Here is a 60,948-nt window from a genome sequence, read left to right on the forward strand (position 1 = left end):
CTGCGCATAGCGGTGTGTTCAGGTACGGACAAATTAAATAAACGACCCTTAGGGAATTTACTACCAGGAATCAAATCGATAGCACAATCACAATTCCTATGCGGAGGTAGGGCATCAGACTTGGACTCTTCAAATACATCCTGAAAGTCCGACAAGAACTCTGGGATGTCAGAAGGAATGGATGACGAAATAGACAAAAATGGAACATCACCATGTACTCCCTGACAACCCCAGCTGGTTACCGACATAGAGTTCCAATCCAATACTGGATTATGGGTTTGTAGCCATGGCAACCCCAACACGACCACATCATGCAAATTATGCAGTACCAGAAAGCGAATAACTTCCTGATGTGCAGGAGCCATGCACATGGTCAGCTGGGCCCAGTACTGAGGCTTATTCTTGGCCAAAGGTGTAGCATCAATTCCTCTCAATGGAATAGGACACCGCAAAGGCTCCAAGAAAAATCCACAACGTTTAGCATAATCCAAATCCATCAGATTCAGGGCAGCGCCTGAATCCACAAACGCCATGACAGAATACGATGACAAAGAGCACATTAAGGTAATGGACAAAAGGAATTTGGACTGTACAATACCAATAACGGCAGAGCTATCGAACCGCCTAGTGCGTTTAGGACAATTAGAAATAGCATGAGTAGAATCACCACAATAGAAACACAGTCTGTTCAGACGTCTGTGTTCTTGCCGTTCTACTTTAGTCATAGTCCTGTCGCACTGCATAGGCTCAGGTTTACTCTCAGACAATACCGCCAGATGGTGCACAGATTTACGCTCGCGCAAGCGACGACCGATCTGAATGGCCAAGGACATAGACTCATTCAAACCAGCAGGCATAGGAAATCCCACCATTACATCCTTAAGAGCTTCAGAGAGACCCTTTCTGAACAAAGCCGCTAGTGCAGATTCATTCCACAGAGTGAGTACTGACCACTTCCTAAATTTCTGACAATATACTTCTACATCATCCTGACCCTGGCATAAAGCCAGCAGATTTTTCTCAGCCTGATCCACTGAATTAGGCTCATCGTATAGCAATCCCAGCGTCTGGAAAAATGCATCAACATTACTCAATGCAGAATCTCCTGGTGCAAGAGAAAACGCCCAGTCCTGTGGGTCGCCGCGCAAAAAAGAAATAATAATCAAAACCTGTTGAATAGGATTACCAGAAGAATGAGGTTTCAAGGCCAAAAATAGCTTACAATTATTTCTGAAGCTCAGGAACTTAGTTCTGTCACCAAAAAACAAATCAGGAATCGGAATTCTTGGTTCTAGCATCGATTTCTGATCAATAGTATCTTGAATCTTTTGTACATTTACAACGAGATTATCCATTGAGGAGCACAGAGCCTGAATATCCATGTCCACAGCTGTGTCCTGAAGCACTCTAATGTCTAGGGGAAAAAAAAGACTGAAGACAGAGCTAAGAAAAAAAAATGATGTCAGGATTTCTTTTTTCCCTCTATTGGGAATCATTGGTATGGCTCCTTGTACTGTTATGGCTGGCAATCAGGCAACACAGCGTGCAGTAATCAGCGCACATACAGAGATCTGGCAATAACCAAAAACAATAGGACGAGCTCTGAGACGTGGAATCTCTGTAGACTGCAGTACCTGATCTATCCTCACACAACTATAAGCAGCAGTGGATTGCGCCTATCACTACCTATGCAACTCGGCACTGCCTGAGGAGCTGACTAGCCTGAAGATAGAAATACAAGCCTGACTTACCTCAGAGAAATACCCCAAAGGAATAGGCAGCCCCCCACATATAATGACTGTTAGCAAGATGAAAAGACAAACGTAGGAATGAAATAGATTCAGCAAAGTGAGGCCCGATATTCTAGACAGAGCGAGGATAGCAAAGAGAACTATGCAGTCTACAAAAAAACCTAAAACGAAAACCACGCAAAGGGGCAAAAAGACCCACTGTGCCGAACTAACAGCACGGCGGTGCACCCCTTTGCTTCTCAGAGCTTCCAGCAAAAGTTAATAGCAAGCTGGACAGAAAAAACAGAAAACAAACTAGAAGCACTTATCTAGCAGAGCAGCAGGCCCAAGGAAAGATGCAGTAGCTCAGATCCAACACTGGAACATTGACAAGGAGCAAGGAAGACAGACTCAGGTGGAGCTAAATAGCAAGGCAGCCAACGAGCTCACCAAAACACCTGAGGGAGGAAGCCCAGAGACTGCAATACCACTTGTGACCACAGAAGTGAACTCAGCCACAGAATTCACAACAGTTCTGGTTGCTCAGTGATGAAACCATGCGCTTTCTTTTCCAGGAAGTTTTCGCCTGCTGAGCGAAATTATGATGTGGGCAACCGAGAGTTGCTGGCCATGAAGTGGGCATTCGAGGAGTGGCATCATTGGCTTGAAGGAGCTAAGCATCGCGTGGTGGTATTGACTGATCATAAGAACTTGACTTATCTCGAGTCTGCCAAGCGCTTGAATCCTAGACAAGCTCGTTGGTCATTGTTTTTTGCCCGTTTTGACTTTGTGATTTCGTACCTTCCGGGCTCTAAAAATGTGAAGGCGGATGCTCTGTCTAGGAGTTTTGTGCCCGACTCTCCGGGTTTATCTGAGCCAGCGGGTATCCTCAAGGAAGGAGTAATTGTGTCTGCCATCTCCCCTGATTTGCGGCGGGTGCTGCAAAAATTTCAGGCTAATAAACCTGATCGTTGCCCAGCGGAGATACTGTTTGTCCCTGATAGGTGGACGAATAGAGTTATCTCTGAACTTCATTGTTCGGTGTTGGCTGGTCATCCTGGAATCTTTGGTACCAGAGAGTTAGTGGCTAGATCCTTTTGGTGGCCCTCTCTGTCGCGGGATGAGCGTACTTTTGTGCAGTCCTGTGGGATTTGTGCTCGGGCTAAGCCCTGCTGTTCTCGTGCCAGTGGGTTGCTTTTGCCCTTGCCGGTCCCGAAGAGGCTTTGGACACATATCTCTATGGATTTTATTTCTGACCTTCCCGTTTCTCAAAAGATGTCAGTCATTTGGGTAGTTTGTGATCGCTTTTCTAAGATGGTCCATCTGGTACCCTTGTCTAAATTGCCGTCCTCCTCTGATTTGGTGCCTTTGTTCTTCCAGCATGTGGTTCGTTTGCATGGCATTCCAGAGAATATTGTTTCTGACAGAGGTTCCCAGTTTGTTTCGAGGTTTTGGCGAGCCTTTTGTGGTAGGATGGGCATTGACTTGTCTTTTTCCTCGGCTTTCCATCCTCAGACTAATGGCCAGACCGAACGAACCAATCAGACCTTGGAAACATATCTGAGATGCTTTGTTTCTGCTGATCAGGATGACTGGGTGGCAGCAGATTTGGACTCAGGTAGTGGACAATTTGACCTTGTCCCAGGAGAAGGCTCAACTTTTCGCTAATCGCAGACGCCGTGTGCGTCCCCGACTTCGTGTTGGGGATCTGGTTTGGTTATCTTCTCGTCATATTCCTGTGAAGGTTTCCTCTCCTAAGTTTAAACCTCGTTTTATTGGTCCGTATAGGATTTCTGAGGTTCTTAATCCTGTGTCTTTTCGTCTGACCCTTCCAGATTCTTTTTCCATACATAACGTATTCCATAGGTCATTGTTGCGGAGATACGTGGCACCTATGGTCCCATCTGTTGAGCCTCCTGCCTCGGTTTTGGTGGAGGGGGAATTGGAGTATATTGTGGAGAAGATTTTGGATTCTCGTGTTTCAAGACGGAAACTCCAGTATCTGGTTAAATGGAAGGGTTATGCTCAGGAAGATAATTCCTGGGTTTTTGCCTCTGATGTCCATGCTCCCGATCTTGTTCGTGCCTTTCATGTGGCTCATCCTGGTCGGCCTGGGGGCTCTGGTGAGGGTTCGGTGACCCCTCCTCAAAGGGGGGGTACTGTTGTGAATTCTGTGGCAGAGTTTACTCCTGTGGTCACAAGTGGTACTTCGGCTGATTCTCTCTGGGAGCTTCCGTTTGTGGAGGAAAGTGGTACTGCAGCTTCTGAGTTTCCTCCCTCAGGTGATCTGGTGAGGTCGTTAGCTGCTTCTCTACTTAACTCCACCTGATGCTTTGATCCATGCTTCCTGTCAATGTTCCAGTGTTGGACTTGTGTTTCTCTGGATCATTCCTGTGGCCTGCTGCTCTGCATAGCTAAGTGCTTCTTTGCTATTTGTTGCTATTTTTTCTGTCCAGCTTGTCTATTTGTTTTGCTGGAAGCTCTGGGACGCAAAGGATGTACCTCCGTGCCGTTAGTTCGGTACGGAGGGTCTTTTTGCCCCCTTTGCGTGGTTTTCTTTAGGGTTTTGTGTAGACCGCAAAGTTATCTTTCCTATCCTCGTTCTGTCTAGAATATCGGGCCTCACTTTGCTGAATCTATTTAATCCCTACGTTTGTCTTTTCATCTTACTCACAGTCATTATATGTGGGGGGCTGCCTTTTCCTTTGGGGTATTTCTCTGAGGCAAGGTAGGCTTGTTTTTCTATCTTCAGGCTAGTTAGTTTCTCAGGCTGTGCCGAGTTGCATAGGGAGCGTTAGGCGCAATCCACAGCTGCCTCTAGTTGTGTTTGGAGAGGATCAGGAATTGCGGTCTACAGAGTTTCCACGTCTCAGAGCTCGTTCTATTATTTTGGGTTATTGTCAGATCACTGTATGTGCTCTGATCGCTATGTACATTGTGTTACTGAATTGCCTATCATAACAGTCCTCCAGCATTGCCCCAGTGTCCTCCAGCAATCTGCCCCAGTGTCATCCAGCAATCTGCCCCAGTGTCCTCCAGCATTGCCCCAGTGTCTCCAGCAATCTGCCTCAGTGTCCTCCAGCATTGCCCCAGTGTCCTCCAGCCATCTGCCCCAGTGTCCTCCAGCCATCTGCCCCAGTGTCCTCCAGCCATCTGCCCCAGTGTCCTCCAGCCATCTGCCCCAGTGTCCTCCAGCATTGCCCCAGTGTCCTCCAGCAATCTGCCCCAGTGTCCTCCAGCAATCTGCCCCAGTGTCCTCCAGCATTGCCCCAGTGTCCTCCAGCAATCTGCCCCAGTGTCCTCCAGCCATCTGCCCCAGTGTCCTCCAGCCATCTGCCCCAGTGTCCTCCAGCCAACTGCCCCAGTGTCCTCCAGCCATCTGCCCCAGTGTCCTCCAGCAATCTGCCCCAGTGTCCTCCAGCCATCTGCCCCAGTGTCCTCCAGCCATCTGCCCCAGTGTCCTCCAGCCATCTGCCCCAGTATCCTCCAGCCATCTGCCCCAGTGTCCTCCAGCATTGCCCCAGTGTCCTCCAGCATTGCCCCAGTGTCCTCCAGCAATCTGCCCCAGTGTCCTCCAGCATTGCCCCAGTGTCCTCCAGCATTGCCCCAGTGTCCTCCAGCATTGCCCCAGTGTCCTCCAGCAATCTGCCCCAGTGTCCTCCAGCAATCTGCCCCAGTGTCCTCCAGCAATCTGCCCCAGTGTCCTCCAGCATTGCCCCAGTGTCCTCCAGCATTGCCCGTGTCCTCCAGCATTGCCCCAGTGTCCTCCAGCAATCTGCCCCAGTGTCCTCCAGCAATCTGCCCCAGTGTCCTCCAGCATTGCCCCAGTGTCCTCCAGCATTGCCCGTGTCCTCCAGCATTGCCCCAGTGTCCTCCAGCAATCTGCCCCAGTGTCCTCCAGCAATCTGCCCCAGTGTCCTCCAGCAATCTGCCCCAGTGTCCTCCAGCAATCTGCCCCAGTGTCCTCCAGCAATCTGCCCCAGTGTCCTCCAGCAATCTGCCCCAGTGTCCTCCAGCATTGCCCTCAGTGTGTCCACCGTTATAAAAAAAAACAAAAAAACAAAGTCTCCTCACCTGTCCTCGCTCCAGCGACGAGCTCCCTCCAACAGAGCACACTCGCCGGCGACTGACAATGACGTCAGACGCCGGCGACGTGTGCGCCTGCGGCCGACATCAGCCGCCAGCCTCCAATTGGCTGGCGGCTGTTGTTAACTATTGACGTGCGGGCGCGTGCCCGCACATCAATAGGAAACCGCCGCAGCGCCGGAAGGGGCCCGGTGAGCAGATGAGAAGGGGCCCGATGCGGGCCCCCTCTCTCTGCCCACCGGTTACGGCAGGGGCACATAAATGCCGGCGGCGGCGGCGGTGGCCGCCGGCAGCGGCATTCACAGATGATCATCAGAGGGTCAATCTGTGCGGTAGCCCAGGGCCCCCCCAGACCACTGGGCCCTGGGCTACCGCCCATATTTACCCTCTGATAATCCGCCCCTGGTCATGGATGCCCCAAAATAATGATAAGAAAAGTGCCCCCATAACACAACCATCCACTGTGACCCCACAACTGAGCCAGCCATAATCTTATTTATTTTTTGCAATGTGCTCGCTTAGGTCAAGTTGAGGACACAAAATTTTCCACGTCGTGTTTTAGAAAATTACATAAATTTTCCATTATTCAATGATATTTCAATTCCATACATAACTGGAAAACGGATTTAGGAAATAAACAGATGACGAGCGCAGTCTGTAATGCCACCTGCAGGAAGATTCATGGTAATGCACAATTCTACAAAAAAATGTTTAGACTATTTAGTGCTCAATGCATACGCAAATTGTCTCATCAGAGAAGAAAAGGACTAAAATTCTAGCGCCAACTCTTGGAAGCAGCAATCCTAAAAGTCAATATCAATTTTTTTACAAGCCTTACAAGATAAAGGCCAAACTAAAATTTCAGTTTGTAGACACAGTGTTTCGGGGTATTGCCTCTCATCAGTGTCTAGTGTCTCCGCAAGAGAATTTGACATGCTGCGGTCTGGAAAGATGCACTGCATGTCATTATCTGCAGGTAATCCGTGGGCGTCTGTGGACATGGGATTTCTAGAAATACCATTCACTATGCTGTAACATCACGTTACATCACGATCCGCAGCAACTCCGGATCGTGGGCACGTACCCTAAGCGGTAACGTTTCTCCTTGTGGAGAGTGACAAGCCAAGCCTGGCATGTCAGAGCGAGGAGACTTATAAGTAGAGTCGGGCAGACTCCTGGATGTTCGGGTCCTGTGAGTTCAGCCAAACAGTTGAAAAAAAGTTTGGGTTCGGGTACCAGAGCAGTACCTAGACCCAAGGTTCCCCTTTATTTTTGATAACCAGCCAGGCAAAACTGACGGCTGGGGGCTGCTACCCTCAGCTGTCAATGTTAGTGGAGCGCCCCCAAACACAGGGCCACGCGTTTCGGTACCGGTCCTCTCTGGTTCGGTTCTGAGGCTGTCACGGTGGCTAGACCCGGTACGCGACCCTGCTAAGGGGCGTCCAATAAAGGTGGTGCAGTCTGTCAGGGGTTCGTGACGCCACCTGTGGTGTTCGGTCAGGGTGACCAACGCTGCTATGGGGTCCGCTGGGGTGATGGAATGGCAGCTAGATGGTATACCTTCCCACAGGTGAAGTATGTCCCCAGGGCTTCCCAGTAAGGTGGATGGTGATGGTGTGAGGTGCAGTCAATAATGAGGACACAAGGTTGCAGTCTCTTTACCTCTTTACTGAAGGCTTCAGGATCCTCAATCCAGAGTACGTTTAACAGGGCTATCTGAGTCCGGCCGGTCCAATGGGCACATCCAGAGTTTCCTTCGCAGATGGAAATCGTTGCCTACCAATAGCGCCTGTGTGTTGTAGTGCTACCCTGCTGAGCATTCGGAATAGTCCTCACAACTGCTGTTCTCGTTCGTTCGTTCTCTACAGCTCTCTCTCGTTCTTTGGTTCCAGATGTTACTAGTTTCTAACGTCCCCCAGGTATGTTATGGCTAGGACGCCACCCGTATGACGAGAAGGCTTGGAGATCTTCCGGGACCCTAGAGATGCCCCTCTCCCAATGTTGCCCCCTATGTCTTCGTAGGTGTAGTAAGGTAGACAGCCAACCTATGACTAACTGTCCAGCGGAGTTTGAAGTAAGGCCTGAAGTCAGTTACTCCTACGGTGTTCCGGCCACCGACTACGCGCCTCAGTAAGATGTTGCCTCTCTCTCTCTCGGCACGACTCCTACTTGCTATCCTTTGTGCTTGATCTCGTTTACACGGTTCCACGATATCCTTCCCTTCGTGTCTTTTTCTTAGTATACCGCCGCAAGGTGTGCAGGCGCAGTTCCGTTACATTCTGTTCTGTTCGCTAGGCACCTGCCAGGTTCCCACGCCTGACAGGGGCCCCCCTGTGCCTTCTCCCTGCAACACCCCCTGCCACGGGATGTTGCCTGAATCCAACCCAGTCAGCTTCTGACTAACTTCCTCCCCAGCCCCTAGTTTTACCAGTGTGAGGAGTGGCCCAATAAATAAAGCCTTTTTCTCCCCCTAGTGGCCGGAGTGTGAAGTGTAATGTGTTCTGGTGATACCTGGTCAGGAGAACTCCTTAGTGCCATCAGACGTACCGCTACTCCCCTTAGCGGCAGAGCGCCATACTGCAACGACCAGGTCTCTGGGGCGCTGCATTAGCAAAGCTGGTTATCAAGAATAGTAGGGTCCCCATGCCGTATTTTTGAATTAGCTAAATAATTTTAAAAAACGGCGTGGGGTCCCCCCCATTTTTGACAACCAAACTAAAGCAGACAGCGGAGGGCTGGTATCCACAGGCTGGTAAGGGGCAATGGATATTGCCCCCCCCCCCCAGCCTAAAAATAGCAGCCCGCAGCCGCCCAGAAAAGGCTGGTTATCAAAAATACAGGGGAAACAACGCCATTTTAAATTTTTTTATTTAGAGCACAGGCGCTGGCTGATCAGTACTCCCATCAGCAGCCGCCTGCTCTTGTTGTTATTAGCGGCAGCAGGCGTAGGCTGATGGAAGCAGTAAACTTTATACCTTCGATCCCAGATGTGGGCGTTTAAAGCCAAACCAGAATTTCTGCTCTAAAACAAAAAAATAAAACATAAAGAACTTTTTTTTTTGCACAAAATTTTTGAACCACTTGCCACATTTTGATGAATTTGTTGCACAAAAACAAGAATGAATACCAAAAATAAATAAAAAAGATAAGGTGACTTAAAACAATGAAGTAATGAATCAGGCCCTTAGTGCCCGTTAGCCCAGTACACCTTAAAAAAAATGGAAGGCATCAATAAGACCTCTTTCACACTTCCGTCTTACTTTTTCCGTCACAATCGTCATTTTGTGAAAAAAACGGATCCAGCAAATGGTGCTGCTGGATCTGTTTTTTTCTCATAGACTTGTATTAGCGACGGATTGTGACGGATGGCCACATGTTTCATCCGTCGCGCACTGGATCCATTGTAAAATTCCTGTTCGTTGGGCGGAGACAACGCACAGAGGAACGTTTTTTCTGCATGTTAGAAAATCGCTCAGCGACGGATCCTGCACTGTCCGTCGTTGGCTATAATGGAAGCCAATGGGTGCAGGATCCGTCGCTGACTATGAAAAGCAGGAATCCAGCGATGGATGCCGTCTTTTCAAACTGAGCATGCGCGGAAGAATTTCCCATCAGGGAAATTCTCTCTCGCGCGCTCTCTTTATAGTATTGATGCTGCCTATGCAGCATCATTAGTAAAAAGATATAATGGTAAAAATAATGAGGCTGGCGGCCTTCCTTCCTGATGCTCGTGATGCCGCCGGCAGCTCCGCTTCCCAGTGATGCTTTGCGAAATGACCCGATGATGTAGCCGTCTCGTGAGACCACTATGCCTTCACAGGTCATTGTCTCGCTATGCATCACTGGGAGCCGGAGCTGCTGGCAACATCACGAGCATCGGGAAGGCTGCGCGGGATGCCGGAAGGTAAGAATATCACAATTTTTTTCATCTTTTTTTATTATTTTTATCATGGGTTGTGTTGTGCATGCGTTTTCGCAGCAAAGATGCTTACACAACGTGTGCACATAGCCTTCTAGGATGCACTGGAACCGTCAAAAAAAAAACGGCTCCAGTGCATCCGTTTTTTACAATCAGCACAGGATCTTTTCAACATTTTGACGGATCCCGTGCAGATTGTAAAAACAGAAGTGTGAAAGAGGCCTAAAAGGAAAGGGGGCAGCCTCAGCATCTTCTTTTTAGTGAACCAATGCTAATTTTGTAACCGCGCTTCCTCCTACGATGTACCATTTACTGTAGATGTCCTCCAAGGGGGGAAAAGAACCAGTTGTCCGCATCAGTTACCAGGGAGGGGTTTGGCTGCTGCCTCTGCCCCTTACACCACTTATACCCTCCTATCGAGCCTTAGTGGGGGTCTAAGGTGACAGATTTTACGGCCGGCGTCACACTACCGTAGAATATGGGCGAGTGCTAGCGAGAAAACATCGGTTCGACTCTCAGAAAGTGATGACTGGATCCAGAAGTTTTTCAAAAAATTTTTTATTGTTTTTTATTTTTTTTTATTTTCAGTAGTAAAACAAAAAACCTATAAACATGTGCTATCATATCATATAAGATTTTTCAGCAAAGTGAACGGTGTAAAAACAATCGCCTGCCCTTTCTCTACTTAAAAAAAATGGCGGGAATTGTATTTTTTTACTATTTCACCCCAGGTGGCATTTTCCCCATTTTTTTTATATGATGTGACAAATGTTACTCAAAACTACAACTCGTCCCGCAAAGAAAAAAAACAAGCCTGTCAATAGAAAAATTAGAAAAAAGTTCTGACTCTAAGAAGGTTAAGAAAAAAAAAAGCAAACACAAAAAAGTGAAAAATGAGTCAGACTTTAAAGGGAACCTGTCACCCCCAAACTCGAGGGTGAGTGTTCTGTCTCCGCCATCTAATATTGTTGCCCTGATTATTTGCTTGCATAATTGCAGTTTCCTCAGTATACAGTATTGATATATTCATGCCTTTATTCATCTGTGATGCTTTGGCTCCCTCTAGCGGTCAGAGTTATGTTGGCAGTTCAACCTTGTTTTTGTATTATCCATGTCTGATTCTCCTCCTCCTTTGCAATGCATTATGGTAGCTCAGCCTCCATTTCCCTCCATTTTTCCTTTCACTTTCCTCAGTCTGCCTTCAAGGAAAGACGCTTCACTTCATCCCCCTTGCGATTGCATTGCCGGTATGTCTTTATGCTTCCTATAGATATTTCTGCTCCATATTAGCCTAGCCTAGCCAGTTGTACTCCCAGTTCAGTTACTAGCTTCCTAAATGTTATGCATAATGTACCTCATGTGTAGTATGTATCTGTTCTATACCATGCTCTGATTCTATGTATATCATTGTTCACAGTTTCACCGCATCAATATACCACTACGTTTAATAAAGCACAGACTCAACCACAGTCTCCTTATTGGACCCCGGTATAGCGGTTTAGCTGACTGTATAGCTACGTATGAGCCTGCCTCAACTAGTGAGGACAGAACAGTGAAACGGCAGCCATCCAACTAGTGGGATTCAAGTCACCGGCTACACAGAGACTGAATACAGCTGCAGCAATCTCTGCACAGCCAAGCACTCTCCCAAGACACCATGTCTCGCAAATCACATAGGACAAGATCTGTTACTTCCGTCTCCTCAAAGACAACATCCATCAGCAGCGCAGTCGCCATTGCCCGCGCAAATGCTGAAGCCGCCAAAATACGAGCGAGCTTTGCTGACCAAGAGATGCAACTTAAATTAGAAAAAGCACGCCTAGATGACGAAGAGAGAAGGTCACTCTTAGAGAGAGACGAGCAAGAGAGAAGGTCGCGCTTAGAGAGAGACCAGCAAGAGAGAAGGTCGCGCTTAGAGAGAGACGAGCAAGAGAGAAGGTCACGCTTAGAGAGAGCCGACCAAGAGAGAAGAACGCAGTTAGAGAAGGCACGTGTGGATGCCGCCTTAGAAAGCCTAGCAGCAAAAAGGGAAGCTGCCGCAGCCCTCGCCGAGGCAGAATCGCTAGAAGCCGCGCAAAATCCCAAGCTGCATAGCCAAAGCAGTACGTCGAGTCTGGAGTTTCCACTGCAAGACTCACCACAACGCACATCTCAGTATGTTAATGACCTTCCTGATCCAAACTATAACCCTGAACCAGTACCAAAACCAGAATACGACACCTCCAGCGAAGTGAGCGAGAGTCGTCACGAGGCTCAGGACAGAAACAAACTCGAAAATGTGAGGCAAAACAACTCTGCTAATGACTACCTTGCCCCTCATCAGGTAACCAACGTGGATCACCCTGCTGACGCACCGTACATCAGGCCGAAGCAATACAACACCGGCTGGCGCCACCATGAGGACACTAACAGGTACGAACGCACCTCACATCACTATCAGGGCGACCCATCACCAGTATACTCTGCTGACAACCGATTCACGACAGAATTTGCCAAGTTCTTCACACGACGTGAACTGGTTGCCAAGGGACTCATGAAATTCACTGACCGAGCTGAAGGTTACAGAGCTTGGAAAGCTTCCTTCCAAAATCTCATTAGAGACTTGGGGCTACAACACAGGGAAGAGATAGACCTGTTAGTCAAATACCTGGGAGAAGAGTCAGTCAAACACGCAGTAAGGATCAGAGACATTAATATATACCGCCTTGAGACTGGCCTCAAAGAGATCTGGAAAAGGCTGGATGAGTGTTACGGCTCAGCAGAAGTAATAGAAAGAGCCTTGTTCAAAAGAATCAATGACTTTCCTAAAATATCTAACAAAGGTCTCCAGAAACTTAGAGAGCTAAGCGACTTGCTAAAGGAAGTCCAAGTTGCCAAATACGAGGACGACCTACAGGGACTTGCATTTCTCGACACAGCCAGAGGTGTTAACCCTATAGTCCAGAAGTTGCCCTACAATCTACAGGAGAGGTGGCTCACACATGGTTCCACGTACAAATACAAACACAGCGTTCCATTCCCTCCCTTCTCCGTTTTTGTAGACTTCATACACCAACAAGCAAGAATTAGAAACGATCCCAGCTTTGACTTTGCAATACCATATGCCACACCATCACCACCTGCAAATCCACGCAGAACATCTGTGGAAGTACACAAGACTTATGTTTCTTCTCCAGGTTCTAATTACAGGTCTGCTGGCTGCTCCCAATCAGAGACAAAGGTGCAGGACCCTGACAAGCAGTGCCCACTTCATCAGAAGCCTCATCCTCTCCTGAAATGCAGAGCCTTCAGAGGAAAATCTATGCCAGATCGCAGAAGCTTCCTGAAAGAAAACGGTATCTGCTACAAGTGCTGCTCATCCACAGCTCATCTCGCCAAGGATTGCAAGGTCAGTGTAAAATGCACAGAATGTGGCACCACAGATCATAACACTGCTCTACACCCCGGCCCAGCTCCATGGAGTACACAAAACACGCCAGCTGACAGTGAGCATGGCGGGGAGGAAAGGAACACTGATACAGCTACGCCAGAGATCACTTCACAATGTACCGAGGTCTGCAAAGGGACAATAGACAGTAGGTCCTGTTCAAAAATATGCCTCGTCAAAGTATACCCGAAGGGCCATAGAGACCAAGCTGTAAGACTGTATGCTATCTTGGATGATCAAAGTAATCGATCCTTGGCTAGATCAACGTTCTTTGACCTATTCAACATCAAAGGGCCAAGCACTCCCTACTCCTTAAAGACGTGTGCAGGTACTGTGACAACAGCAGGCAGGAAAGCTACTGACTACCAGATCGAGTCTTTAGACGGACAATTCTGCATACCGCTACCTACGATCATCGAATGTAACCAGATCCCAGACAACAGATCTGAAATCCCTACACCAGATGTAGCAATCCATCACGCTCACTTAAAACGAATAGCACACCTTATACCGGAACTCGACCATCAGGCCAAGATAATTCTGCTGTTGGGGAGAGATATCCTGCAAGTTCATAAAGTGAGACGTCATATCAATGGACTTCACAATGCTCCCTATGCCCAAAGGCTAGACCTAGGATGGGTCATAATTGGCAACGTATGCTTGGGACGCATGCACGCCCCATCTTCTGTGACAAGCATGCTGACAAATACATTGGAGAAAGGACGTCCATCTCTGTTTCAACCTTGTAACAATGAGTTCCATGTCAGGGAACTGCCACACAGCATCCAACTGCCCAACCATCTAATAGACTTTACTCACGACAGCAATATAGTGTCGGGAAGCTATGAGGAGCAGTTAGGGTGCACAGTCTTCCAGAGAACTAAGCAGGACAACCAAGTGGCAATGTCGGTAGAGGACAAGTTGTTCTTAGAGGGAATGGACAAGGGACTCGTTAAAGATGAGACCAACAGCTGGGTCGCACCTCTTCCCTTCAAAACCCACAGACCACGTCTACCGAACAACAGAAATCAGGCATTACAACGTTTCTCCTCTCTCATTCGTAATCTGCAAAAGAAACCAGAGATGAAAGATCACTTTTTCTCCTTCATGTCAAAGATTTTTGAAAACCGTCACGCAGAACTAGCTCCCACTCTCAAAGACTCTGAAGAATGCTGGTTCCTACCCATGTTCGGAGTATACCACCCTAAGAAACCAGGCCAGATCAGAGTCGTGTTTGATTCCAGTGCTAAATTTAATGATGTCTCCCTGAATGACGTTCTGCTGACAGGACCAGACCTCAATAACAAACTACTGGGTGTACTTATGCGCTTCCGTAAGGATTCCATTGCCTTCATCGCTGACATCCAGCAAATGTTCCATTGTTTCCTTGTGAGAGAGAGAGACAGGAACTTCCTAAAGATTCTTCTGGTACAGAGACAATGATCCTACTAAAGAAGTCACAGAGTATCGCATGAGAGTGCACATCTTTGGCAACAGTCCTTCACCTGCAGTCGCCATTTACGGACTCAAAAGGTCAGCTCAGGAAGGAGAACCAGAATACGGAGCAGATGTCAGACAATTCATAGAAAAGGACTTTTATGTCGACGACTGTCTAAAAGCCATGCCTTCACTGCCAAGAACTCATGGAAGCGTTCCCTTCTCAAGACATATGTAATGGTCTCAGAGACCTGGACCTGGGGTCAGACCCCGCACCAATGCAACGCAGCCTCGGGCTTCTCTGGAATCTACAATCAGACACTTTCACCTTTCAGGTCAGCCAGGAAGAAAGGCCTTTCACACGTAGAGGCGTCCTGTCTACCATCAACAGTCTGTATGATCCCTTGGGTTTTGCAGCTCCTGTTACTATACAAGGCAAGGCCCTACTAAGAGACTTAGCTAGGGAAACATCTGACTGGGATGCACCTCTGCCACCTGATAAGAGGATCCAGTGGGAAGAGTGGAAGAACTCGTTAGCGGCACTCTCCAACCTGCATGTGCCAAGACCATACACCCCTGTGCCATCTACTGAGATACAGAGCCAAAGACTGTACATATTTGCAGATGCTTCTGTCAAAGCAATTGCCGCTGTTGCCTACCTCAAAACTGTAGACTCCAAATGTCAGTGCCACATTGGTTTCGTCATGGGAAAGGCCAAACTCGCACCACAACCAGAGCACACTATACCCAGGTTAGAGCTTTGTGCCGCAGTCTTAGCCGTTGAGTTAGCGGAGTTCATCGCATCCGAAATGGATATCGACCTGACACAGGCCAAGTTCTACTCAGACAGCAAAGTAGTCCTGGGATATATCCACAACGAAACCAGGCGATTCTACGTTTATGTCAATAACAGAGTGCTACGAATCAGGAGATCGGTTTATCCAAAGCAGTGGCATTACATACCCACAGACAATGCAACTAGAGCAGTTGACGCAAGTCGACTAGGAAGCACAACGTGGCTCTCGGGACTAAAACTATTGTACATTGAGGAATGTTTTCCAGACACCTTTGAACTAGTAGGAGAGGACTCAGATGCTGAAATCCGCCCTCAGGTGTCTACACTACATACAATGACCTCTGTTATCCAGCTTGGATCTTGCAGGTTCGACAGATTCTCAAGTTGGAAGTCACTTACTCGAGCCATTACCTGCCTGACTCATATAGCTCGCTCATTCGGGACCACCAGAACTCGTGACATGGAAAAATCTAAAGAAGCAGCGAGGCTTACCCACGAAAGCCTAATCACCTTCATGGCTGAAGCTGCAGCTATAATCAATGCAAGACCCCTGGTTCCAGTTCCTAACGACCCTGAGGAGCCCTTGTTATTGACTCCATCTACTTTACTTACCCAGAAAACGGGACTGTCCAGTGTTATGTTTGCTAATGACAGGTGTTATGAAGGCAATCCAGAAACACAGTGTGCTTAGCGATCAGAGCGCACACAGTGATCTGACAAATACCCAAAAATACAAGAACGAGCTCTGAGACGTGGAAACTCTGTAGACTGCACACCTGATCCTATCCTAAACACAACTAAAAGCGGCTGTGGATTGCGCCTAACAACTACCTAGGCAACTCGGCACAGCCTAAGAAACTAGCTAGCCTGAAGATAGAAAAATAGGCCTGACTTGCCCCAGAGAAATTCCCCAAAGGAAAAGGCAGCCCCCCACATATAATGACTGTGAGTAAGATGAAAAGACAAAACGTAGGGATGAAATAGATTCAGCAAAGTGGGGCCCGATATTCTAGGACAGAGCGAGGACAGTAAAGCAAACTTTGCAGTCTACAAAAAACCCTAAAGCAAAACCACGCAAAGGGGGCAAAAAAAACCCACCGTGCCGAACTAACGGCACGGCGGTACACCCTTTGCGTCTCAGAGCTTCCAGCAAAACAAAAGACAAGCTGGACAGAAAAAAAACAACAAAAAAGCAAAAAGCACTTAGCTATACAGAGCAGCAGGTCACAGGAACAATCAGGAGAAGCTCAGATCCAACACTGAAACATTGACAAGGAGCAAGGATAGCAGCATCAGGCGGAGTTAAGTAATGAAGCAGTTAACGAGCTCACCAGAACACCTGAGGGAGGAAGCTCAGAAGCTGCAGTACCACTTGTGACCACAGGAGTGAATTCAGCCACCGAATTCACAACAGTACCCCCCCCTTGAGGAGGGGTCACCGAACCCTCACCAGAACCCCCAGGCCGACCAGGATGAGCCGCATGAAAGGCACGAACAAGATCGGAAGCATGAACATCAGAGGCAAAAACCCAGGAATTATCTTCCTGAGCATAACCCTTCCATTTAACCAGATACTGGAGTTTCCGTCTAGAAACACGAGAATCCAAAATCTTCTCCACAATATACTCCAATTCCCCCTCCACCAAAACCGGGGCAGGAGGCTCAACAGATGGAACCATAGGTGCCACGTATCTCCGCAACAACGACCTATGGAATACATTATGTATGGAAAAGGAGTCTGGGAGGGTCAAACGAAAAGACACAGGATTGAGAACCTCAGAAATCCTATACGGACCAATAAAACGAGGTTTAAATTTAGGAGAGGAAACCTTCATAGGAATATGACGAGAAGATAACCAAACCAGATCCCCAACACGAAGTCGGGGACCCACACGGCGTCTGCGATTAGCGAAAAGTTGAGCTTTCTCCTGGGACAAGATCAAATTGTCCACTACCTGAGTCCAGATCTGCTGCAACCTATCCACCACAGAATCCACACCAGGACAGTCCGAAGACTCAACCTGTCCTGAAGAGAAACGAGGATGGAACCCAGAATTGCAAAAAAATGGAGAAACCAAGGTAGCCGAGCTGGCCCGATTATTAAGGGCGAACTCAGCCAACGGCAAAAAGGACACCCAATCATCCTGGTCTGCAGAAACAAAACATCTCAGATATGTTTCCAAGGTCTGATTGGTTCGTTCGGTCTGGCCATTAGTCTGAGGATGGAAAGCCGAGGAAAAGGATAGGTCAATGCCCATCCTACCACAAAAGGCTCGCCAAAACCTTGAAACAAACTGGGAACCTCTGTCAGAAACAATATTCTCAGGAATGCCATGCAACCGAACCACATGCTGAAAGAACAAAGGTACCAAATCAGAGGAGGAAGGCAATTTAGCCAAGGGCACCAGATGGACCATTTTAGAAAAGCGATCACAGACCACCCAAATGACTGACATCTTTTGAGAAACGGGAAGGTCAGAAATGAAATCCATCGAAATATGTGTCCAAGGCCTCTTTGGGACCGGCAAGGGCAAAAGCAACCCACTGGCACGAGAACAGCAGGGCTTAGCCCTAGCACAAATCCCACAGGACTGCACAAAAGTACGTACATCCCGTGACAGAGATGGCCACCAGAAGGATCTAGCCACTAACTCTCTGGTACCAAAGATTCCAGGATGACCAGCCAACACCGAACAATGAAGTTCAGAGATAAGTTTATTAGTCCACCTATCAGGGACGAACAGTTTCTCTGCTGGACAACGATCAGGTTTATTCACCTGAAATTTTTGCAGCACCCGCCGCAAATCAGGGGAGATGGCAGACACGATGACTCCTTCCTTGAGGATACCCGCTGGCTCAGATAAACCCGGAGAGTCGGGCACAAAACTCCTAGACAGAGCATCCGCCTTCACATTTTTAGAGCCCGGAAGGTACGAAATCACAAAGTCGAAGCGGGCAAAAAATAACGACCAACGGGCCTGTCTAGGATTCAAGCGCTTGGCAGACTCGAGATAAGTCAAGTTCTTATGATCAGTCAATACCACCACGCGATGCTTAGCTCCTTCAAGCCAATGACGCCACTCCTCGAATGCCCACTTCATGGCCAGCAACTCTCGATTGCCCACATCATAATTACGCTCAGCGGGCGAAAACTTCCTGGAAAAGAAAGCACATGGTTTCATCACTGAGCAATCAGAACCTCTCTGTGACAAAACCGCCCCTGCTCCAATCTCAGAAGCATCAACCTCGACCTGGAACGGAAGAGAAACATCTGGCTGACACAACACAGGGGCAGAACAAAAACGACGCTTCAACTCCTGAAAAGCTTCCACAGCAGCAGAAGACCAATTAACCAAATCAGCACCCTTCTTGGTCAAATCGGTCAATGGTTTGGCAATGCTAGAAAAATTACAGATGAAGCGACGATAAAAATTAGCAAAGCCCAGGAACTTTTGCAGACTTTTCAGAGATGTCGGCTGAATCCAATCCTGGATGGCTTGGACCTTAACTGGATCCATCTCGATAGTAGAAGGGGTAAAGATGAACCCCAAAAATGAAACTTTCTGCACACCGAAGAGACACTTTGATCCCTTCACAAACAAAGAGTTAGCACGCAGGACCTGAAAAACCATTCTGACTTGCTTCACATGAGACTCCCAATCATCTGAGAAGATCAAAATGTCATCCAAGTAAACAATCAGGAATTTATCCAGATACTCACGGAAGATGTCATGCATAAAAGACTGAAACACAGATGGAGCATTGGCAAGTCCGAACGGCATCACTAGATACTCAAAATGACCCTCGGGCGTATTGAATGCAGTTTTCCATTCATCTCCTTGCCTGATTCTCACCAGATTATACGCACCACGAAGATCTATCTTAGTGAACCAACTAGCCCCCTTAATCCGAGCAAACAAGTCAGATAACAATGGCAAGGGATACTGAAATTTAACAGTGATCTTATTAAGAAGGCGGTAATCAATACACGGTCTCAGCGAACCATCCTTCTTGGCTACAAAGAAGAACCCTGCTCCCAGTGGTGATGACGATGGGCGAATATGTCCCTTCTCCAGGGATTCCTTCACATAACTGCGCATAGCGGCGTGTTCGGGCACGGATAAATTAAATAATCGACCTTTAGGGAATTTACTACCAGGAATCAAATTGATAGCACAATCACAATCCCTATGCGGAGGTAGGGCATCAGACTTGGACTCTTCAAATACATCCTGATAATCAGACAAGAACTCTGGGACCTCAGAAGGGGTGGATGACGAAATCGACAAAAATGGAACATCACCATGTACCCCCTGACAACCCCAGCTGGATACCGACATGGAATTCCAATCCAATACTGGATTATGGGTTTGTAGCCATGGCAACCCCAACACGACCACATCATGCAGATTATGCAACACCAGAAAGCGAATAACTTCCTGATGTGCAGGAGCCATGCACATGGTCAGCTGGGCCCAGTATTGAGGTTTATTCTTGGCCAAAGGTGTAGCATCAATTCCTCTCAATGGAATAGGACACCGCAAAGGCTCCAAGAAAAACCCACAACGTTTAGCATAATCCAAATCCATCAGATTCAGGGCAGCGCCCGAATCCACAAACGCCATGACAGAAAACGACGACAAAGAGCATATCAAGGTAATGGACAGAAGGAATTTGGACTGTACAGTACCAATGACGGCAGACCTAGCGGACCGCTTAGTGCGCTTAGGACAATCAGAAATAGCATGAGTGGAATCACCACAGTAGAAACACAGACCATTCAGACGTCTGTATTCCTGCCGTTCAACTCTAGTCATAGTCCTATCGCACTGCATAGGCTCAGGTTTAACCTCAGGCAGTACCGCCAAATGGTGCACAGATTTACGCTCGCGCAAGCGTCGACCGATCTGAATGGCCAAAGACAAAGACTCATTCAAACCAGTAGGCATAGGAAATCCCACCATGACATCCTTAAGAGCCTCAGAGAGACCCTTTCTGAACAAAGCTGCCAGCGCAGATTCATTCCACTGAGTGAGTACTGACCACTTCCTAAATTTCTGACAATATACTTCTATATCATCCTGACCCTGGCACAAAGCCAGCAAATTTTTCTCAGCCTGATCCACTGAATTAGGCTCATCGTACAGCAATCCGAGCGCCAGGAAAAACGCATTGACACTACTCAATGCAGGGTCTCCTGGCGCAAGAGAAAATGCCCAGTCTTGAGGGTCGCCGCGCAAAAAAGAAATAATAATCAAAACCTGTTGAATAGGATTACCAGAAGAATGAGGTTTCAAGGCCAGAAATAGCTTACAATTATTTTTGAAACTTAGAAACTTAGTTCTATCTCCAAAAAACAAATCAGGAATAAGAATTCTTGGTTCTAACATAGATTTCTGATCAATAGTATCTTGAATTTTTTGTACATTTATAACGAGATTATCCATTGAAGAGCACAGACCCTGAATATCCATGTCCACACCTGTGTCCAGAATCACCCAAATGTCTAGGGGAAAAAAAAAAAGTGAACACAGAGTAGAAAAAAAAAAATGATGTCAGAACTTTTTCTTTCCCTCTATTGAGAATCATTAGTTTTGGCTCCTTGTACTGTTATGTTTGCTAATGACAGGTGTTATGAAGGCAATCCAGAAACACAGTGTGCTTAGCGATCAGAGCGCACACAGTGATCTGACAAATACCCAAAAATACAAGAACGAGCTCTGAGACGTGGAAACTCTGTAGACTGCACACCTGATCCTATCCTAAACACAACTAAAAGCGGCTGTGGATTGCGCCTAACAACTACCTAGGCAACTCGGCACAGCCTAAGAAACTAGCTAGCCTGAAGATAGAAAAATAGGCCTGACTTGCCCCAGAGAAATTCCCCAAAGGAAAAGGCAGCCCCCCACATATAATGACTGTGAGTAAGATGAAAAGACAAAACGTAGGGATGAAATAGATTCAGCAAAGTGGGGCCCGATATTCTAGGACAGAGCGAGGACAGTAAAGCGAACTTTGCAGTCTACAAAAAACCCTAAAGCAAAACCACGCAAAGGGGGCAAAAAAAACCCACCGTGCCGAACTAACGGCACGGCGGTACACCCTTTGCGTCTCAGAGCTTCCAGCAAAACAAAAGACAAGCTGGACAGAAAAAAAACAACAAAAAAGCAAAAAGCACTTAGCTATACAGAGCAGCAGGTCACAGGAACAATCAGGAGAAGCTCAGATCCAACACTGAAACATTGACAAGGAGCAAGGATAGCAGCATCAGGCGGAGTTAAGTAATGAAGCAGTTAACGAGCTCACCAGAACACCTGAGGGAGGAAGCTCAGAAGCTGCAGTACCACTTGTGACCACAGGAGTGAATTCAGCCACCGAATTCACAACAGTCCAGTGCCCCTCCAGGAGGATTCGACGCGAAGGACCTCTACAAGCGCCAATGGAGACAGGTACAAAGTCTTGCAAATACTTTCTGGGACAGGTAGCGCAAACAATATTTGTCTACCCTGCAGCCACGGACGAAGTGGCAATCTACTAAACCTAATCTGAACATAGGTGACCTTGTTCTTGTGAAAGACTGTCAGATTCACCGGAACCAGTGGCCACTTGGTCTAGTTACCACAACGTTCCCGAGCAAGGACGGCAACGTCCGCAAAGTTGAGCTAAGGATGACCAAAGGGAATGAACCTAAGACATTTTCCAGACCAGTATCTGAACTGGTCCTATTGTTGCCTTCGGAAGAAAGGAGTTGTGACATCCGTTGATGCCAGACGGGGAGTGTTCTGTCTCCGCCATCTAATATTGTTGCCCTGATTATTTGCTTGCATAATTGCAGTTTCCTCAGTATACAGTATTGATATATTCATGCCTTTATTCATCTGTGATGCTTTGGCTCCCTCTAGCGGTCAGAGTTATGTTGGCAGTTCAATCTTGTTTTTGTATTATCCATGTCTGATTCTCCTCCTCCTTTGCAATGCATTATGGTAGCTCAGCCTCCATTTCCCTCCATTTTTCCTTTCACTTTCCTCAGTCTGCCTTCAAGGAAAGACGCTTCACTTCATTCCCCCTTGCGATTGCATTGCCGGTATGTCTTTATGCTTCCTATAGATATTTCTGCTCCATATTAGCCTAGCCTAGCCAGTTGTACTCCCAGTTCAGTTACTAGCTTCCTAAATGTTATGCATAATGTACCTCATGTGTAGTATGTATCTGTTCTATACCATGCTCTGATTCTATGTATATCATTGTTCACAGTTTCACCGCATCAATATACCACTACGTTTAATAAAGCACAGACTCAACCACAGTCTCCTTATTGGACCCCGGTATAGCGGTTTAGCTGACTGTATAGCTACGTATGAGCCTGCCTCAACTAGTGAGGACAGAACAGTGAGGTAAGCTCACCGTCATCAGGGGCTTATCTACAGCATTCTGGAATGCTGTAGATAAGCCCCCGATGTATCCAGAAAGATGAGAAAAAAAGGTTAGAGGATACTCACCCAGGGGTGGTCCCGGTACGATGGGCGTCGCGGTACGGGGACTCCCATCTTCTTACGATGACATCCTCTTCATGTATTCATGCTGCGGCTCCGGCGCAGGTGTACTTTGTCTGCCCTGTTGAGGGCAGAGCAAAGTACTGCAGTGCGCAGGCGCCGGGCCTCTCTGACTCTCTGCAGTGTGAAGACAAGATGAGGACGTCATCGTAAGAAGATAGGAGGACTGGACCGCCCCTGGGTGAGTATAATCTAACCTCTTTTTCTCATCTTTCAGGATACATCAAGAGCTTATCAACAGCATTACAGAATGTTGTAGATAAGCCCGATGCTGGTGGGCTTAGCTCACCCTAGATTTTGGGGGGGTGACAGGATCCCTTTAACCCCTTCACGACATGCCCCGTACTAGTACGGCGCATGTCGTGTCTCCCTTTGATGCGGGCTCCGGCGGTGAGCCCACATCAAAGTTGCGACATGTCAGCTGTTTTGTACAGCTGACATGTGCGCGCAATAGCGGCGGGTGAAATCGCTATTCACCTGCCGCTATTAACCTGTTAAATGCTGCTGTCAAACGCAGACAGCGGCATTTAACCGGCGCTTCCGGCCGGAAATGATGTCATCGCCGACCCCCGTCACATGATCGGGGGTCGGCGATGCATCAGGATGGTAACCATAGAGGTCCTTGAGACCTCTATGGTTACTGATGCCGGCCTTGCTGTGAGCGCCCCTCTGTGGTCGGCGCTCACAGCACACCTGCATTTCAGCTACATAGCAGCAATCTGATGATCGCTGTTATGTAGCAGAGCCGATCGTGCTATGCCAGCTTCTAGCCTCCCATGGAGGCTATTGAAGCATGGCACAAGTAAAAAAAAAATGTTTTTAAAAATATGAAAAAAATATAAAAAATATAAAAGTTTAAATCACCCCCCTTTCGCCCCATCCTAAATAAAACAATTAAAAAAAAACCTACACGTATTTGGTATCGCCGCGTTCAGAATCGCCCGATCTATCAATTAAAAAAAAGCATTAACCTGATCACTAAACAGTGTAGCGAGAAAAAAATCCGAAACGCCAGAATTAGGTTTTTTCGGTCGCTGCGACATTGCATTAAAATGCAATAACGGGCGATCAAAAGAACGTATCTACACCGAAATAGTATCATTAAAAATGTCAGCTCGGCACGCAAAAAATAAGCCCTCACCCGACCCCAGATCACGAAAAATGGAGACGCTTTTTTTTTTAAGCAAAGTTTGGAATTTTTTTTCACCACTTGGATAAAAAATAACCTAAACATGTTTGGTGTCTATGAACTCGTAATGACCTAGAGAATCATAATGGCAGGTTAGTTTTAGCATTTAATGAACCTAGCAAAAAAGCCAAACAAAAAACAAGTGTGGGATTGCACTTTTTTTGCAATTTCACCGCACTTGGAATTTTTTTCCCGTTTTCTAGTACATGACATGGTAAAACCAATGATGTCGTTCAAAAGTACAACTCGTCCTGCAAAAAAATAAGCCCTCACATGACCATATTGATGGAAAAATAAAAAAGTTATGGCTCTGGGAAGGAGGGAAGTGAAAAATGAAAACGCAAAAACGAAAAAGGGCCGCGACTTGAAGGGGTTAAAGTGTTATTTTTTTTTTTTTTTAAACAGAGACTGATGGTAAGAAAAGCTAAAACCCAGACACAAAAAAAAACAGATAAAGCTTTATTATTCAGCTGATAGCCTTTTATGTGCAAAAAAAAGCCCAAATCGCCTATTCCCACCGACAAAATGGCGGCATCATACTGATGGCGACACGAATCATTCCATAATAGACCTGAGAGAATTACTGCTGTCAGGGGGCGTGGCTGTTCTTCAGGACGAGGCGTGATCTATTTACAAGTTGGGCGTGGCTACAGGAACTTGAATTAAAAGTGGGCGTTGTCGCGCGGGCGCAGACCCACAGAGGAGGTGATTGGTCGGCTTGTGGCCGCGCGTAACGTCCGGTGCAGTCATGTTACCAGTTCTTCCGGAGCACGGGATGGAGGCGGACGGGACTTACGAGCAAGGGTTCGTCGGGATCCGGTTCTGTCAAGAATGGTGAGAGCGGGGTGTGTAATGGTGAACGGCGGTCACTGCGCTAATGCCGCGTCTCACTATGACACTGGGTGGGATATAGTGTGTGACTACAACGGAGGCTTAAAGGGATTGTCCACTCCACTGACCAAACCTCAGTGAGGGACCCGGGAGGGTAAAAAACAAACAATGCTATTATTCTCCAGGAAACCAGCGCTGCTCCTCTGTGCGCCGTCCAGTGCCGGGGCTGCCGCTCTGTGCGCCATGATGCTGAGGGAGAGTCTCCTTTTTTCTTCCTTCTTAAGATGTCCTGCACACACAAACCCCATTGCTCCATTTCTTGTATGCGGGAGTCTGGCAATCCTCTACACAGTATAGCGAGGGGCACACAGGCTCCGCCAGCCCTGCACAGGCTCCGCCAGCCCTGCACAGGCTCCGCCAGCCCTGCACAGGCTCCGCCAACCCTGCACAGGCTCCGCCAGCCCTGCACAGGCTCCGCCAGCCCTGCACAGGCTCCGCCAACCCTGCACAGGCTCCGCCAGCCCTGCACAGGCTCCGCCAGCCCTGCACAGGCTCCGCCAGCCCTGCACAGGCTCCGCCAACCCTGCACAGGCTCCGCCAGCCCTGCACAGGCTCCGCCAGCCCTGCACAGGCTCCGCCAACCCTGCACAGGCTCCGCCAGCCCTGCACAGGCTCCGCCAGCCCTGCACAGGCTCCCCCAACCCTGCACAGGCTCCGCCAGCCCTGCACAGGCTCCGCCAGCGCTGCACAGGCTCCGCCAGCCCTGCACAGGCTCCGCCAGCCCTGCACAGGCTCCGCCAGCCCTGCACAGGCTCCGCCAGCCCTGCACAGGCTCCGCCAGCCCTGCACAGGCTCCGCCAGCCCTGCACAGGCTCCGCCAGCCCTGCACAGGCTCCGCCAGCCCTGCACAGGCTCCGCCAGCCCTGCACAGGCTCCGCCAGCCCTGCACAGGCTCCGCCAGCCCTGCACAGGCTCCGCCGCGGCGCCAGTCTTGCACATCTTCTCCCCGTGTTTGCGTGGGTTTCCTCTGGATTCTCCGATTTCCCCCCACACTCTAAAGACATACTGATAGGGAATGTAGCTTGTGAGCCCCAATGGGGACAGTGATGTCTGTAAAGTTCTGTGAAATATGATGGCGCTATATAAGCAAAGCGTAATAACAGAATCCATCACAACTGCGCTGTTGATGCAGTAAAGTGTTCACACCTTTTTCTGTTTCACTTTTAGCAACAACATGTTATATCCTAAAGAAGACAAAGAGAATCGTATCCTCCTTTATGCGGTAAGATCCAGATCCCTCCGTCCAGAGGCGGTGTGCTGACCTAGATATGCTCGTACATAGCCATAGCCCGGTATTAGGTGCTGCAGACCTCGGGGCGAGTCTTTGATTCGGCAGGATTCCCTGTAGCCGATGCTGCACGTGTAGTAGATGAATGCTCGCTATCATCGCTCTGCTGAGATTCGGGGTGATCCTTGTCCCCATAATCACGTACTTCCACATCGGAGACCCCCAGAACTTCTTACTTATGTATTAATCTTCTGGTTTCAGAATCTGTAGATGTAATGGTGAAAGGGTAACCTCTTTAATGGCAGGAATCCTTTATTGTGTATGGACTGGTTTAACCCTTGTTACTGGAGCAATTTTGTGGCCTCATCAATGAACATCTGTTTTATTTCCAGTGTCGAAACTGTGACTACCAGCAAGAGGCAGATAACAGCTGTATATATGTGAATAAGATCACGCACGAAGTGGAGTGAGTATTTATACTGATGTCGGCGGTCCGTCCTCCGCCGCACGGAGAAAATGGCAGGGGCGACTCCAGGGGGCAAGAGAAAAAGAAGTCGGCGCTCAGACAAATCTGTTTAAGTGACTTTTTGGTTTTTCTCTTGCACCCCAGAGTCGCCCCTACTATTTTCTCCGTAGGCCAGGCAGGGTATTTCATATATTTTATTTTAACCAGTTGATGAGTGGTGGAAGTGGCAGTTAACCCCTTCATGACCCAGCCTATTTTGACCTTAAAGACCTTGCCGTTTTTTGCAATTCTGACCAGTGTCCCTTTATGAGGTAATAACTCAGGAACGCTTCAAGGATCCTAGCGGATCTAAGATTGTTTTTTCATGACATATTGGGCTTCATGTTAGTGGTAAATTTAGGTCAATAAATTATGCGTTTATTTGTGATAAAAACGGAAATTTGGCGAAAATTTTGAAAATTTCGCAATTTTCACAGTTTGACTTTTTATTCTGTTAAACCAGAGAGTTATGTGACACAAAATAGTTAATAAATAACATTTCCCACATGTATACTTTACATCAGCACAATTTTGGAAACAAAGTTTTTTTTTGCTAGGAAGTTATAAGGGTTAAAATTTGACCAGCGATTTCTCATTTTTACAACGAAATTTACAAAACCATTTTTTTTAGGGACCACCTCACATTTGAAGTCAGTTTACGGGGTCTATATGGCTGAAAATACCCAAAAGTGACACCATTCTAAAAACTGCACCCCTCAAGGTACTCAAAACCACATTCAAGAAGTTTATTAACCCTTCAGGTGCTTCACAGCAGCAGAAGCAACATGGAAGGAAAAAATGAACATTTAACTTTTTAGTCACAAAAATTATCTTTCAGCAACAATTTTTTTGATTTCACAATGGTAAAAGGAGAAACTGAACCACGAAAGTTGTCCAATTTGTCCTGAGTACGCTGATGCCTCATATGTAGGGGTAAACCACTGTTTGGGCGCACGGCAGGGCTTGGAAGGGAAGGAGCGCCATTTGACTTTTTGAATGAAAAATTGGCTCCACTCTTTAGCGGACACCATGTCGCGTTTGGAGAGACCCTGTGTGCTTAAACATTGGAGCTCCCCCACAAGTGACCCCATTTTGGAAACTGGACCCCCCAAGGAACTTATCTAGATGCCTAGTGAGCACTTTAAACCCTCAGGTACTTCACAAATTGATCTGTAAAAATGAAAAAGTACTTTTTTTTCACAAAAAAATTTCTTTTCGCCTCAATTTTTTCATTTTCACATGGGCAATAGGATAAAATGGATCCTAAAATTTGTTGTGCAATTTCTCCCGAGTACGCCGATACCTCATATATGGGGGTAAACCACTGTTTGGGCACACGGCAGGGCTCGGAAGGGAAGGCGCGCCATTTGACTTTTTGAATGGAAAATTAGCTCCAATTGTTAGCGGACACCATGTCGCGTTTGGAGAGCCCCTGTGTGCCTAAACATTGGAGCTCCCCCACAAGTGACTCCATTTTGGAAACTAGACCCCCCAAGGAACTTATCTAGATGCATATTGAGCACTTTAAACCCACAGGTGCTTCACAGAAGTTTATAACGCAGAGCCATGAAAATAAAAAATAACTTTTCTTTCCTCAAAAAATGATTTTTTAGCCTGGAATTTCCTATTTTGCCAAGGGTATTGGGAGAAATTGGACCCCAAATGTTGTTGTCCAGTTTGTCCTGAGTACGCCGATACCCCATATGTGGGGGTAAACCACTGTTTGGGCGCACGGCAGGGCTCGGAAGGGAAGGCACGCCATTTGGCTTTTTAAATGGAAAATTAGCTCCAATCATTAGCGGACACCATGTCACGTTTGGAGAGCCCTTGTGTGCCTAAACATTGGAGATCCCCCCCACAAATGACCCCATTTTGGAAACTAGACCCCCAAAGGAACTAATCTAGATGTGTTGTGAGGACTTTGAACCCCCAAGTGCTTCACAGAAGTTTATGAAGCAGAGCCATGAAAATAAAAATAAAAATTATTTTCTCAAAAATGATCTTTTAGCCTGCAATTTTTTATTTTCCCAAGGGTAACAGGAAAAATTTGACCCCAAAAGTTGTTGTCCAGTTTCTCCTGAGTACGCTGATACCCCATGTGTGGGGGTAAACCACTGTTTGGGCACACTTCGGGGCTCAGAAGGGAAGTAGTGACTTTTGAAATGCAGACTTTGATGGAATGGTCTGCGGGCGTCACGTTGTGTTTGCAGAGCCTCTGGTGTGCCTAAACAGTAGAAACCCCCCACAAGTGACCCCATTTTAGAAACTAGACCCCCCAAGGAACTTATCTAGATATGTGGTGAGCACTTTGAACCCCCAAGTGCTTCACAGACATTTACAACGCAGAGCCGTGAAAATAAAAAATCATTTTTCTTTCCTCAAAAATGATGTTTTAGCAAGCATTTTTTTATTTTCACAAGGGTAACAGGAGAAATTGGACCCCAGTAATTGTTGCGCAGTTTGTCCTGAGTATGCTGGTACCCCATATGTGGGGGTAAACCACTGTTTGGGCACACGTCAGGGCTCGGAAGTGAGGGAGCACCATTTGACTTTTTGAATACAAGATTGGCTGGAATCAATGGTGGCGCCATGTTGCGTTTGGAGACCCCTGATGTGCCTAAACAGTGGAAACCCCTCAATTCTACCTCCAACACTAACCCCAACACACCTCTAACCCTAATCCCAACTGTAGCCATAACCCTAATCACAACCCTAACCCCAACACACCCCTAACCACAACCCTAATTCCAACCATAACCCTAAGGCTATGTGCCCTCGTTGCGGATTCGTGTGAGATTTTTCAGCATCATTTTTGAAAAATCCGCGGGTAAAAGGCACTGCGTTTTACCTGCGGATTTACCGTGGATTTCTAGTGTTTTTTGTGCGGATTTCACCTGCGGATTCCTATTGAGAAACAGGTGTAAAACGCCGCGGAATCCGTACAAAGAATTGACATGCTGCGGAAAATACAACGCAGCGTTTCCGCGTGGTATTTTCCGCACCATGGGCACAGCGGATTTGGTTTTCCATAGGTTTACATGGTACTGTAAACCTGATGGAACACTGCTGCGGATCCGCAGCCAAATCCGCACCGTGTGCACATGGCCTAATTCTAAAGGTATGTGCACACGCTGCGGATTCGCAGCAGTTTCCCATGAGTTTACAGTTCAATGTAAACCTATGGAAAACAAAAATCGCTGTACACATGCTGCAGAAAAACTCCACGGAAACGCAGCGGTTTACATTCCGCAGCATGTTGCTTCTTTCTGCAGATTCCGCAGCGGTTTTACAACTGCTCCAATAGAAAATCGCAGTTGTAAAACTGCAGTGAAATGCGCAGAAAAACCGCGGTAAATCTGCCATAAATCCGCAGCGGTTTAGCACTGCGGATTTATCAAATCCACAGCCGAAAAATCCGCAGAGGACCAGAATATGTGTGCACATACCGAAACCCTAACCCTAGTTCTTACCCCAACCTTAGTGGAAGGAAAAAAAAAAATCTTTATTTTATTATTGTCCCTACCTATGGGGGTGACAAAGGGGGGGGGGTCATTCAGTATTTTTTTTATTTTGATCACTGCGATAGGTTTTATCGCAGCGATCAAAATGCACTTGAAACTAATCTGCCAGCCGGCAGATTCGGCGGGCGCACTGCGCATGCGCCCGCCATTTTGGAAGATGGCGGCGCCCAGGAAAGAAGACGGACGGACCACGGGAGGATCGGTAAGTATGATGGGGTGGATCGGAGCATGGGGGGGTAAATCGGAGCACGGGGGGGGGGTGCATTGGAGCATCGGGGGGTGGATCGGACTGCAGTGGGGGTGGATCGGACTGCAGGGGGGTGGATCGGAGTGCAGGGGGGGTGGTTGGAGCACGGGGGAGCGGACAAGAGCACAGGGGGGAGCGGACAGGAGGATGGAGGGGAGCGGAGCAGTCTAAAGGACAGATCGGAGGGCTGAGGGGGCGATCGGTGGGGTGGGGGCACATCAGTGTTTCCAGCCATGGCCGATGATATTGCAGCATCGGCCATGGCTGGATTGTAATATTTCACCAGTTATAATAGGTGAAATATTACAAATCGCTCTGGCAGTTTCACTTTCAACAGCCAATCAGAGCGATCATAGCCCCGGGGGGGGGGGGGGGGGGGGTGAAGCCACCCCCCCCTGGGCTAAACTACCACTCCCCCTGTCCCTGCAGATCGGGTGAAATTGGAGTTAACCCTTTCACCGGATCTGCAGGGACGCGATCATTCTGTGACGCAGCATATGCGTCACAGGTCGGATTGGCACCGACTTTCATGACTCATACGCTGTCACAGGTCGGGAAGGGGTTAAAGGGAACCTGTCACCCCGTTTTTTCAAGAAGAGCTAAAAATAGCGTTAAATAGGGGCAGAGCTGGGCTTTACATTAGTGTATTTTGGAGCCTTTATTCCCCACGTATGCTGCCGAAATACCTTTGTAAAGTCGCCGTTTTGAGCTGTCACTCACGCTGGTCAGTATATTTCAAAAACCTGACCTGCACATCCAAACATAGACTAAGTGTGAACAGGTGCTGAACCCAGAGTCGCCAACTCGTATACAGTTAAGTAAATAAGGCAGCACACTGCAGCGCTAGAACATACAAACTTGAAAAACGAAATTTGAACTGCATTACTGCACTAGAAATATGAGAAATGAGAGCTTTTAGCGCATAAAAATGGCCAATTTTATGTGTACCTGGTAACCTGCGAACTCGGCTTCAGGAAAATGGCCGTCGAGATCGCTATCTGCACACGTGCGGCATCCCGCGGCCATTTTCCTGAAGCCCCGGGAAGCCGAGAAGAACCATCTGCGCACGCGCGGCCTCACAAAGATGGCCGCGCCCACCGATAAACGTCTGAATAGCGCAGATCGCGCTATTTTCCTTGAAGCTGCGCAGTGGATTCGCCACTTGGACATGCGCACACCACTACGCCACCAACGGAGATCTGGGGGAGAAACAGCGCTGTCACCACGCCCATATGACCTGACCAGCGTGAGTGACAGCCCAAAACGGCGACTTTACAAAGGTATTTCGGCAGCATAGGTGGGGAATAAAGGCTCCAAAATACACTAATGTAAAGCCCAGCTCTGCCCCTATTTAACGCTATTTTTAGCTCTTCTTGAAAAAACGGGGTGACAGGTTTCCTTTAAATAATGTTTATTAGAAAGTAATTCCCCAACTTCTCATAAAATGCTTTGGCTGTGCAAAAGTGAACGTTAGGGAAATAAGCAAACTTGGCACGTATGTTCCTGCAATAATATTAACATTTAGTTTATTCTGCAAAGATGGCTGCAACAAAACTGAAAAAATAATAAAGTAATATCCTCCCAATAAAAATAAAGTCCTCCAGAAATAAAACAAGTCATTCCATAGCTACATGAAAAAAATAAAATTGGTCATAACACAAAAGGGTTTCACTCCATCACCAAACAAGGGGTTGTGTCTTAGAAGAGACCTTTTGAGATTGGTCACTGACGCTTATAAAAAGTGGTTCTCCATTCTAGCTCAAGGGCATGGGGGGTCCTAATTTGTAGAAGTCCCTCATGACCAATCTTATCTTGATGAAGCATATAGATTGGGTTTGTTTTAACACTTTTACGGGGTTCCAGGTCCTTTTTGGAAATCGAGAGCTGTAATTTGATTGTTTGCTGTGAGAAATTGCTGCTCTTTTCATGTGTCAGTAGACATCAAGAGGGATTTATTACAATTAGTGCAATGGTGGAGTCACTCACAGCAACCTCAGTTGTTGACATTTTGCTCTCGGCAGTATAAAGCCTCATTCACACCTTAAAGGGAACCTGTCACCCCGTTTTTTCAGTACGAGATAAAAATACTGTTAAATAGGGCCTGAGCTGTGCGTTACTATAGTGTATTTTGTGTACCCTGACTCCCCACCTATGCTGCCGAAATACCTTACCAAAGTCGCCGTTTTCGCCTGTCAATCAGGCTGGTCAGGTCATATGGGCGTGGCGACATCGCTGTTTCTTCCCCCCAGATCTTGCATATCTCTCCGTTGGTGGCGTAGTGGTTTGCGCATGCCCATCTTCTGAATCCACTGGGCAGGAGAAGAAGAAACGCGCGATCGGCACTAATTCCCTGGTGATCTGTGGGGGCGGCCATCTTCCTGAGGCCGCGCGTGCGCATCTGCACACGCGCGGCATCCCGCGGCCATTTTCCTGAAGCCCCGGGCAGCAGAGGACTCCAAATGCGCACGCGCGGCCTCAGGAAGATGGCCGCCCCCACAGATCACCAGGGAAATAGCGCCAATCGCGCGTTTTTTCTTCTCCTGCCCAGTGGATTCAGAAGATGGGCATGCGCAAACCACTACGCCACCAACGGAAAGATATGCAATATCTGGGGGAAGAAACAGCGATGTCGCCACGCCCATATGACCTGACCAGCCTGATTGACAGGCGAAAACGGCGAGTTTGGTAAGTTATTTCGGCAGCATAGGTGGGGAGTCAGGGTACACAAAATACACTATAGTAACGCACAGTTCAGGCCCTATTTAACAGTATTTTTATCCCATACTGAAAAAACGGGGTGACAGGTTCCCTTTAAAAAAAAAAAAGGTGACTGTCACCAGGGATTTTCTCATATGGATAAATTGATGACAAAGCTTCTCCTATACATTGCTTTGTTAATCATGGACAGTACACGGATTGTACGCTGGTGCCATCCACGTGGTGTCCATGATTTTTACCAACCCATAGACTTGTTTTTGCCCTTTTCGTTCGTGATGCCTGAGAAAATGGACGTGTCTGAGTTTTGCAGATACCTGGTCTGCGATCAAACACCTGATTATGAACAGCCCCATAGACTATAATGGGGTTCTATGGATCCAATGCGTATGTGCAACACTGATGTGTGAATGGGGCCTAAGGCTGGTTTCAGAGCTCTGAGCAATACGAACCTTAATATGATCTTATTGCTTGGGTCTCCTGAGCTGTGCGGACCTCCTCATGGGCCTACAAGTGGCTGCTGGCTCAGGCCAGATATTCCTATGATAGCCTGTATAATTTCATGGACCTGTGAAGCCGGCCTAACCTGTGATCTCACTATTTGATGTCATCTCTTCAGTCACTGACTTCCATGTCTTATTTCCCAGTGAGCTGACTCAGATCATTGCAGATGTGTCTCAAGACCCCACACTGCCTCGTACGGAGGATCATCCCTGCGCAAAGTAAGTGATCTTGTCCAGTGAAACCAAAATACGCTCACAACTCCCATTGTGTGCTGTGAATACCTCTCCACTGGATATTCCCTTCTACCTGTATCTTATCACCTTCCTCTCCAGGTGTGGCCACAAAGAAGCCGTGTTCTTCCAGTCTCACAGCGCTCGAGCTGAGGTACACCATACAATTATTTATTTTAAAGCATAGCATTTCCTGCCAACTTCTATTTCTTAAGGTACCTTCACACTGACCAACTTCACAACGATATCGCCAGCGATCCGTGACGTTGCAGCGTCATGGATAGCGATATCGTTGTGTTTGACACGCAGCAGCGATCTGGATCCTGCTGTGACATCGCTGGTCGGAGCAGAAAGTCCAGAACTTTATTTCGTCGCTGGATCACCCGCAAACATCGCTGAATCGGCGTGTGTGACGCCGATTCAGCGATGTCTTCACTGGTAACCAGGGTAAACATCGGGTTACTAAGCGCAGGGCCTCGCTTAGTAACCCGATGTTTACCCTGGTTACCAGTGTAAATGTAAAAAAAAAACACTACATACTTACATTCCATTGTCTGTCGCTTCCCTGCACTGTCAGCGCCGGCCAGCCGTAAAGCAGATTACAGCGGTGACGTCACCGCTGTGCTTTACGGCCAGCCGGCGCTCATAGTCAGTGCAGGAAAGCACAGCGTCGGGGGACAGACACCGGAATGTAAGTATGTAGTGTTTGTTTTTTTTTTTTACATTAGCACTGGTAACAAGGGTAAACATCGGGTTACTAAGCGCGGCCCTGCGCTTAGTAACCCGATGTTTACCCTGGTTACCAGGGGACTTCGCCTAGTTGGTCGCTGGAGAGCTGTCTGTGTGACCGCTCTCCAGCGACCACACAACGACGCTGCAGCGATCAGGATCGTTGTCTAGATCGCTGCAGCGTCGCTAAATGTGACGGTACCTTTAATCGATCAGGAAATCCCTTTGACACCTTCTGGATCTATGGGCTAATTACTGATTGAGAGAAGTGGATATGGTGTAAAGGGATGTTCAGATTGTTACAATACACTATGACCTATGATAACTACTAGATCAGGGAGACCAGAACCAATCGCCAGAATTAAATTGGGCTGCAGTCATGCAGTAAATCTATATAGACCTGAAGGAGTTCTCTACTCTGCCTTATTCATCAGTCGTATAACTATTAAATTAAGTGTCAGCGTTGATGGACAACCATTGCTCCATCTAGTAGCGATCACCTATACCGGGGATAGGTAATTAATACCACACTACCCCTTCAACAGTCTTTGCGCTACTGCTGACAGTGCAGAGGTGGAGGCTTCTGCTGCAGCCATTTTTCTTCAAACCAGATTAGAAGGTGGGAGGATTAAAGGTTTATATATTGAATATTAAAATATTTAATTCTATGCTTTTAAATTAACCCCTTACCGGCATCGGACGTACTATACCGTCCGATGCCGGCTCCCCTGCTTTGATGCAGGGCTCCGCGGTGAGCCCGCACCAAAGCCGGGACATGTCAGCTGTTTTGAACAGCTGACATGTGCCCGTAATAGGCGCGGGCAGAATTGCGATCTGCCCGCACCTATTAACTAGTTAAATGCCGCTGTCAAACGCAGACAGCGGCATTTAACTACCGCTTCCGGCCGGGCGGCCGGAAATGACGTCATCGCCGACCCCCGTCACATGATCGGGGGTCGGCGATGCTTGTATATTGTAACCATAGAGGTCCTTGAGACCTCTATGGTTACTGATTGCCCGTCGCTGTGAGCGCCACCCTGTGGTCGGCGCTCACAGCACTCCTGCAATTCTGCTACATAGCAGTGATCTGATGATCGCTACTGTGTAGCAGAGCCGATCGGGTTGTGCCTGCTTCTAGCCTCTCATGGAGGCTATTGAAGCATGGCAAAAGTTAAAAAAAAAATGTGAAAAAAATAAAAAAAACATAAAAGTTTAAATCACCCCCCTTTCGCCCCAATCAAAATAAATCAATAAAAAAAATATCAAATCTACGCATATTTGGTATCGCCGCGCTCAGAATCGCCCGATCTATCAAATAAAAAAAAGTATTAACCTGATCGCTAAACAGCGTAGCGGGAAAAAAACTCGAAACGCCAGAATTACGTTTTTTTGGTCGCCGCGACATTGCATTAAAATGCAATAACGGGCGATCAAAAGAACGTATCTGCACCGAAATGCTATCATTAAAAACGTCATCTCGGCACGCAAAAAATAAGCCCTCAACCAACCCCAGATCATGAAAAATGGAGACGCTACGAGTATCGGAAAATGGCGCAATTTTTTTTTTTTTTTTTTTTTAGCAAAGATTGGAATTTTTTTTCACCACTTAGATAAAAAATAACCTAGTCATGTTTGGTGTCTATGAACTCGTAATGACCTGGAGAATCATAATGGCAGGTCATTTTTAGCATTTAGTGAACCTAGCAAAAAAGCCAAACAAAAAACCAATGTGGGATTGCACTTTTTTTGCAATTTCACCGCACTTGGAATTTTTTTCCCGTTTTCTAGTACACGACATGCTAAAACCAATGATGTCGTTCAAAAGTACAACTCGTCCCGCAAAAAATAAGCCCTCACATGGCCAAATTGACGGAAAAATAAAAAAGTTATGGCTCTGGGAAGGAGGGGAGCGAAAAACGAACACGGAAAAACGAAAAATCCCCCGGTCATGAAGGGGTTAAGCTGTGTCCCCTTTTAATAATTGCAGTATACAGTAATTTTGTACAACTAAAACCGTTCTCCGTTTTCCTTCCAGGACGCCATGAGGCTGTATTATGTGTGCACTGCTCCCCACTGCGGTCATCGCTGGACAGAGTGATATTTTTCTGGAAGTTCTTAGTTTTTGCTTCTTTTGTATATTTTTTTATTTTTAAATAAATTAATTATTTTACTTAATGTTGCTGATCAGTTCATTTGTGGAGGAATTTCTTAAACCAGTAAGTCACGGTGAGCACTCGTCAAGATTGTATTGTCTGCATCCGGTGGGGATAAGATTTGGGTGGTAGCACGGTGTTGGGTGGAGCAGCATGCCCATCTCTCCTCTGTGAGCCCCGACTCCTCTTTTCCTTAAGTGTTTGGAGAGCAGCGGGTTGTTTGGATGCACCTCAAGAACGTGCAGGGTGTAGGTGTCAGAGCTGGGCGATGTAAAGCCGCACTCCTCGCAGACGTAGATCTTGGAGCGGCGCTGGCGGTAGGCGTAACTCTGGAGGACTCCATGGATCTTGCGCAGATGAGACTCCAATGAGCAGCGTTGGGTAAAGGACTTGTCACAAGCCGGACACTTGTATGGTCTTATTCCTGCAGGAGAAGTTCAGTGGGATCTGATGAGTACGCGGCACAAACAGTTATTACACCAAAAATGTGCATTTATATAAATATAATTGTGGAATGTTGCAGGGTCACAACAATATGATCTAAATTAACTTTCTAGTCTACCAGTTTTATACTTGTAAGGTCAAAAATCCTGCTCTGTCTTTGCAAGGATTGTGCTTTGTACGCTTTCCCTCATACAATCTTAGGCCAGTCTCGTACATCCATGTTTCGCGGTCTGTATACGAGGCTGCGGCGTTCAGCTCAGAAGATCCGTAGCCATTCTGGGCAACGCGGTCTTGAGTACTGACTACAAAATGCAGATTTAGAGAGGCCTAGAATGGATGAATGAGCTAACGATCATTCCTGATTATCAACACGTCATCACTGGACAAAGGAGCAGAATGCTCGATCAGTCCGTTTATGCTGGCAAAAAAAGGGAATGTGCTGCTGACCATTTTAAATGGGGACAGAATGATTGTACCGACGATCCTTCTGTTGCCATCGGTTTGTCATGGCACATGTAAACTAGCTCCGGTCACGTTGTATAGAGTTGATCGGCCCATTTTTATGCACTTAAGCATGTTCTGACATATTGGAGGATGGCTCGGGGAGAATTCTGTGACTCCAAGCGGTTTCTAGAGTTTGGCCGGGCCCTAGGACTCTCCAATGGACGAGTCATTTTAATAGGAGATAACGTCAAAACAAGAGAATATCTCTTTTATTATAAAATTCTGGGTGCCTGCAGACACCACTAGGGAGCGCAATCTCTAGATGGCTGAAAACCAGAGATAAGTCATTAAAAGAAATCAGTCCACCAGTGCTATTAACCTGCAGCCAGCCATCCGTCTAATGTGTATGGTGATGTCCTGACTCTTCTCTGATGACACTTGGAGAAAAATAATCAGTCTATTGGATTTTTACACACTTTTGTTCTCGGGGGAGAAGAGGACCACCTTTACCGGGCAGCAGCTTACATCCTTTTACTTGGCCGAGAATGCACGAGTATGGGGTGAGGGTAGGAGATTCAGCTGACAGGTACACTTTAAGATAATTATTTACAAAGTTAAGAGTATGGTCAGAATGAGACTTATCAAGCGTTGCTGCGGGTGATTGACAGGTCTCTCCCATGTTGTACGGACACGTGGGTACATCTGGAGAGACCTGTCAATCAACTACAGGGGGTAACACCCGACTAGTCTCATCTCTGCCTTTGCAACCACTGGATCTTTAATCTGTTTTTTCCAAGATACTGGAGACTAATACAGACTGCTATAATCGTGTAGTGATTTGTGCTGCAGCAGTTTGGGTCGCATTAATAAAGTGTCAGATCCCTTTACCGTGAGTCAGTAAGTCATTCATAGAAAAGGTGTTAGAAGATGCCAGAATGACTCACCGGTGTGCGTTCTCATATGGCGCTTCAAATCAAATGTGTCATTAAAGCCTTTCCCACAGCAGGGACAGCGATGTCTCTTCTGGATGCTGTGACACTTCAGGTGCCGGGTCAACATGCGCTGGAGCGGAAAGGTCTTCCTGCAAGCACGGCAGGAGTATGGGCCCTAGAAACAAGGAGTGCTTTAGCAATTAGTTAACGTCTGAGGGTTTGTTTTTTGTGGGCAGAAACAGAGAAAAAAATAAATTTTTCCTTCATAATTTGTCTTTTTGGATCTTTTAATTTTTAACATTTCATATGGGCATGTCAGGGGATCCAAAGAGACATTTTATGGTTTTTCTTTTAGGCGTTGCCCCACTTATAATCTATGGGAGAGATGGAGATGCCTCCTGTAAAAGTTCCAGAATTTCAGTGTAACAGATTAATTAACAATTGTAATAAGATTCTACCTGCTCTAATAGAAGGAATATGGACGTACAGTGTTATAGATCCGTGCGTTGCTGTACACCTCACATGGTGCAGGAGACGACGCTGGTCTCGGTGATGGGGGTCCGATAATGGAATCTATTCATAAAAAAGATCAGTTATCTGGACATAGTGCACTGAAAAGATGCAGGATTGGACTATTTACCCCTTTTCCCCCCCCCCACCATTCCGTCAAAGAATCTATCATTAAAAAGATCTTGTGTGCACAGTATGTGGGTATAACACATGTATATAAGGCCGGCGTCACATGGCCACATTACGTACAGCAATTCTGGGACTGACCACAGAGCTCTAGACCCGAACCAGGTGCTGACGAGGCTTTGTTCAGGTTCGGAGTCTCACAGGTGGTCCAGACATTGCATTCTGTGACAGGGTCCCTGCGGATGAGCGAGTGAGAAATCGTCCAACTGATTTTTTTTTTTTTCTAACAGCCATCTGATTTTCTTCTGTGTGTATGATCAGTTTTCTACATCTACACTAAAACATGTACATGATCACATACTTTCCTAGGTGTATAATAGAAATGTATAAAAATCGGATGGTCTGTGTGGGACCCATATATTTTTATTTTTTTATCAAAAAAAAAAACGTTTATCTGAACAGTCGTATTGAATAACCTGAGTCAGTGTGCTGTCCGTGAGCCTTCTGATCAAAAATCAGACAGCATATGGACGATTTATACTCTCATCTGCATGAGTTCAAATAGAATTCAGCCAAATCTGCATAATCCGGTCAGTACAATTCCATTTACAGGTACGTACTGGTGTGATGTAAGACCTGTGCTGTATTTGTGCGCAATGTAAGACCCGTGCTGTAATCTAGGTGCAATGTAAGACCCGTGCTGCATCTGTGGGCGACGTAAGACCCGTGCTGCATCTGTGGGCGACGTAAGACCCGTGCTGTAACTGTGGGCGACGTAAGACCCGTTCTGCATCTGTGGGCAACGCAAGAGCCGTGCTGTAACTGTGGGCGACGTAAGACCCGTGCTGCATCTGTGGACGACGTAAGACCCGTTGTGCATCTGTGGACGACGTAAGACCCGTGCTGCATCTGTGGGTGACGTAAGAGCCGTGCTGCATCTGTGGGTGACGTAAGACCCGTTCTGCATCTGTGGGCGAAGTAAGACCCGTGCTGCATCTGTGGACGACGTAAGACCCGTGCTACATCTGTGGACGACGTAAGACCCGTTCTGCATCTGTGGGCGACGTAAGACCCGTGCTACATCTGTGGGCGACGTAAGACCCGTTCTGCATCTGTGGGCGACGTAAGACCCGTGCTGCATCTGTGGGCGACGTAAGACCCGTGATGTATCTGTGGGCGACATAAGACCCGTGCTGCATCTGTGGACGACGTAAGACCCGTGCTGCATCTGTGGACGACGTAAGACCCGTGCTGCATCTGTGGGTGACGTAAGAGCCGTGCTGCATCTGTGGGCGACGTAAGAGCCGTGCTGCGTCTGTGGGCGACATAAGAGCCGTGCTGCATCTGTGGGCGACGTAAGAGCCGTGCTGTAACTGTGGGCGACGTAAGATCCGTGCTGCATCTGTGGGCGACGTAAGACCCGTGCTGCGTCTGTGGGCGACGTAAGATCCGTGCTGCATCTGTGGGCGACGTAAGACCCGTGCTGCGTCTGTGGGCGACGTAAGACCCGTTCTGCATCTGTGGGCAACGCAAGAGCCGTGCTGTAACTGTGGGCGACGTAAGACCCGTGCTGCATCTGTGGACGACGTAAGACCCGTGCTACATCTGTGGACGACGTAAGACCCGTTCTGCATCTGTGGGCGACGTAAGACCCGTGCTACATCTGTGGGCGACGTAAGACCCGTTCTGCATCTGTGGGCGACGTAAGACCCGTGCTGCATCTGTGGGCGACGTAAGACCCGTGATGTATCTGTGGGCGACATAAGACCCGTGCTGCATCTGTGGACGACGTAAGACCCGTTCTGCATCTGTGGACGACGTAAGACCCGTGCTGCATCTGTGGACGACGTAAGACCCGTGCTGCATCTGTGGGCGACGTAAGACCCGTGCTGCATCGGTGGGCGACGTAAGACCCGTGCTGTATCTGTGGGCGACATAAGACCCGTGCTGCGTCTGTGGGCGACGTAAGACCCGTGCTGCATCTGTGGGCGACGTAAGACCCGTGCTGCATCTGTGGGCGACGTAAGACCCGTGCTGCATCTGTGGGCGACGTAAGACCCGTGCTGCATCGGTGGGCGACGTAAGACCCGTGCTGTATCTATGTGCGTCTTATCTGCCTCCCCACTTTGTTCTATTAAAGGGACTCTGTCACCTGAATTTGGCGGGACTGGTTTTGGGTCATATGGGCGGAGTTTTCGGGTGTTTGATTCACCCTTTCCTTACCCGCTGGCTGCATGCTGGCTGCAATATTGGATTGAAGTTCATTCTCTGTCCTCCATAGTACACGCCTGCGCAAGGTGCAATCTTGCCTTGCGCTGGCGTGTACTATGGAGGACAGAGAATGAACTTCAATCCAATATTGCAGCCAGCATGCAGCCAGCGGGTAAGGAAAGGGTGAATCAAACACCTGAAAACTCCGCCCATATGACCCAAAACCAGTCCCGCCAAATTCAGGTGACAGAGCCCCTTTAAGGCTGGATTTACATGTTGCATATTTGTTACAGATTCTACGCTCTGATTTCCAAGTCAAAATCTGTGCATATTTTCTCACACTTATTCATGAGTTTATTTGATTTATTTTTATTTTTTCTGTGGAAACACACCAAAGATTGCAACATAAAGTCAGGCCAGATGTATAACCTGCGCCCTTAGGCTATGTGCTCAAGACGTCCTTTTCAGGCAGGTCCACTCTGAAAACCGCCCCCCCCCAAAAAAAATACTAAGAAGAATTTACATGCACCTCATAGTGCCTTGCTGTGCACATGTTCAGGCTTTTTTAGCTTATTTTTACCACTTTAGCCATAAAGCAGTAACCTTACCATTCTCCAGGCGGCTTTTGCTTGGAAACCGCTGACTATTGCATATATAATATAAGAAATCTCCAGCATTTTTCTGGTGTCTTCCTCTTGTAAAACTCGGCGGCTATGCTAGAGTCTAACAAAAATGTCAACTGGCGCATAATCTTATGGGTCCCACTGAAATAAATGTGTAAAATTTGCACCAAAAAGGTATAAATTTGCAATAAATAATAAAATAAGTAAATTTAAAAGGGGCAGTAAAAAAAACAATTTCAGCACAATGTCCGCTTCCACGAATAAAAAAAAAAACAACCCCTAGAAGACATTGAATTAAAACTCATCCAATCTCAACATAAAATCTGCAATGTGTGAACACGGCCTAAATTTCCTTTTGATGGTATTGGTGCTGAACATGGATCTTCACTTGTACTGGGGTTTAATGGTAAAATTATACTAATGTGATTGTCCCGTTAACTTGGTTGGATCAGGTTGAACGTGACCTGAAGACGAGGATGCGAGTTGCCAACAAACCACTAGGCTTTGACTAAAGTTTTTGGATACAGATTGGGTTATTGTCTCGTCAAATGGATCCAGTGGTCATAAAATGGCTTCTCTTGGGTGGGGGAAAAAAGGGAGAACCCGAAATCTAAAAGATTGCCGATGCCAAGCAGGCTCTTCTGGTGGTGTCACCCACCAATATCCGGCACTATCCTAAAGCAAAGAGAGGAGTATGGGGCAAATGATTAAAAATGCCTAAAAGAAGAAATCGGCATCCCGGCTGGCGTTACTACTCATACTGCATTTGCATAGCTGGACTGACGCAGCGCTGACATTTATACAGCAGGACGGGACATGACGGCGCTGGTCACAATGTAGACACTGATTGATCATCTTTATCCCTCAGGGCCTGAATACATTGTTTGCCTTCCATACAGTCACCAGGGTAGAGAATACATGAAAGGAAGGAATCCTGAAGGGCTGATCCATTGTGAAGGAGAATAGCCGGGATTTCATCTCATTTGACTGTAACAGTACATTAATGTCTGCCGGTTATCAGTGGCAGACATTGCCGAGTGGTCGCTAACGTTTTATTAATCCTCGTACCATACAATGAGAAGAATAGCAGCAGAGATAGCGATTTGCATGGCTTGCAATAGGATAGCTGCTGATCCAATATGTATAGGAAAATGCATTGGAAATATATTTTTCTTGCTTATATGGTGCCAAAATTTTCTGGAGCTCGTTACAGAAAATCATCCCTCACTGTCCCCACAATCTTAAATCCCCATCAGTAGGTCTTTTGGAGAACATAGAAACCCACGCATTTGTTGTCCTCGGTTGGATGTGAACTGTAAGGCAACATTGCTGACCCCTGAGCCATCCTCTTGTTTTTGGACTCGCTGAGCTACCTTGTTGTTTGTAGATCCCCTAAGACACCCTCTTGTTGTTTTTGGACCTCCTGAGCCAACCTCTTGTTGTTTTTGGACTCCTGAGCCACCCTCTTGTTGTTTTTGGACCCCCTGAGCCAACGTCTTGTTGTTTTTGGACCCCCTGAGCCACCCTCTTGTTGTTTTTGGACCCCCTGAGCCACCCTCTTGTTGTTTTTGGACCTCCTGAGCCACCCTCTTGTTGTTTTTGGACCCCCTGAGCCACCCTCTTGTTGTTTTTGGACCCCCTGAGCCACCCTCTTGTTGTTTTTGGACCTCCTGAGCCACCCTCTTGTTGTTTTTGGACTCCTGAGCCACCCTCTTGTTGTTTTTGGACCTCCTGAGCCAACCTCTTGTTGTTTTTGGACTCCTGAGCCACCCTCTTGTTGTTTTTGGACCCCTTGAGCCACCGTCTTGTTGTTTTTGGACCCCCTGAGCCACCCTCTTGTTGTTTTTGGACCTCCTGAGCCACCCTCTTGTTGTTTTTGGACTCCTGAGCCACCCTCTTGTTGTTTTTGGACCCCCTGACCCACCCTCTTGTTGTTTTTGGACCCCCTTAGCCACCTTCTTGTTGTTTTTGGACCCCTGAGCCACCCTCTTGTTTTTGGACCCCCTGGGCCCCCTCTTGTTGTTTTTGGACCCCCTGAGCCACCCTCTTGTTGTTTTTGGACCCGCTGAGCCACCTTGTTGTTTGTAGATCCCCTGAGACACCCTCTTGTTGTTTTTGGACCTCCTGAGCCAACCTCTTGTTGTTTTTGGACCCCTGAGCCACCCTCTTGTTGTTTTTGGACCCCCTGAGCCACCCTCTTGTTGTTTTTGGACCCCTGAGCTACCCTCTTTTTGTTTTTGGACCCCCCTGAGCCACCTTCTTGTTTTTGGACCACCTGAGCCACCCTCTTGTTATTGGACCCCCTGAGCCCCCCTCTTGTTGTTTTTGGACCCCCTGAGCCCCCCTCTTGTTGTTTTTGGACCCCCTGAGCCACCCTTTTGTTGTTTTTGGACCCCCTGAGCCACCCTCTTGTTGTTTTTGGACCCGCTGAGCCACCTTGTTGTTTGTAGATCCCCTGAGACACCCTCTTGTTGTTTTTGGACCTCCTGAGCCAACCTCTTGTTGTTTTTGGACCCTTTGAGCCACCCTCTTGTTGTTTTTGAACCTCCTGAGCCACCCTCTTGTTGTTTTTGGACCCCCTGAGCCACCCTCTAGTTGTTTTTGGACCTCCTGAGCCACCCTCTAGTTGGTTTTGGACCTCCTGAGACACCCTCTAGTTGGTTTTGGACCTCCTGAGACACCCTCTAGTTGGTTTTGGACCTCCTGAGACACCCTCTTGTTGTTTTTGGACCTCCTGAGCCATCTTGTTGTTTTTGGACTCCCTAAGCCACCCTCTTGTTATTTTCGGACCCCCTGAGCCACCCTTTTGTTGTTTTTGGACCCCCTGAAACACCCTCCTGTTGTTTTGGGACCCCCTGAACCTCCCTCTTGTTTGTGGACCCCCTGAACCACCTTCTTGTTTTTGGACCCCTGAGCCACCTTCTTGTTGTTTTTGGACTCACTGAGCATCCATCTTGTTGTTTTTGGACCCCCTAACACACCCTCTTGTTGTTTTTGGACCTCCTGAGCCTCCCTCTCGTTGTTTTTGGACCTCCTGAGCCACCATCTTGTTGTTGTTTTTTGGATTTCCAGAGCCACTCTTGTTGTTTTTGGACCCCCTGAGCCTCCCTCTTGTTGTTTTTGGACCTCCTGAGCCACCCTCTTGTTTCACACCCCTATGTTACAATCATATCAATCTTTGGCTAGGTTCCCACAACCATATGTTCGATGCAAGTGATGTCCATGAAAAAAAAACCTGACGGCACACAGACCAATGTCATTCAATAGGTCTGTTCACATGACCCGTGTTTTCTTGTTTTTTTCCCCCACAGATCGAATGTCTATGTAAAAAAAAGCACAGCCCACACTATTCTCTTCCATATTTGGGATGACACTCATCTAGTCAAATCTATAAAAAAAAAAATTGCATCCCATACAGATAAACCATATGGCATCTGATTTTATGGACACTAATTCAATATAGGAAACTGTATTTGGTCTTGTAATTTTCTTTTTAGCAGCTCATGTATAAAAACTGATGAGAGAACAGATGAAAAATCTTACTTTTTTTTCCAGGATGAGAAATCAGACAATGTTTTAAATGTTGGTGTGACCTTAGCCTGTGCCTTCCGTCTATAATGCATCAGTCAGACAAAATGTACAAAATGAGAAACTTTATGTAGCTAAGAGATCTACAATTGTAGGTGTAAAGCCTCCAAGGCAAATTTTTTGGCATGAAAAATTAAAATTCAAGCTTTTACTACCTATTAAACAGTAGAAAATGGACATCACAAGGATGAAACACAGAGAACATCCATGTGCAATTTTTTTTTTTAATAGGCCTGATTCATCAAAGCACTTATTCCAGTATTCTTTGAAGTCGTACAATTTTGGCGCACATTGAGGCTCCACTAAAACTTTGTGACTTTTGGTGCTCTAACGCCATTTTCACCCAGCTCCGCCGAAATGGGTGGGACGGGGGCACAGTCACTGCCACTCATGAAATTCATGATGAGCTGCGGCATTTGCGATGCCACAAATCTTACTCCAGCAGAGACTGGGTTAGGATCTATAGTGAGGCGCTCATGGACTTGTGCGCCAATTCTGATTCATGTGCACCTTTTCATGACTCAAAAGTGTCTCACTTCAGCACAGCTCTTTATCAAGACTAGGGATGAGCGGACCTGAACTTAAATATTCGGCGTTTGCACCGGACCGTTGCTGTACGGTGCCATATGCCAAACACGATCTTTCCACGGAAATCTGTTGCGATGTTCGGAGTTCCGAAGAAGAGAGTGAGAGAGACAGAGAGAGAGACTTTTGGTTCAAAAGTCCAGGTTCCAATTATTTTCAGTGGGGTTCGGTTTCTGGATCAAGTTTAGGTACAGTTCTAGAGCCCAAACAGAACTTTGGAATAAAGTGAGGGTCGGGTACAAAAACCCGAACTTCCATGGGTCCACTCAAACTTGAGATTACCCCTTTATCTTTCATAGAAATTTGGAAACATTCAGAAATGTTAATAAAGGAGATGGAGTCAGATTATCGATTCTGCATCTCTAGAGGAAACCATCAAAATAGAATATTAGAAGTGCCACCATCTGCGTAAGCCTAGAAGAACATTGTCGGAGCCTTCCATGGCACATCGACTCCATATTACCAAAACACAAAGCCAACATTCAAGAGTAAATGAAATCCAAAGCCTTCAACAGATCTACGCTCATAAACCAGAGCACCAACAATCCTGGCACAGGGTTATAATAGTTTTGTCATCTGTCGTGTTTCATTTTTTAAGGAAATATTTGAGAAATGATCTTTTTTATCTGGTGATGGTACCACTCCTATCCATTGCCTGTGCAACTTGGCCACACTCCTGCCCACATGGTCTGGAGTGGCACTTTTCTGCATTAAAAAAAACTTTTTTTTTTTTTTTTTAAGGTCAATAACCAATTGTGATCCCAATTTCATTAGGGATCGGACTTACCTGGGATATAGAGATCCCCTCTTTCAGCATCCGTAAGATGCCCCCATCCTGTGACCCCCATAACCATTCGTTGTCTCTTTACCAAGAATGAACGAGGCATATTCCTGATTGAAAAAATATATTTAAAAAAAAAAGTCCTTAAAAATAGAATTAAAAAAATAAAATCACTTTTGCAAAAAAAAAAAAAAGTTGTAAAATACCGTAGGCAACTTTTTCATTCTTTTGGGATCTCTGCCTGGTTGACCTACCTGGGTAGGGTCCAATATCAGAGAGGCCAGGAAATCAGTGCAAATGCTGCTGGGGGGAGATTCTGGCTGTGGGAGATTTTAGGACCTACACGCTCCTCTTATCAGCTTCTGATCATTTGAATGTCCCAGAAGTTTGCATATGAAGCCGAGTCTCTTGTCACATACACAGAGAAAACGGCTCTTCCTTCCCATGCAAATCCATCCGACGGACACAATAAAAGGAGGGGTAGGGGCTTTGTGATGGGACAGTTCGTTTCTAAAAAGGTTTTTCTATTCTGGAATAATAGTTCCCCTGACCACACAGGTGTCCTACTACCGGGTCCCCAGACTGACGGTTCTCGGCTCTGGCCGCGTGAGTGGTCATACTGTCTGTATGTACTGTCCTATACACAATCCAGGAATTAACGGGATGTCATTAGCAGCCGCTGTGGACTCATTTGACTGCCCCGTTGCCCCTGTAGCTTATTTGGTTAACAAACCTTGTTAGCTGAGATTTGCAGTATGCTAACCTCTTTTAGGCCCATCCAGTATTTCGATAGCAGAGAATGTACTACTGTTTCATCATGTCCCATGAACCTTATTTTTTTAATATTACTTTGTTAGAAAAACCAAATGAGAGAACAGCACAAAACATATAATACTTAATATACAGTTTATTAAAACATAAGAGCAAAACTCTACAAAATGTTTACGACTTTTCAACCTAGCTAATAAAGAGGTTAGGATCTTAAATGAACACGGGTTTACCACCTTAATTCACTTTTACTAATGTCAAGCTGCTCTTCTCTTTGACTATGTCAGCGCAATTAAACATGACTATGGATGAAGCAGACTGGTCGCCAGGTGTATGCTGCCTACAACCTACACCTTGAAGGCCCCCATAAACATTACATAAGTTGATGAAACCTCAAAGACCAACGGCTGTGTATGGGTGGCCTCTAGACTCTCACTGGACACATGATATTGGGGGAAAGAAGGATAGGTCCATTGGATTTCAAGGCCTGATCCTTTGTCTCCAGGGTACATAAGCCAATGCTGGAAAAGTCTGTCACCCTCTCCAAATTAAAAACACATGAACAATCGGGCAAACCGAGTGTATGGGAAAGTCGCTAGAGATAGCTGTCAACCTAATGAGTGTTAGGCCGTTTAGACTGCGTTATGGCAGATTTATGCATGAGGTTGTCAAGACCCGACGTTGATAGGTCTTGTCTTTGGATCAAGAAAAAATTGCTTCTTCACTGATGAGAGAGGTAATAACTTTCAATTTTGAGCAAAACACAATAATAAAAGGCTATTCCAACTTTAAACAAATGGGCACCTATCCATTAGATAGGTTGGTGCAGGTATGAGCACATTTTTACCAAAATCCACATTAAAAGATCGCTTAACATCTTCTATTTCAATTACAATTGGTAATCCACTTTATCGTTCATATAAGGTTTTTTTTTAGCTTTTTTCCCCGCTGAAAACGTCTGGTGGAAAAAAAAAATGCATTACACTTTTTTTGTAGCAGATCTTAAAGGAATCTGCTCTAAACTGTCCACTATCAAAATAAAAAGGCTGTTAAAAAAACAACAACAAAAAAACACAAATTTTTTGAAACTGCTTCAGAAGCTATGGGCACACAGAGTTTTTGGAGCATGAACTTAGCTGAAACTCCATATTTTTGAGGAGTTCTGAAGGAGGATTCTAATAGTTTACGCTCCAAAAAGACCCCGTGAATATAGCTAGATAAAAGGAAGGCTCCTCAAAAAATGAATTTGGAAAAATGCATGGCGCCTACAGTGAAACATGGTGGTGGCAGTGTCCCTATGTGGGCTGCATGAACACTGCTGCTGTTGGATTGAGACATCTCATTGATGGGATCATAAATTCCCAGATGTACGGCATGGCAGTACTAAATATGCAACTCATCACTTTTCCAACACTACAATGATATAGAACTCACAATTTCTGAAGAACAAGGTGAAAGTGATTCAGTGGCCAATTGTCTCCTGATCTGAACCCAACCATACACTTATGGGGAATTCTGAAGAGCAAGTTGTCGTCATTAGTGATGAGCAAGTACCTGAACATGCTTCAGTGCTAATCGAGAATCCTGCCATGCTCGAATACTATACTCGAGTTGCACCGGCTGCATGTTTCGCGGCTTTTCGACAGCTGCGGAGACTTGAGCATAGTATCCGAGCACCCCGGGAAGCTCGATTAGCACTAGCTGTCATCACTCTCCATCCATCATCCCGACCTCTTAGAAAAAGATCGACGTTGCAATATGTCGCCAACTTGTTCATTCCAGGTCTACAAGAATTAGTTTGGACCCTAAAAATCATGGAGGTGATGCAAAATACCAGATGTAGTAGTTATCGATGTGGGGTGTCTTCATTGTTGCATCAACTAATTTGATGAACGTTATATTATTAACCTTTCATGTTATGGGTAAAAAATGTTCCATGAAGCTTTGTCTTGTCAAAATTTTAGACATTGTACTTGTGTGACTTGAGCCTTATTTCATGCTATAGAAACACCCTCTACAATATTTAAGTAACACTTTCCCCGTGTCAAATCAAGAGGAAAGAATTTTAAAAAAGGAAAAAAAAATTGGGACAATTGACCTAAGTTAAAATAGATTAGTAACATTTCATAGAACTGAAGGTAAAAATTGCAAAAAGCTGGGGAAATCGAACACCCCAAGGAAATCAATAGAACACATACCGAACGCTCGGCCTAAGGGAATAGGGCATAAACAGGGATGCAAAAATCTCCAAATGTAGAATGTTTGAGTCCTAACCATCGCTGGGGTCCGACCTCTCGGACCCCCAGCAATCCCAAGAATAGGACTTCAGAGCGCCATCTTGAATGCAGCATAGGTCTATGTGACTGATAGAAATAGACAATACTCTACTGGCTCAAGGAAGACACTGATGAGGTGGATTTTAATAAAAAAAACAACAACACAGATTTGTAGAGTAATCAGCCGGCGTCGGATTTAGACGTAAACCAGTCAAGTCGCAGATGCAACATTTCACATTTATTTCCCAACAGTTGTAAGATGTGTTAGGTTGCAGGGAGCATGCACCAAAATATTTAGTTTTAACATCAAATAAACATACAGGCTGCTAATTCAGGGATCGTCTCTTAAAGGCCATGGACACCTTTGATATGGGAACATTTTTATTTTTTTTTTGCTATGCAGGTGGGGTTACCTTTACTTACTAAAGCTGCACAAAGTTTTATTCTGCAATCTTCATTCATTTTCAGACCACCTGATATGCAGCATTCAATTTAATCAAAATTTCAGGTTTTTCCCTCCCAGTAATATAGGCTGGAAATTAGTTCCCTATGAATCCAGGGTGCTACTGCCTTCGTTTGCTCATATATCAGAACAGTTTCTATCCTACACTCATTTAGTCATCATATCATCTCCTTTTCTATAATGTTCTATGCCCTCCCTGAGGCTGTAGATGCTTTCCTCTCTTTCTACTATTGACATTTCTATACAATCCCATCCCTTTTGCTACATTTAACACTGTGAAAAGCAAGGTAGGAGCAGAGGGCTATCAGAACCTGGAGCCTTGGTGGATCTGCCACACTTTGCAAAAGAATGGAGCTAGATAGAGGACTTCCAGGCATCTGCAGCAGCAAAATGGCATTTTTCATTGAAAACTAGAAATGAGAAAATCAATTTGCAGGACTACAGTCCATTGGCCAGGCAAGTAATCTGTGACCGCTGGACGAGAGTCCCCGGCATTCCCAGCTCTCTTTTTAATTGGCTGTTAATGACGTGACGTCGCATGCGTCTTGCGGAAATAATGACGTCACATCAACACGGCTAATCAAAAGAGCTGGGAATGCCGGGGAGCCTCTGATCACTGATCTGGCCCTGCAAATCGACCGTCGCGTGGAAAAGGAAATTGCTTAACTTTGCATTTAATAAACAAATGGGCCATACAAAAACAAATTGTGCAAAAGTGAACACATCCTTTAAACTGTGCACCAAAATTGGTGGAGAAAGGTTGAACTTGATGGACCTAGGTATTTTTCAACCTATGTAACTATGTAATTCCTACGAGCATAAAAACATGTCCATGTCCCAATGTCTCGATGACCAACACTTTCTTTTTTTCTTCAATCGAGGCTGCTTGAAATGTTTAATATCTTAGTCTAGATCTAGTCGACCAATAAAAACGAATGAGGAAAAATTGTACAATATTGTAATACTGCTGGTGGTAATGGGAAAGTACAGCGGTGCACAAACTTTTCCTATTTAACAGAGGGCAAACTACCAGATTGTACATGGGGTCACATATACAGTGCATGTCATAGATTGCCTCAAACACACAGAACCTGGCAGGGAGACCCCATGTTCCTGTTAACTGCCCCCACAGAGTGCCCCATTGAAGTTCAACTGCAAGAATTAAAGGGGCTGTCGGGTAATAATTATATTTATATTGTGCCAACATATTCCGCAGCACTTTATTATTGAGGGGGACTTTAAGGACCACGTGAAAACAAGTCATCACCTAGTGTAATGCAACGGTAGCACCGTACGCAGTGAAGAGGCAGTGACCCACAAAGTTCAAACACAAAAGTCTCTTTAATGTGTTACTTCACACATAAAAGTGCATAGCATTTTATAGTAAACGTCATCAAAGTTCAATACACAGTTTCATCTCGTCTCAGTGCCCGTTTCATAGCACTATACATCATATTGCTTTTAGATTGCAGTCCCTAAACACGCCATATTAGTCTCCAAACACAGCTTCACATGTTGCAGACACTACACATGCCAGTCCTCCTCTGCACCATCCTGCACCGCTGTATCACAGACTCTTTACTCACACAGCCCAGGATATCCACCGGATAGCAGCCGGGCACCATATCCACCTGTTTGCAATCGTTTCACATGCCAGTCCTCTTTCGGGCACAGGACATCCACCTCCGGGCACAGGACATTCACCTCCGAGCACAGGACTGTCCACATCCAACTCCTTCGGGCAAAGGACATCCATCTTCGGGCACAGGACTGTCCACATCCGAGACCAGTTACCATGGACGACTTGCGTCGCTGTATACGCTGCGGGTGCCAGGCTATTCAGCTGCCATAGCTGTTGGCTCCGCTGGCCTGTGCTGCTTCACACACACAGCCAGCGCTCTGCAGGCCTCTGCTCTGCACAACAGCACAACACCAGACTGACACTGACGTTGCACCTGACACACCCATACCCCTTACTGCAGGGTTTTTAACAAACCAACCTATGGCTTTCAACCACATGAAAACCTGGACCGGAAATCTGTGACTGCCATGCACACCTATGGACTTCATCCGTCTCCATGCACAACCCCTGGGGAGAACACACAGCGACCCCTACCTGTGATACGAGTCACTGCCTCACACTAGCTCTCGTATAGGTGATCACACGTTGACCGGTGGAGGTTCCGACCACTAGGGCCCGCGCTGATTGTCAGAAGGGGGCACTTTTACCCTTGTTAGAATAAACCAGCAGTGCACACCCTCAGCCGCAGCTCCATTCATTCCGTACGGGGCTGCACCAGTCATTTTCCAGAAGTCCCATGGAGGATGAATGGAGCGGTGGTTGGACATTCAGTCTTTTATTCCATTTTCTAAAGTGCCCATCAGGGACAAAAATTCCCCAGTGCCGGTCCAAGATGATAACTTGTTTTCACTGGACAACCCCTTTAATGGTGAGGTCTCCTACACACTGTCATACAAAAAAGAGATTAAGGTTTCGCAAGGCTGATTTAGTGTACTTGTTTGTGACCCCAAAATTTGCTGTATATAAACACCTAGTATAACCCAAATTTGGATCTTTTTGACACTTGTGGGCGTTCTTTTCACCGGTGACACAAGGAGACATTCTCATGTGTATCCTTCAATCTACCATCTCAACAATACATATATATATATATATACATATCAGTCTTACACACCAACAATGACTACTTTCGGCGCTTAAGGTTGTCGTACTGCTCATCTCATTTTTGCATCCACAGATGGCACGGCAAGCAGGGTCTTGACGACTGCCAATACAACCATCGGCGGTCATCACTTGTCATCCATGTGCCTTATTCTAACCTCCTGGGTGTTGGCCGCATCAGTTTCGCCCGACTTTGAAACACTCGTTGCAGAAATGAGAGGGGCTACTCAATCCCAAAAAAACCACAAATGCTACATTCACTTTCTCTACCTTTGTGAACACAATGAACTACAGGTTTAAGAAGGTTTCAGGAAGCTTTTCTTCTCATATAATGACAACATTTTCCACATTGTGAATTCCCTCATGATACAGAAGATGTCTTTGGGTTGGGAACCTTTCGCCACACTCCGAACACGAAAATGGTTTCGACCTGACGTGAATTCTCCTGTGAAGAAAAAAATTGAAATACGAGCGGAACCTTCTGCCACATTTAATGCATCCAAAACGTTTTGTTCCCAGGTGAATTCTCTGTAGCATCCCCGAAATGGTGATCATATATCCATCCTGACTGCACTGGGTGAGTTCTTTATACCTCGTCTGAACCATTTTGGTGGCGATAGGACTAATCTTGGTGTAGATCAGATTTGACCTATTCTGAAGACAAGCAAAAATCCTCTGCCCTAAATGAATTTTCTCGTGTCTTCTGAGATTCGAGCGCCACAGAAATTTCCTCCCACATTCTTGACATACCATAGGTTTCTCATTGGCGTGCACCTTCAGGTGCCTGGTGAGGTTCGATTTCCACCCGAAACATCTTCCACACGCGAGACATTTGAAGGGCTTCTCTTTCGAGTGAACCTTTTGATGGCTGCGGAACTTAAATTTGCAGGTGAAGATGACCCCACATTCTCCGCACATGAGAGTCTTCCGTCTTTTATGGATTCGTTGATGCTTTTTTAGCGCTAAACAACTATTGAAATAATTTCCGCACTCTAAACACGGAAACAGCTTGACCACCGTGTGGATCTCGTCGTTGCTCACGTAGTAGACGTTCTTGGTGAACAGTTCGGCACATTCATTGAGTGCTCCAGTGTCCACGTTGGAGCTTGAAGGTGCGTTAACTAAAAACGGTTTGCATCCTTTACCTCCGACGTGGACCCTCTGATGTCTCTTCAGATTAGAGTTCCAGCCAAAACGTTTCCCGCATTTCATACACTGGTAGGGTTTCTCACCAGAATGTGTCTTCAGGTGACTCTTCACCTTGGAACTCGAAGAGAACTGTTTTCCACATTCGGGACAGGAAAACGCCCCCTGTGACGAGTGGAGCTTCTCGTGCTTCCTGAGTGACGTGATACACGAGAAGGTCTTTCCGCACTCGAGACAGGGAAACGGTCTGAATTCGGTCTGGATTTCCTCCCAGCTGTCTCCGTTAAGACATCTCGTGATCACGTCTTCCTTCGTGTGAATCTTCAAATGTCTTTTAAGATTCGACTTCCAGTTAAAACTTTTCTCGCATTTCATACAAGGAAACGGTCGCTCTTGTACGTGGGTTTTAAAATGGGCGTGAAGTTGGAAAATGGATGAGAAGTACATTCCACATTCTGAACACTGAAGCGGTTCGCTTTTTGGCACGGCGTGAAATGAATAGTCATCATCGAGATCACGTGTAGGGGAGGCCTGCTCCGCTTTTATGCTGTGTGTCAGCTGATGGGAGATACAGGAGGATTTACTATTGAAGCTCTCACCGCATTCGTGACAATGATATTTGTTTAACGACAGGTTTAGGGGGGCTGGAATTGAGTTTTCAGTCATTTTTGAATTGAGCTTTTTGACTATCGTGGAGGATCAATGTTCCATGTGAAATGTTGCCGACAGAAGAGAGAATTCGATGAGCTGCAGAAAAAACTGCGACATCTTCAGGCTGATACAAAAAGAAAAAAAATAATTAGTATTTTACCGTACATGAGCATAAAACCAATGGGACCTCCACCAATCCCGAGAATGTCTAATCTATGTGTGTATCCGTCCTCATGTACATCTCGTCAGCACATACATCGATATCCATTAAAGATACAGTGTACATATATATATACACATACACACACACACACTGATGAGTTATATATGTATATATAAAAAAAAAAATATATATATATATATATATATATATATATATATATATATATATATATATATATACATATACACACACACACATATATATATAAATGTATCTCCAGTCCTTTTGCACATATATATAATATACACATATATCGTCCTGACATACATCCAATTTATGGGTACATCCAGTCCATATATATATATATATATATCAATATCGATAAATATCGATATTTGCAGATGATACAAAACTATGTAAAGCAGTTAATACAAGAGAAGATAGTATTCTGCTACAGATGGATCTGGATAAGTTGGAAACTTGGGCTGAAAGGTGGCAGATGAGGTTTAACAATGATAAATGTAAGGTTATACACATGGGAAGAAGGAATCAATATCACCATTACACACTGAATGGGAAACCACTGGGTAAATCTGACAGGGAGAAGGACTTGGGGATCCTAGTTAATGATAAACTTACCTGGAGCAGCCAGTGCCAGGCAGCAGCTGCCAAGGCAAACAGGATCATGGGGTGCATTAAAAGAGGTCTGGATACACATGATGAGAGCATTATACTGCCTCTGTACAAATCCCTAGTTAGACCGCACATGGAGTACTGTGTCCAGTTTTGGGCACCGGTGCTCAGGAAGGATATAATGGAACTAGAGAGAGTACAAAGGAGGGCAACAAAATTAATAAAGGGGATGGGAGAACTACAATACCCAGATAGATTAGCGAAATTAGGATTATTTAGTCTAGAAAAAAGACGACTGAGGGGCGATCTAATAACCATGTATAAGTATATAAGGGGACAATACAAATATCTCGCTGAGGATCTGTTTATACCAAGGAAGGTGACGGGCACAAGGGGGCATTCTTTGCGTCTGGAGGAGAGAAGGTTTTTCCACCAACATAGAAGAGGATTCTTTACTGTTAGGGCAGTGAGAATCTGGAATTGCTTGCCTGAGGAGGTGGTGATGGCGAACTCAGTCGAGGGGTTCAAGAGAGGCCTGGATGTCTTCCTGGAGCAGAACAATATTGTATCATACAATTATTAGGTTCTGTAGAAGGACGTAGATCTGGGGATTTATTATGATGGAATATAGGCTGAACTGGATGGACAAATGTCTTTTTTCGGCCTTACTAACTATGTTACTATATATATAGTATATATATATATATATATATATATATATATATATATAAATCCTTCCAGGTATATACCAAACCTCATGCTATTGTCCAGAAAAATGAAGGCAGCACTCCAATAGAAAAAATAGGTGATTTATTGGCCCATGTGCAACGTTTCAGTCCAGGTTGTGGACCTTTCTCAAGCCACATCCTGGACTGAAACGTCGCACATGGGCCAATAAATCACCTATTTTTTCTATTGGAGTGCTGCCTTCATTTTTCTGGAATATATATATATATATATATATATATATATACATATATATATATATACATATACATATTATATATATATATATATATATATATATATATATATATATATATATATATATACACACACACATACATACACACACATTATCTTCACATGGATATATACATAAATTATATGTACATGAGGATGATGTGTATACGGTATATATATATATATATATATATATATATATATATATATATATATATATACACACACACACACTATCTTCACATGGATGTATACATAAATTAGATGTATATGAGGATGATGTGTATATATATAGATGTATAGGAATTATATATGTATTAGTAATAATATACATATTTATCGTCCTCACATGGCTAATCTATACGTCCAGTCCTCATATATATCGGCCCCACATTCGTCCATATTATATATACACACACATGCTCCCATTATGTGTGGCCGGTCTTCATACACATCCATATATGTGGTGTCCTTATATACGTGTATAATGGATGCATACATGCAGCCCTCATACATATTGACCTCATAGACTTCCATGACAGATGTATACATGCAGCCCTCATACATATTGTCCTCATAGACTTCCATGACAGATGTATACATGCAGCCCTCATACATATTGTCCTCATAGACTTCCATGACAGATGTATACATGCAGCCCTCATGCATATTGTCCTCATAGACTTCCATGACAGATGTATACATGCAGCCCTCATACATATTGACCTCATAGACTTCCATGACAGATGTATACATGCAGCCCTCATACATATTGTCCTCATAGACTTCCATGACAGATGTATACATGCAGCCCTCATGCATATTGTCCTCATAGACTTCCATGACAGATGTATACATGCAGCCCTCATACATATTGTCCTCATAGACTTCCATGACGTATGTATACATGCAGCCCTCATACATATTGTCCTCATAGACTTCCATGACGTATGTATACATGCAGCCCTCATACATATTGTCCTCATAGACTTCCATGACAGATGTATACATGCAGCCCTCATGCATATTGTCCTCATAGACTTCCATGACAGATGTATACATGCAGCCCTCATACATATTGTCCTCATAGACTTCCATGACGTATGTATACATGCAGCCCTCATACATATTGTCCTCATAGACTTCCATGACGTATGTATACATGCAGCCCTCATACATATTGTCCTCATAGACTTCCATGACAGATGTATACATGCAGCCCTCATACATATTGTCCTCATAGACTTCCATGACGTATGTATACATGCAGCCCTCATGCATATTGTCCTCATAGACTTCCATGACAGATGTATAAATGCAGCCCTCATACATATTGACCTCATAGACTTCCATGACAGATGTATACATGCAGCCCTCATACATATTGTCCTCATAGACTTCCATGACAGATGTATACATGCAGCCCTCATGCATATTGTCCTCATAGACTTCCATGACAGATGTATACATGCAGCCCTCATGCATATTGTCCTCATAGACTTCCATGACAGATGTATACATGCAGCCCTCATGCATATTGTCCTCATAGACTTCCATGACAGATGTATACATGCAGCCCTCATACATATTGTGCTCATAGACTTCCATGACAGATGTATACATGCAGCCCTCATACATATTGTCCTCATAGACTTCCATGACAGATGTATACATGCAGCCCTCATGCATATTGTCCTCATAGACTTCCATGACAGATGTATACATGCAGCCCTCATGCATATTGTCCTCATAGACTTCCATGACAGATGTATACATGCAGCCCTCATACATATTGTGCTCATAGACTTCCATGACAGATGTATACATGCAGCCCTCATGCATATTGTCCTCATAGACTTCCATGACAGATGTATACATGCAGCCCTCATACATATTGTCCTCATAGACTTCCATGACATATGTATACATGCAGCCCTCATAGCCTTCCATTATACACATCCATACACACCCATGCCCAGTCCTGGATACCTGGCTGCACGGAGGAGCAGCACTCACATCTGCAGACCATCACTGCTCCCGTCACGCCACCCAAACTTCGATCACAACAAGCCAATGCCTGCACCTCGCTGAGGATCATGGGTCATGTAGTGCAGAAGAAAGATAGGACCCCAGGCAGCGTAATAACTACACTGCGCATGCGTGGAGACCGTGCTGTGTCCCCGGCGCGTCGGCTTCCTGCGCACTGGTGACCTCACGGACCTGCTTCCTGTTCTCCCGCCGCTGACCAATGACCACTGCATGGGACAAATGGACTAAAGGAGCTATGATGACGTCATGCTCATGTGACCAGGCTGCGTGCTGTAGTGCTTTTGAATGAAAGAAATTGCCACATGTGGAGGATCTGCAGGAAAGGTTACAGCACCGGGGGCTAGAGGAGACAGGCAGTGTGTGTGATAGAGGGGTACATAGGGGGGCAGGCGGTGTGTGATAGAGGGGTACATAGGGGGGCAGGCTGTGTGTGATAGAGGGGTACATAGGGGGGCAGGCGGTGTGTGATAGAGGGGTACAGTGGGTGCATAGACAGTGGGCAGAGGGACTGGGTGCATAGACAGTGGGCAGAGGGACTGGGTGCATAGACAGTGGGCAGAGGGACTGGATGCATAGACAGTGGGCAGAGGGACTGGATGCATAGACAGTGGGCAGAGGGACTGGGTGCATAGACACAGTGGGCAGAGGGACTGGATGCAAAGACAAAGTGGGCAGAGGGACTGGGTGCATAGACACAGTGGGCAGAGGGACTGGGTGCATAGACACAGTGGGCAGAGGGACTGGGTGCATAGACACAGTGGGCAGAGGGACTGGGTGCAAAGACAAAGTGGGCAGAGGGACTGGGTGCAAAGACAAAGTGGGCAGAGGGACTGGGTGCATAGACACAGTGGGCAGAGGGACTGGGTTCATAGACACAGTGGGCAGAGGGACTGGATGCATAGACACAGTGGGCAGAGGGACTGGGTGCATAGACACAGTGGGCAGAGGGACTGGGTGCATAACCACAGTGGGCAGAGGGACTGGATGCATAGACAAAGTGGGCAGAGGGACTGGGTGCATAGACAGTGGGCAGAGGGACTGGATGCATAGACAAAGTGGGCAGAGGGACTGGGTGCATAGACAGTGGGCAGAGGGACTGGGTTCATAGACACAGTGGGCAGAGGGACTGGGTGCATAGACAAAGTGGGCAGAGGGACTGGGTGCATAGACAGTGGGCAGAGGGACTGGGTGCATAGACACAGTGGGCAGAGGGACTGGGTGCATAGACAAAGTGGGCAGAGGGACTGGGTGCATAGACAGCGGGCAGAGGGACTGGGTGCATAGACACAGTGGGCAGAGGGACTGGGTGCAAAGACAAAGTGGACAGAGAGACCCTCCTAGACAAAGGGACAAATGTTAGATCCACTGGGATCTATAGAGAAGTCCAAATACTAATGGTTTGATTGAGCAGGTAATGTGCCCGCTATGGACCAGTCCTGTGTAGGCAAGTTAAGTTCTAGAAGATGAAGGTACTTGGTCCTTTTAAAAAAAAAAAATATACATCCACTTTGCTTAAACAGTTAAATGCAGATTTTACAATTGAAATTCACCTGGAAGAAGCAATATGTCCTTTTTTTATTTTATTTTTCTAGCAAGGCTTTCCAAAAACTCATAAAAAAAAAGTTAAACAAAACTGAACAGCAATGCAGGCTTTCCCACCGACATGAATAGGTAGAGAATATTCAAAGCTAATTTGGGAGCGGTCCCACTTCAAAATCCTACTCAATTGTTTTTAGTTAAAGAGAATTTGAGATGGATTTTGATGTGGATTTTGGAGCAGAAAGCATTAAATAAAGGGGAACAGGTACTAAAAGATACAGCAAGGATGCCATGATCAGAGAAGGTTGTCATGTAGTGTTAGTGCAGGCACCTGCAGAAAACATGGATGAAGCGCATAAATAAAAAGCTACATGTGAACAAGGTGTTAAGTTTATGGCTTGGTGGAGCAGCAGTACTACCTTGGTAATGCAGAGCACAGGACTCCTTTCTCTCCGATGACAGTGTCCACACCCTGGTCCCAACAGAGCCTATGACCCACCCAATACCCCC

General features: G+C 46.2%; 3 protein-coding genes across 4 annotated transcripts; 1 reads left to right on the top strand and 2 right to left on the bottom strand.

Annotated features, from left to right (window-relative positions):
- The first annotated feature begins 24,855 nt into the window (after positions 1 to 24,855).
- On the top strand, positions 24,856 to 36,882 carry POLR2I (RNA polymerase II subunit I). Its single transcript, XM_069746839.1, has 6 exons — positions 24,856 to 24,971; positions 26,196 to 26,250; positions 26,649 to 26,722; positions 33,892 to 33,966; positions 34,081 to 34,132; positions 36,743 to 36,882. Exons 1-6 carry the CDS (start codon positions 24,886 to 24,888, stop codon positions 36,803 to 36,805), a joined length of 405 nt encoding a protein of 134 aa, XP_069602940.1. The 5' UTR covers positions 24,856 to 24,885; the 3' UTR covers positions 36,806 to 36,882.
- Positions 36,883 to 36,928: 46 nt separating this feature from the next.
- Positions 36,929 to 47,210, bottom strand: OVOL3 (ovo like zinc finger 3). The gene is made up of 4 exons (XM_069754484.1): positions 47,111 to 47,210; positions 39,198 to 39,253; positions 38,693 to 38,855; positions 36,929 to 37,284 (listed from the first exon to the last, which is right to left on the bottom strand). Exons 1-4 carry the CDS (start codon positions 47,208 to 47,210, stop codon positions 36,929 to 36,931), a joined length of 675 nt encoding a protein of 224 aa, XP_069610585.1.
- A 3,054-nt stretch (positions 47,211 to 50,264) lies between these two features.
- Positions 50,265 to 59,010, bottom strand: LOC138661890 (oocyte zinc finger protein XlCOF6-like). 2 transcript variants are annotated; one of them, XM_069746842.1, is made up of 2 exons: positions 58,867 to 59,010; positions 50,265 to 55,215 (listed from the first exon to the last, which is right to left on the bottom strand). In XM_069746842.1, the coding sequence occupies exon 2, from the start codon at positions 55,104 to 55,106 to the stop codon at positions 53,619 to 53,621; it is 1,488 nt and encodes a 495-aa protein (XP_069602943.1). In that variant the 5' UTR covers positions 55,107 to 55,215; positions 58,867 to 59,010; the 3' UTR covers positions 50,265 to 53,618. The 2 variants fall into 2 exon arrangements, with proteins under 2 accessions (XP_069602943.1, XP_069602941.1); XM_069746840.1 differs by having other exon boundaries at positions 58,840 to 59,010.
- Positions 59,011 to 60,948: the final 1,938 nt, after the last annotated feature.

This window comes from Ranitomeya imitator, chromosome 2, assembly GCF_032444005.1.
Source record: "Ranitomeya imitator isolate aRanImi1 chromosome 2, aRanImi1.pri, whole genome shotgun sequence".
Classification (NCBI taxonomy): Eukaryota; Metazoa; Chordata; class Amphibia; order Anura; family Dendrobatidae; genus Ranitomeya; species Ranitomeya imitator.

What these genes read in the sequence shown, in the direction of transcription:
- POLR2I (XM_069746839.1), top strand. Translation starts at nt 24,886, where the DNA reads ATGTTACCAGTTCTTCCGGAGCACGGGATGGAGGCGGACGGGACTTAC. An exon ending in ATCGTATCCTCCTTTATGCG is followed by an intron (nt 26,251 to 26,648) that starts GTAAGATCCAGA and finishes TTTTATTTCCAG; the next exon opens with TGTCGAAACTGTGACTACCA. An exon ending in GAGGATCATCCCTGCGCAAA is followed by an intron (nt 33,967 to 34,080) that starts GTAAGTGATCTT and finishes CTTCCTCTCCAG; the next exon opens with GTGTGGCCACAAAGAAGCCG.
- OVOL3 (XM_069754484.1), bottom strand. Translation starts at nt 47,210, where the DNA reads ATGCCTCGTTCATTCTTGGTAAAGAGACAACGAATGGTTATGGGGGTC. An exon ending in CGTCTCCTGCACCATGTGAG is followed by an intron (nt 38,856 to 39,197) that starts GTGTACAGCAAC and finishes CCTTGTTTCTAG; the next exon opens with GGCCCATACTCCTGCCGTGC. An exon ending in CCATATGAGAACGCACACCG is followed by an intron (nt 37,285 to 38,692) that starts GTGAGTCATTCT and finishes CTTCTCCTGCAG; the next exon opens with GAATAAGACCATACAAGTGT.
- LOC138661890 (XM_069746842.1), bottom strand. Translation starts at nt 55,106, where the DNA reads ATGACTGAAAACTCAATTCCAGCCCCCCTAAACCTGTCGTTAAACAAA.